At 38.1% G+C, this 54,084-nt stretch overlaps 4 protein-coding genes, 2 long non-coding RNA genes and 1 pseudogene across 9 annotated transcripts; 4 read left to right on the top strand and 3 right to left on the bottom strand.

Moving 5' to 3' along the window:
* Window positions 1–596: 596 nt before the first annotated feature.
* Window positions 597–13,648, bottom strand: LOC306885041. Its single transcript, XR_013785503.1, has 5 exons — window positions 13,520–13,648; window positions 11,424–11,493; window positions 9,945–10,116; window positions 1,866–2,019; window positions 597–1,642 (listed from the first exon to the last, which is right to left on the bottom strand). It is a non-coding gene; the product is annotated as an uncharacterized lncRNA (long non-coding RNA).
* On the top strand, window positions 4,030–6,381 carry LOC306885038 (keratin, type I cytoskeletal 50 kDa-like). Of its 2 annotated transcripts, none has more exons than XM_079441351.1 (7): window positions 4,030–4,706; window positions 4,964–5,046; window positions 5,132–5,288; window positions 5,378–5,539; window positions 5,618–5,743; window positions 5,828–6,048; window positions 6,138–6,381. In XM_079441351.1, exons 1-7 carry the CDS (start codon window positions 4,206–4,208, stop codon window positions 6,274–6,276), a joined length of 1,389 nt encoding a protein of 462 aa, XP_079297477.1. In that variant the 5' UTR covers window positions 4,030–4,205; the 3' UTR covers window positions 6,277–6,381. The 2 variants fall into 2 exon arrangements, with proteins under 2 accessions (XP_079297477.1, XP_079297478.1); XM_079441352.1 differs by having other exon boundaries at window positions 4,124–4,706; window positions 6,141–6,381.
* Window positions 13,616–15,724, top strand: LOC306885040 (keratin, type I cytoskeletal 50 kDa-like). Its single transcript, XM_079441354.1, has 7 exons — window positions 13,616–14,179; window positions 14,383–14,465; window positions 14,535–14,691; window positions 14,778–14,939; window positions 15,030–15,155; window positions 15,235–15,455; window positions 15,541–15,724. The coding sequence occupies exons 1-7, from the start codon at window positions 13,718–13,720 to the stop codon at window positions 15,656–15,658; spliced, it is 1,329 nt and encodes a 442-aa protein (XP_079297480.1). The 5' UTR covers window positions 13,616–13,717; the 3' UTR covers window positions 15,659–15,724.
* Window positions 15,343–21,370, bottom strand: LOC306885042. The gene is made up of 3 exons (XR_013785504.1): window positions 21,258–21,370; window positions 19,640–19,716; window positions 15,343–15,448 (listed from the first exon to the last, which is right to left on the bottom strand). It is a non-coding gene; the product is annotated as an uncharacterized lncRNA (long non-coding RNA).
* On the top strand, window positions 20,864–23,288 carry LOC306885039 (keratin, type I cytoskeletal 50 kDa-like). Its single transcript, XM_079441353.1, has 7 exons — window positions 20,864–21,395; window positions 21,701–21,783; window positions 21,865–22,021; window positions 22,108–22,269; window positions 22,354–22,479; window positions 22,559–22,779; window positions 22,946–23,288. Exons 1-7 carry the CDS (start codon window positions 20,952–20,954, stop codon window positions 23,085–23,087), a joined length of 1,335 nt encoding a protein of 444 aa, XP_079297479.1. The 5' UTR covers window positions 20,864–20,951; the 3' UTR covers window positions 23,088–23,288.
* Window positions 23,289–30,756: 7,468 nt separating this feature from the next.
* Window positions 30,757–41,466, top strand: LOC306885826 (annotated as a pseudogene). Its single transcript has 16 exons — window positions 30,757–31,230; window positions 31,345–31,427; window positions 31,836–31,992; window positions 32,227–32,388; window positions 32,615–32,740; window positions 33,038–33,112; window positions 33,250–33,398; window positions 34,416–34,518; window positions 37,705–38,031; window positions 38,143–38,225; window positions 39,147–39,303; window positions 40,406–40,567; window positions 40,635–40,744; window positions 40,843–40,917; window positions 41,063–41,205; window positions 41,344–41,466. The product of its transcript is annotated as an uncharacterized misc_RNA (transcript).
* A 6,920-nt stretch (window positions 41,467–48,386) lies between these two features.
* Window positions 48,387–52,371, bottom strand: LOC306885676 (uncharacterized protein). Of its 2 annotated transcripts, XM_079442361.1 has the most exons (3): window positions 52,126–52,371; window positions 51,983–52,030; window positions 48,387–50,161 (listed from the first exon to the last, which is right to left on the bottom strand). In XM_079442361.1, the coding sequence occupies exon 3, from the start codon at window positions 50,003–50,005 to the stop codon at window positions 48,506–48,508; it is 1,500 nt and encodes a 499-aa protein (XP_079298487.1). In that variant the 5' UTR covers window positions 50,006–50,161; window positions 51,983–52,030; window positions 52,126–52,371; the 3' UTR covers window positions 48,387–48,505. The 2 variants fall into 2 exon arrangements, with proteins under 2 accessions (XP_079298487.1, XP_079298486.1); XM_079442360.1 differs by lacking the exon at window positions 51,983–52,030 and having other exon boundaries at window positions 52,126–52,353.
* Window positions 52,372–54,084: the final 1,713 nt, after the last annotated feature.

The raw sequence follows: 54,084 nt of genomic DNA, 5'->3' as shown, positions 1-54,084 counted from the left end.
AAATCAATGAATATGTTTGTTGTTTTTTTCTTGTAAGTAAAGGACAAATTAAAAACACTGTAAATATGTTTAGTCATTGTAGTTGTAATAAATGCCTGTTTTTGCAAAAAAGAGTTTCATGGCCGGTAAAAAAAAAATTTTGGCCGGTAAATTTGATCAGGTCACCGGCCATTGGCAGGTGTGGCAAAAAGTTAGTTTTAGGCTTGTAAGTGTACTATTTCAATACTCCTTGTGACTAAATTGGCCCACTTTCTAGTATATAAAATGATACTTTTAAGTATAACAGTAGTAAACTGAGTACACAACTAGTTTTACATCAAAGTTTTTAGCTTGTACTGCAACTATACTAAAAGTGAACTTATAGGTATATTGTTAGTTTACTAATTAAATACTCGTAGTAGCATTTTTAGAACGCTTTGAAGTATAGTCTCAGTAAACTACTAGTTTAGTAGTATTATACTGCAAGTATACTCAAGTTTTCTTTAAGTGAACTTTACATAATACTGTACTTCTATGTCCCTATTTAGGTATTAATTTGTATATATTTTGTCGTATCTGAACATACAAAACATCAAAAGAAAGAACAGGGTATCTGCTTGTAAGCAAAAAACACTTTATTCTAGCTTCATGCATTTTTTAAACACTTGAATGTGGGTAAGTTTGATAAAAATAGATAACATTTTGAACAAAAAAGCTGAAAAAGACTATGAATTGGATTTAGAATGACAATCAAAATGTAGACGGAGTCAATCAACACCACAAAGCTTGACAGTCATTATTACCTCTTCATTGGTCGACATTTTATTCCATAACATTACAGTTTTGATGCTGTTTTATGTCTGATGATCATGTTAGATTACATGTGGAAGCATCTGTTGGTTCAGTTTCTTTTTCACTTGTGTTTTTTGGGAACAACGAAAACACCAATTCTAGAAGCACAGGTATAGCTCAAATATATTTAGACTTTTTCGAAGTACAAGTATTCTAAAATGTAATTTTAAGTATATTTCTGAGAAGTACATAAAAAGTAGACTAAAAGTATACTTCCCTGTTTTAGTTTAATAGAAGTATACTAATAGCACACTTGAATAAATTTATTTTTCATAAGGGTATTCCATTTATTCTCTGGATTTATGTGAGGTCATTAAATCTGCATGTACAATATCTTTAGAAAAGTTGTTAAAAAAGCTTAACATGTCAAATAAACCACACCATTCCAATTAAATAACTTTTTTTGTTTTTCTCTATCTATGTCCATAAAAAAAAACAACCAAAATATTAACTGAACAAATATTTGGAACACATGTGCTCTTACAAAACTACACCTAAATTATCACGTAATTGCAATCATAAGAAGAACAAAAGAATTGCTCAAGATCACTAGTGAGTTTTTGAAAAGAACCAGGAGTGATTGACAGGAGGGCGGGGGGCTCTGCTAGCAAAGTTTCCCTCATACTTGCATATACTTGTCAAACCCCGAGGGAGAAAAATTAAGAAATCCGTCCTCTTGTTAGTCTCTAGAGGTTACCAAACCTGTGCTTTGTATTGATCTGACACACCTTTTGTCCTCAAATGCTTGGTTCAGGCTCACAGATGGTCACATTCACTGAAAGGCTCGGCACAATAGCGCTACAACAAAAATCTAAACAGAAGGCAAAGAAAAACACATTAATTGAAATGCATTCAAAAGCCATGCTTTTGTTCAGAGGAAAAAAAGAAAAACAAATGCTGCACAGAGAGATACACAACTATAAACGTATTTCTTTGTTGACTATGTGAGTCATATTTGAATTATTTAATTAATACAATACCAGAAGATTCATACTATTTTTACTGCATTAACTAAATCCAAATATATGACTCACAAAATGTAATATCTCCGGGAAGAGACCTCGGGGAAGACCCAGGACACGTTGGAGAGACTATGTCTCTCGGCTGGCATGGGAACGCCTTGGGATCCCCCTGGAAGAGCTGGACGAAGTGGCCGGAGAGAGGGAAGTCTGGGTTTCCCTGCTTAGGCTGTTGCCCCCGCGACCCGATTCCGGAAAAGCGGGAGATAATGGATGGATGGATGGAAAATGTAATATTACAATCAATCGCAACAATTTGCAAACACAACATTGAATGAATAGAGCAAAACATGTTCTATTCTATTTTCAAGTATACTTAAATGTATATAAATATTAAATTGGACAGAACAACTACAAAGAGACAAGCCCTATTTACCAGCTGCACATAACTGGCTTTGCATAATTCAGAGAGGAACAACAAATTACCGAAGTGCATTTTGTACATATTTCCTATGTTGCACTCAATAGGAAGCAGGCGTTAGATTTCAGAGTTTATTTGTCTCCGTTCAGGCATCAGACTTTGTCACACTCCTCTATTGGTCATGTTAGAGTTGTGTAAATTGTGCTAGGCTACCATAAAAAGATATATCATCGAATGTTTGACTTTTTCTCTGACACTTCCCTGTACTTTATTTACACTAAACTTGTGAAAGAGGACCACCCTTTTTGACAGCTTAAAAATTGTTGGTCACCTTACTATCGAGTCCAATATAAACTCATACTTATTCCCAGGTGAGTCTCTTCCTACACATTTCACACTTAGTCGTAGCCATACATATGGATTCTTACGATCCGAGTGATGTTACACCTCCATAGGGACACAACCTTGGTCATAAAAACTTTGTTTGTTTAAAGTAAGCAAGTCTTTGTAAAATAAAAATACTCCTGCAGTGAAGCGTGAAACTGTGGTTTCTGGCATATAAGCTGAATTAATGTAAGCCAAAATGGGTGGAGCAGAAGTTTGGGAGTGGAAAGGCATGCAGACCAACTTAGGCAATGCACTTCAAGACCTCTCGCACTTACTTTGTAAAACTACTCAATTACAAAAGATCCAATAGCTTGTGTTTTAAATAAAGCAATCCAGCATTTTGTTTAAGAATATATAGCATCATTATTTATGCATCAAGCAACATATCAAATAATAAAGAGCTAAAAATGTTTCTGATTCTGCTCACTCACAGTCACTCCTCCTGCTCCGTTTTTTATGGTACAAAGTGTTTCATATCCGAATTTTATATCTTTGCTATAAAACACTCCCTGCTATCAGCTGAAGCTTAATTATTAAAGAGCATTCTTGTTCTCATATCAGGCAATCAAAATTTACTGTCTTAACGTCTGCGCTAAAAGTCCTCTTTTGCTCTGGTTGCTACTCATTTATTTTTGTACTTTGCTCTTGTTGCCATGGCAACAAGTCTTTAATACTATATACTAGCATAGTGTAAATAAATGATTTAATCCAAACAAAATGCATCACTTGAGATGAATAAACAACTAGGATTTTGAATGCTTGGGTTTAAGAGTTATATAAATACCTGTTAAATTGTATTTTGTTTTATAAACAATAAAGACATTAAACTTCTATTCTAATAAGTACATATGATAAAACATTTTCTAATAAAAAGATATGAAATGTTCTATTCGGTATTGTTGCGTGTATATAACTGACACAGTAATCGTGGCTTGTTTTCTGGGTGTGTCTCAGTATTGGCACCCTGAGGGCAGAAACTCTCACTTTTCTAGTTATTGTATTTGCAGCACTATTTTCCCCTCAGGTTCAAATTGTTAATCTTGAATTGTGTGACTTTCCACACCAAAAAAAAAAAAAAAGTTGAATACAAATGTGTGAAATGCTAATGATGTACTATATAAAAATACTAAAATCAAATGTGTTTCAACAGACAATGTTGATGGTGGATAAATGCAGTTTGTGGATGCACACCAAAAATGGTAGAGTGCACAAAAGGTCTCTCAAATGCTGTTAGACCAAGAACAGTGCTGTGCAAATCAAAAACTTATGCATACTATTTTGGCACTGACTTCACTATGGCAAAATGCCTTCTTATAAAATCTGATCTTGATTTTAATCTTAGACATATTCAAACCATACAGTTGGTTGAATTCTGTGTGTGTGTGTGTGTGTGTGTGTGTGTGTGTGTGTGAGAGTGTGTATGACTGTGTGTTGTTTGCCTTTGGAGAGCAAGGCAGTGGTTTCTCACTCCACCTCCTTGGATAACCCACTACACCCATCCATCGTTCCCTCCCCCATTTATACAAATAAAAGAATCACAGGTCATCCGTTCCTCACTTCTCACTCTCTCCAGCCAGAGAACAGAACAGCAAGCCTCCTCTACAATCATGTCTGCTTCATACGCTCAGAGTTACAAGTCCTCTGGAGGATCCATGGGAGGATCCCGCATGTCCATGTCTGGTGGTGGTGGTGGTGGTGGAGGTAGTCGTATGTCGGGCATGTATGCAGGCAGCATGCACGGGGGAGCTGGAGGATATGGGACACGTATCTCCAGTGCCTCAGCTTCTCGTTCCTTCTCTGCTGGAGGTGGTGGCGGCTTCGGTGGTGGTGCTGGTTATGGTGGCGGTGCTGGTTACGGTGGCGGTGCTGGTTTCAGTAGTGACGCTAGCTTCAACCTGTCTGATGGCATTGATGCGTCTACAAATGAGAAAGCCACCATGCAAAACCTCAACGATCGTCTGGCCACCTACCTGGAGAAGGTACGCTCTCTCGAGAAGGCCAACGCTGAACTTGAGCTGCAGATCCGGCAGTTCCTGGAGAGCAAGACGTCCCCCTCTGCTCGTGACTACAGCGCCTATTACGCTACCATCAGTGACCTCCAGGACAAAGTATGTGGTACTATCAAAAAGAAATTTAAACAGCATTACTAGCAACTAATATATCTTTTTAACTGATCTATATATGAATATTGTGCTAAAAATAAAGCAGCAGATGCTATGCAGTTTAGTAGAGTAAACATAGAAGTGTTTTTTTTTTGTACAAGATAACCATTTAAATCTTTGATTTTTGTGGATAACCATACAGAGATGGATGTTATTAGGACAAACAAGAGATATTTTAGTGGTAAAATTCTTGTCTCCTGAAGATCCAGGATGCCACTCGTATTAATGGAGGCATCTACCTCAGCATTGACAACGCCAAGCTGGCCGCAGATGACTTCAGGGTCAAGTAAGTCCACATAACTAAGAGAAAAGCTGACTATAAACATCTCAAATGGGCCCAAGTGTTACTTAAATGATTGATTTCTGTGCAGATATGAGAATGAGCTGAGCATGAGGCAGTCTGTAGAGGCAGACATCGCTGGCCTGAGGAGGGTGCTGGATGAGCTGACAATGGCCAGATCTGATCTGGAGATGCAGATTGAGGGTCTAAAAGAAGAGCTGATCTACCTCAAGAAGAACCACGAGGAGGCAAGTTGGTGCTTGATTGACAGTCTTCAATAAACTCGTTATTCTTCCTCAAAAGGTAAATGCTCAGTGGTTTGTTACTGCACCTTTAGGAACTCTTGTCGGCACGTGACCAGATGAGCGGACAAGTCAATGTAGAGGTAGACGCAGCACCACAGGAAGACCTGAGCAAGATCATGGCTGAAATCCGTGACCAATACGAAGCAGTTGCTGCCAAGAACCGCAAGGAACTTGAGGCCTGGTTCCAGTCAAAGGTAACATCACATTAGTCTAAGTTTGTCATAAGAAACCAAAACCAGTTGACTTATCTAACTGTGAATTGTCTTTCATAGAGCGAAAGTCTCAACAAAGAAGTCGTGGCAAGCACAGAAACCCTTCAAACATCCCGATCTGAAATCACAGAGCTTAAACGCACACTCCAGGGTCTTGAAATCGAGCTACAATCACAACTTAGTATGGTAAGCAGGTGACCAGGTCAATCTTGAAATCTGCTAATTTGATGCATCACACAGCCTTTAGAATAATGACTTTCTCCTCAACAGAAAGGGTCGCTGGAAGGCACTTTGGCAGACACACAGGCCCGCTACTCCTCCATGTTAAATGGTCACCAGTTACAGGTGACCAGCCTGGAGCAGCAGCTGACGCAGCTTCGTGGCGATCTGGAGCGTCAAGGGCAAGAGTACAGGATGCTTCTGGACATCAAGACCAGACTGGAGATGGAGATTGCAGAGTACAGAAGACTTCTGGATGGAGAGGGTTCTGGGTGAGACATTAACATTCAGACATTTACATCCTGATTTGTGAGATTAAGAATCTGAGTAGACTATAACTTTGTTTTTCCCCCATCCTCAGAAGTGTTCAAACCGCAAAATCCTCATCCACAACCTCATCCTCATCCTCATCAACTACACGCAAAGTGGTCACCATTATAGAAGAGGTGAAGGACGGCAAAGTGATCTCCTCCACTCAGGCTGTGACTGAGTCAAAGTGAGATTTCAAACAAGAACAACCAGCATGAGATGAAACCACTCTTGAGATGAATAAACCCAACTCAGAGTGATGAAAAAAAAAAAATCAATAAACTGGTTTAAATGTGCTTTTGTGGTTGAGTCTTATTTTGCTCTCTAATGTTTTAATATGAATCTAATTCATTATTTGAAGTTTTCAGAATTGTTATTTGCCTCATACAAAACATGAGCTTTGCCAAGAATGTTTGCCAACACTGGCTTATATTAACGTTAAGTTGAAAAAAATGAAGCTAAATTAAGTTAATTGAATACATAATACACACATATACAACTTTCTATTCATTAAAGAATCCTGAAAAAAAGATTGCGGTTTCCACAAAAATATTAGCAATGTCTTCAACATTGATAATAAGAAATATTTCTTGAGCATAAAATCAGCATATCAGAATGATTTATAAAGGTAACATGATTTCTATCATGTAACACTGAAGACTTGAGTAATGGCTAACTTGGAAAACAGTTATTGTAAATTGTAATAATATTTCATAATATTCATATTTTAAACTAGTGTGCTTATCAGTTACAAAAAAAAAAAAAAAAATGGTGTGAGAAAGTGTGCAGAGTCAAAGAGTCACCCATTTCAATACAAATGGCAGTTTTACACTTTTTTCATTAATACACTGCCTATCAATAATTCATATTTAAAAAACTGTGAAATGTGTGTTAACAGCAAGTCCACTCCAAAGTCCAATGTTTTGCAAAAACAAAACAAACATTACCTTTAGGGCTACTACGGCTTGTCATAGGAACAGTAGACTTAAACGCCTTAGTACCTTATCTACCCCTAAAGAGTGGGTATAAAGTAAGTAATATTAGGGAAAGGGGGGGGAAGTGGTGTGTGGCCATGTATGGTGACACATACTCAGAATTTGTGCTCTGCATTTAACCCATCCAAGTGTACACACAGTAGTGAACACACACCCGGAGCAGTGGGCAGCCAATGCTGCGGCGCCCGGGGAGCAGTTGGGGATATGGTGCCTTGCTCAAGGGTCTCACCTCAGTTATGGTATTGAAGAGTGTTGGTTATTCATTGCCCCTACACTCCCCCCGGACCTGAGACTCAAACAAACGACCTTCGGGTTACAAGTCCAACTCTCTATCCAGTAGATCACGACTGCCCTAATATGCACCTTTTAGAGGTACATAAAGTATAAAAATAGAAACACAACTTCTGCACAAATATGTAGTACAGGTAGGCCTTGTAAGTAACAGATAATTTGGTTTTAACAATTCTAATACAGACATTTTCATTTCTTGCAATGAGATACTGACCTACAAACCTACCTTATCTGTAGATATGACCATCAATGCAATCTAGATAGATTGCCCTCAGTCAGTCCCGGCGCCATGGGCGGGCAATGGGGGGCCTGGCCCGCCCTGTGAGTCACTAGTGCCCGCCCTGGACGAGCCTGCTGAGTAAAGAAAACTTTGTACTATTCAAACATCAGTTATTATTTATTTACCCTTGCATTGAGAAAAAGCGGAGATCTGTTTCCTCCAGGCTGTGCGCGGCGCTCACTCTGAAAGGAGGCGGGGTGGAGTTACGAGTAGAGCCCTGCATTTCGGCCCTGGCCCGACGGGCCCCGACTTTTTTACGCCTCTAGGGCCGGGCTTCGGGCCAATTTCCACGTCATAGTTCAGACGCGGGGCGGGCATCGGGCCTGTTTTGGGTTTCTCCTTATTTTATATTGTAGACATCTATCCATTGGCGATGAAAAAAATTGCCGCGCTGGTGGAAACAACACGAGACCGTGCCGCGACTGAGAGCAGCTAGATGGTGTTTAGTGTCCTGTAGCAGCAGCAGCTGTTCTGCGTTCAAATGCATGCAATAGGCTAAAGCTTGCTGCAAAACCCCAGCAAACATAACCATGAATGTGTCCGCGGGAAATAGTAAGGAGATATTTGAATTATTTACTAATAAAGTAATGTTTTCTGAGTCTGTGTCGCAAGGATGAAGTTGCTGATCCTGACTCACCGTCTCCTCATTAGACGCGCCTTTAGAGAGAAATGCATCTTTATTGATTATGATTAAAATGATAATAAACGAGTTTTTGTTTTCATTTTTTTATTTCGTTAAGTGATAATTTAAAGCTTTCTATAGATATATTTATCATGTCTGTGAGGCATGTATTCACTCAGCTTTGGTTCATTTTTGTGAAGCACTCCTGTTCAAGACGGCAGAAAGTGCATCATGTTTGTTTTCTTTGTTTTATAAAAGAACTACCTTTTGTTGGTATTGTGAGTGTCCACAAATACAAGTAGACCCTTTACAGGTCCGAATGATGTATTACACCTACCTTTATCAAAAAATAAATAAATAAATGACGGCGTAGGCCATTTTAATTTGTTTCCACTGAAAACAATCCAAGTGTTTGCTGGTCCCTCCATGTTCTGCAGAGCGCGCTTTAGCTTCCACTCTCCGCACAAACTTAGATATAGGCTAGCGCACATTATTATTATAGCGCAGGTTTAATGTTTAAACATTGGTATATACTTGAACTGTTTTAGTATATCTATAGATTTTACTTTAGGCAAGTCGTGATGATATGAGAAGGCTAAATTTATCAAACATAGGCTATGATCAGCTCATGCCGATTAATTCTGATAAGCTGTCGGACGTGGGCCGGGCTAGGGCCTAAATTTGAGGCCAATTCAGGGCTCTAGTGCCCCCCCCCCAAACGAGTTACTGTGCTCCCACTTTCCATCCTCTCCCCTCCTTGCTGAACGTGATCGATTTCAAAAGCGAAAGTGAAACCAATAAAACAGCGCACATAAGAAAGCGATTGCATGCTTTAGCGAGCGTCAGCGACCCACCCCCCAACACACACACACACACGTGATTTGTGCCCCCCCTGGAAATTCAAATGCCCCCCTGATGGAGGTGCCCTGGCACCGGCTCTGCCCTCAGTCAGACCACTAGGTTAGGAAAGATAACCTTTGGCATTGTACAGAAGTGTGGTGTGGTACAGCACATTGTACAGATTGTCTCAGTGTGGTATGGAAACAGCTCCAATCAGGACTGCAAAGCACTACAGAGAGTTGTGCGCTTAGCTGAGCGCATCTCAGGGTCTGCTCTCCCCTCTCTGCAGGACATCTACCTCAAACGCTGCAAAAATAGAGCTTCCAAAATCATCAAGGACTCAAATCACCCTGGTAACCAACTATTCACTTTGCTTCCATCTGGTAAGCGCTTCCATAGCCTGATGGCAAAAACTGAGAGACTTAGGAGGAGCTTCTTCCCCCAGGCCATCAGGCTCCTAAACTCTAACTCTGTCATAACATCACTTGACTCCATGTAAATATCACTATATCAATAAGCTATTCATAAGTTTTCTCTACCTCATATTGCTGCTATTTAAATACCCTGTACAACGTTTTGCATATTCTTTTTGCACATTCCTCATATTACTATTTAAGTCAACAACATACTGACCTGCACATTTATATTTATATTTTTTATCTTTTATTTTATTTTATTCTCTTATTTTTTCTACTTTTCTTTTTCTTAATATCTGTATACTTTATAATTGCACTGTCCTTGGAGTGGACCTGACCTACATTTCACTGCTGGTTATACCCTGTATAATTGTGTATGTGACGAATAAAAATCTTGAATCTTGAAGAGGTTTACCTTTGTTTGTAGCCCTGCTGGTTTATTCAGCATCTTCTTAGTGGAGCTGTCTGATTCTTCAGTTTGAGTATGCTTTTGTAGAGTCTGATTCAGATCACGAGATGATTGCAGCTGTGCATTTACCACTTTAACTCCCTCAGAATCCACAATGTGTGCTCATCATACTTGTCACCTACCAACATATTAAAGACATGAAATTAAAATAGTGTCAATATTTATACAGACCTCTATGTGGACTCAGCCCCCTGTATACAATCCATAATGAGCATAAAAAAAATGTACTTTGATATTTTTTGTTCTTTGTCATTTCTCAGAGTTAACCTTACATAGCTTAGCCTACTGATGCATTACACGTGGGAAATTATATTGTTGTACATAATTAAATTAAGCTTTTAAATGCCCATAAATGTCAGCAAAGACCACAACAACCAAACAAGGCCTCGGCACAGATCCTCAACAAAGACTGCCACAAGACTAGGTTTCTTACCACTGTCGCTTTTGGCTTGCTTTGTTGGGGTCTGAAGGACACTTAATACTCAGCAAAATGATAGATATGACAGCACTGACACTATTAGATGAGAACAAAACTTGAACTGAACTAAGCTAAGCTAAACTGGATGATAGCTGTCATGAAACAGGTCCATGACTTTCATTCATTCACCACCAGAGGTCACGCTTCCATCAAATCCACTCTTAACACCACACAGACTGTCATATATTACCCTGGACTGCATTTCCCATCATTCATTGCACTAAGTATGTCTCAATCACATGCTCACACCTGAGGGTTATCACACAATCACACACCCTACTTAAACCATGGACTTCCTCTTCCTCTCTGCAGAGTATTGTTCTGTGTATAGCACTCTTCTAGTGTTAGCTGCCTTACCAAGCCATTCTGTGTTTCGGTTTAGTTCCAGTATTGTTCTTCATTTATTACTCCACTAGTATTAACTGTGATACAGAACCTGTTTGTGTTTCCTGGATTTACCCTTGTCTCGCCGTTCGGACTCTGTTTGTACCTTCTGGACTATCGCTCATGTTTCTGGATTACCCCTGGTTTGGTGATAGTTTCCTGTCCCTATTCTTCTTGTTCTCTGTGTTCCTTGTTTCGTTTGGACTATTAATAAACGACTTTGCACGCAGATCCTCATTTCCTCCAAAAAATCTCCATTGAAGGCCATTTATCTAAATTAGGTGAAATCAATGTTTTTGTAAGCAACATATACATTGAAAAAAATGTCTCTGGGAGTGACCCTGAAATGACAGCAGTGTACTTCCGGGGCTGCAAGCACTGCCGTTGAAGTGAATGGGATGCTAACAGACAGCTTTCTTCGGGTATTTAGACCTTTGCTTAATCCAACAATTTAAGCACACAGTGGAAATAATGGCATGAAAAATGTTTAATTTTCATTAAGTTCAGTAATAGATGACTCCTGGTGGCAGAGCAGTGCAAGCTCACTTTCTTAGTGTACTTACCACCACAGAAACAATAGCAAATAGTTTCTTGATTAATGAGTACACACTGTTCTCTCCTAGTTGATCCTGCCTGTAAGACAACACATGTCAGAGATACAACAGCCTTAGAAAAAAGTAATATATTTAAAATCATTAATTTCATACCAAGTATAGTTAAATTTTTTTTAACATCGCTTGAGACTTACTGATATAAAAATTATAATTAAACCATGTGCTACTTGTGCACAATGCACATTTCTTAATATTAAGCCTAAAATGTGTTTTAATGCCACTATGGATGAGGATAGTATGATCTTTGAATAACATTGGTCTTCAAATGCAACATATTTAAAGTGTACCTAAAGTATACTTGCAATAGTTCCACTTTAGCCCAATCCAATATACTTAAGTATATCTTTAATTTGACGTCAGGACTACTTCTGCACAATTAAAGTGCATTAAGCACAAAATTAGCTGTTCCAATCTAGCAGACTTTAAGTATACCAGTTTAGCATACTAAAAGTACAGTTGCAAGGTTTATTAAGTACATAAATATGTAAATATATTTGTAGTATACTTAGCATGAAATAAATGTCAATTTTAGTTTATTTTTCACTAGGGAGGTCACTGCCAAATACTTGGGAGGAACAATGTTGTACAATCCCATGAGAGTTAGGACATTGTAGTGACTTGTAGAGTCCTTCATACCATTTGAGAACATTACACCTTGTCTGCTTTTGAATATCTGTGCAGCTGCATGGTATTTGTCAGGTTTGGCAGCTGTAATCTGATACCACAAGCTTTTTTTCCTTTAATCACAACTGTTCTTAAACCTCTGCTACTCTGATATCTCTACTCACAGTGTTTTTGCCCAGTTTACATTGTTTCTACAAAAGAACTTAAGAAATATATGTTTTATATAGCATTATAAATAAAGTTTAACATGCATTTATTCCTGATGTCATTTCAGACCAAGGAAATCATAAACAGAAAATTCAGAGCATTGATAAAGCTTAGAGGCTAATCAGTTAAAGTATGCAATATATGGGTTGCCTATCTAAATTAAGTGAATGATGATTTATGATTCACTGATTACCTTTGATGTTTCTTGTAAAATCACAAGTGAATTTCTGCATAATTTATATGCTGTGGGAGTTACTTTGCCTGTTCACTTTGAATGACGACCAACTCTAACACTTCCTTGTTTGTATCTGTCATTAAGTTGGTCAGTTATTTGCCCAGTGGGTTTACAGGCTAAGGAGTAAGCAGTTTAATATGTTACTTTCCTCATTGGGTAAAACAGATTAAATCTAAATTAATCTAATCAATGCATTATATGAGTCAATGAACAGAGATAAAAACTAGCGGCCCATATGGTAATGAATCTAATGAAATTTGCATGAAAAGTGTTTGTTGTACTGTCATCCTACCACATGTGCAGACATCACCTGCATGAATTGATCTGCTCTGGAGTGGACAACCCTGAGATCTGTTGATTTCATAATCAAATTAATATGTCTGATAGGTTTTCGTGTAAGTGAATTTGAAAACCTGCCAGTTTGTTGCAAAACCTGACACATTCAGTAGATGAAACAGGTTTATCATGCTTGGACAGGAGCTGTATGATCTGATAAAAGTTTACTACAAAGGGTTGCAATGGTTTAATTTCAAGAGTTACATAAGGAGGTTTTAGTTTTACGTGTGACAAACGCTGGATATATGTATGTACAGTTGTTCATTTTCTAAGGTTCTAATTTAAATGTAATTTTTAATTTTAAATAAAACTGCTTATAAAAATTCTAACAATCCATCAATTTTAATATCTAGGGCTTCTGTTTGTCAGAATTTTCTGAAATACTCCTGTGACTTTGGTAAGTTGAATTGATATGTGATATGTTGTTATTCCGGTTTATATTTTGTTGTTAATGAAAAAAAAAAAAAAAATACAATGAATATCCACCTACAACGCAACTGAGTACTGACATCAGTGACTAAGCAACAAGTTATATTTTTATAATATATTTTGCGGATTCGAAAAGACTGACAAAAACCAACAGCTGAAACTCTCATAAACCCCTGATTTATTTCTTCTTGTGAAACTCTAAATGATAACATACCTTTCAAATCTGTCTTCAGCCACGCCTGCTGCCTTGGGGGATGGGGGAATGGTTTCACTCTCCATAACCTAAGGCATTCTTTACAGTCCCACCCCCATTTGTCTACATAAAAGGAACAGGGGTCATCGTCTTCTCACTCATCCGCTCTCTCATTCTCCAGTCAGAGCAGACAACGCCAGCAAGCTTTCCATCAAAAAGATGTCTTCTTCTTCCATCCGCAGCTACATGTCCTCAGGAGGATCTTCTCGCTTCTCTGTCTCTGGTGGTGGAGCTGGTCATGTCACAGCGATGCGTGCTGGTAGTGTGTATGGAGGAGCAGGAGGAACTGGGACACGTATCTCCAGTGCCTCAGCTTCTCGTTCCTTCTCTGCTGGTGGTGGTGCTGGTTTTGGTGGTGGTGCTGGTTTCGGTGGCGGTGCTGGTTTTGGTGGTGGTGCTGGCTTCAACCTGTCTGATGCCGTTGATGTGTCTGCGAACGAGAAAGCCACCATGCAAAACCTCAACGACCGTCTGGCCACCTACCTGGAGAAGGTACGCACCCTCGAGAAGGCCAACACTGATCTTGAGCTGAAGATTCGCCAGTTCCTTGATAGTAAGACGGGCCCCTCTGCTCGTGACTACAGCGCCTATTACGCTACTATCAGTGACCTCCAGGCCAAGGTACGAGACTTGCCTATAAAACTTGATAGTAAAGTCAATCATTAAACTACCTTTAGACAAAAGTTAATCATTTGTGAATATATCATCATTCTTCTTATGCATAACATATTCAAATAGTGTCAAATACACTGCATTTCTCAAGTACTCATGAAGGAGAGATCTAAAATGTAACTTTGATGCATCTTCATTCCATGCCCCTGAAGATTCAGCAAGCCACTGGTGTGAATGGAGGCATCTACTTGAGCATTGACAACGCCAAGCTGGCTGCAGATGACTTCAGGGTCAAGTGAGTCTGCTACTTAAAGGCTTGCACTATGAAGAAATTTTTTTTTACAATGGATTGATTTCTTTGCAGATATGAGAATGAGCTGAGCATGAGGCAGTCTGTAGAGGCAGACATTGCTGGCCTGAGGAGGGTGCTGGATGAGCTGACAATGGCCAGATCTGATCTGGAGATGCAGATTGAGGGTCTAAAAGAAGAGCTGATCTACCTCAAGAAAAACCATGAGGAGGTAAGTTGGTGGTTGGCTCACACTCAGTAGATCCTCTTGAAATTTATGTTATGCAAATGCTCAGTGGTTATTTATTGCATCTTTAGGAACTCTTGGCAGCACGTGCCCAGATGAGCGGACAAGTCAATGTAGAGGTAGACGCAGCACCACAGGAAGACCTGACCAAGATCATGGCTGAAATACGTGAGCACTACGAGGCAGCTGCTGCCAAGAACCGCAAAGAACTTGAGACCTGGTTCCAGTCTAAGGTAAAATGAGAATTAGTCTGCAAAGTAAGAATGTAATCAAATCCAACAAAAGACTTACCTGACTGCTTTCCGATGGATTTCCTCTCACAGAGTGAAGCCCTCAACAAGGAAGTTGCTGTGAGCACAGAAACCCTTCAAACATCCCGATCTGAAATCACAGAGGTTAAACGCACACTCCAAAGTCTTGAAATTGAGCTACAGTCTCAACTCAGTATGGTAAGCAAGTAGAGATGAATCTTGTAAAGTTGGGTATTCACACTGCACAAAACACAGAATAACCAAGCTTTCCCAACAGAAAGCATCGATGGAAGGCACGTTGGCAGACACACAGGCCCGCTACTCTGCCATGTTGTCCGGCTACCAGTTCCAGGTGAGCAGCCTGGAGCAGCAGCTGACGCAGCTTCGTGGTGATCTGGAACGTCAAGGGCAAGAGTACAGGATGCTTCTGGACATCAAAACCAGACTGGAGATGGAGATTGCAGAGTACAGAAGACTTCTGGATGGAGAGGCTACAAGGTGAGACACAAATACAACAAAATCTTTTAAGAAAAGCATGTAAATTAAACATTAACTTTCTAATCTTTGTGTTCTGCCTCTGCAGTGTCTCAACCACAAGCAAAACCTCAACTACACGCAAAGTGGTAACCATTGTGGAAGAGGTGGTGGATGGCAAAGTGGTCAGCTCATCCTCCCAGGCTACAAGCCAGACCGTGTCTTAAAACCACCCTTGAGCAAAATCTATCCACAAAAGAGTGATGGAAAGCCAATAAAGTGGTCTTACTGTGAATTTTTGTGTATGTCTTGTTTTGATGTCATTTGCACCTTGCACAAAATCAGCTCCTATTTTAGCAAATATAAAAATTCTTATGAAAACCAATAATTAGCTAGCATAATAAAACTACTATTTTTGTTCATAAAACTTACTCAATAACTTACTTTATAACACAACTTGCTCAAATATTGCAAGTATTGATATAAACCATTAAAATAAGAAAAATAGGGTGACCAATTACTCAAATACTCAGTTACACTGCATGCATTTAATGGTTTTTGCTTTTTCAAAATCAATGGATGTTTTCAGTAGTTCTGAAAGCCATCGACTTACTGGATTACTGTTTATTAGGATATTTTATTAAGTGATTTGAACAAGCCCCAATAAACAGATTGTGTTATTCAGTTCAGACGTAGTTTTTATTCTAATGGACATCAATTTTCTTTTCTCTGATGTTCATCTTATAATAACAAGAATAAAAATTTGACTGTTATTAACGTGTAATATAAACTTCATATAAATTTAGCTGATCTTAAGACATAGCCTCTAAAATAAATTTGAGTAATAAATTTGATGACAGATGTCTCAAAGGAAGTGACACATTTCAAATTGTACTTAGTAAATTGTATTTTTTAATTTTTAAGGAGCGTTAGATTTTTAAATGACTTTTATAACTTGTTTTAAACTTACCAATAAATGTATCTTACTGATATAAAAAAAAGGGGAAATAAATATATTCCATTATTTGATAGCAACATCATGAAGTCATGCAAGCATTACTTTACACCAGGTTTCCCTAACTGGGGCTAATGTAAGAACGGCAGTGGGTTTGTGAGTAAAAAAAAAAGAGCTAATAATTCAGTCATAAATATATATTTTTAAAAAATTAAACAAATCAATCAAAATAAAACACCTGAACACTAAAGTACAGACTTTTTTTTTTTTTTTACCTGCATATCATACAGTAAGATTTTTGGAAAGTAAACTTTAAAAGAGAAAAAAATAGCCTATTAAGTATTATTAAGGAGAATCAATAAATTATGAATAATTCACTGCCATTTTATGAATAACATGCAATCATGTAACCCATATGTTTTGGCTGGGGAAGCATAGCGGGCTTTGTCTTGAACGCACTTCATACCACGAAACATTTATTCTAGTGCTGTCAAATGATTAATCGCGATTAATTGAATGAATGATGAATTTATATAGCGCTTTTGCATCCAAAATAAGTTTTTGTTTACATAATATATGTGTGTACTGTTTATTTATTATGTATATATAAATACACACACATACAGTATACAAACCCGATTCCAAAAAAGTTGTGACACTGTACAAATTGTGAATAAAAACAGAATGCAATGATGTGGAAGTTTCAAATTTCAATATTTTATTCAGAATACAACATAGATGACATATCAAATGTTTAAACTGAGAAAATGTATCATTTTAAGGGAAAAATAAGTTTATTTTAAATTTCATGGCATCAACACAACTCAAAAAACTCAAAAAAGTTGGGACAAGGCCATGTTTACCACTGTGTGGCATCCCCTCTTCTTTTTATAAACGTCTGCAAACGTCTGGGGACTGAGGAGACAAGTTGCTCAAGTTTAGGAATAGGAATGTTGTCCCATTCTTGTCTAATACAGGCTTCTAGTTGCTCAATTGTCTTAGGTCTTCTTTGTCGCATCTTCCTCTTTATGATGCGCCAAATGTTTTCTATGGGTGAAAGATCTGGACTGCAGGCTGGCCATTTCAGTACCCGGATCCTCCTTCTACGCAGCCATGATGATGTAATGTGCAGTTTGGCATTGTCATGTTGGAAAATGCAAGGTCTTCCCTGAAAGAGACAATGTCTGGATGGAAGCATATGTTGTTCTAGAACTTGGATATACCTTTCAGCATTGATGGTGCCTTTCCAGATGTGTAAGCTGCCAATGCCACACGCACTCATGCAACCCCATACCATCAGAGATGCAGGCTTCTTAACTGAGCGCTGATAACAACTTGGGTTGTCCTTGTCCTCTTTAGTCCGGATGACATGGCGTCCCAATTTTCCAAAAAGAACTTCAAATTTTGATTCGTCTGACCACAGAACAGTTTTCCACTTTGCCACAGTCCATTTTAAATAAGCCTTGGCCCAGAGAAAACGCCTGCGCTTCTGGATCATGTTTAGATATGGCTTCTTTTTTGACCTATAGAGTTTTAGCCGGCAACGGCGAATGGCACGGTGGATTGTGTTCACCGACAAGGTTTTCTGGAAGTATTCCTGAGCCCATGTTGTGATTTCCATTACAGTAGCATTCCTGTATGTGATGCAGTGCCGTCTAAGGGCCCGAAGATCACGGGCATCCAGTATGGTTTTCCGGCCTTGACCCTTACGCACAGAGATTGTTCCAGATTCTCTGAATCTTTGGATGATATTATGCACTGTAGATGATGATAACTTCAAACTCTTTGCAGTTTTTCTCTGAGAAACTCCTTTCTGATATTGCTCCACTATGTTTCGCCGCAGCATTGGGGGAATTGGTGATCCTCTTGCCATCTTGACTTCTGAGAGACACTGCCACTCTGAGAGGCTCTTTTTATACCCAATCATGTTGCCAATTGACCTAATAAGTTGCAAATTGGTCCTCCAGCTGTTCCTTATATGTACATTTAACTTTTCCGGCCTCTTATTGTTACCTGTCCCAACTTTTTTGGAATGTGTAGCTCTCATGAAATCCAAAATGAGCTAATATTTGGCATGACATTTCAAAATGTCTCACTTTCAACATTTGATATGTTATCTATATTCTATTGTGAATAAAATATAAGTTTATGAGATTTGTAAATTATTGCATTCCTTTTTTATTCGTAATTTGTACAGTGTCCCAACTTTTTTGGAATCGGGTTTGTATATTTTGAAAATATTTATATTATATATGAATATATTTAATATATAAACAGCATATTTTTCTTGAAGATATACATTCATGTGTTTGTATTTATAGAAACATAATAAATATACACAGTACACACTCATATATTATGTAAACAAAAAAGTTTATTTTGGATACGATTAATCGTGATTAATCATTTGACAGCACTAGTTTATTCCTTCTTCTTGTTTATTTAGCTAGACCAACAAAAAATATATTCAAATTAAGATACAAACTCGTTGCAAAAAAGGGATTCTACAAACAAAAACGTACGAAGTGGTCAAAAATGATGTCTGACCCACTCCCTTTCTTCCAGCGTATTGCCGCCCAATTTACCATGCCCTTATGACGTTTACAATTTTCTTTCTTAATGAACAAACTGAACTCAACAAAACACAATTAATATTTAAACATAAATAATATAACATAAAAATACACTTTCTTAAATGGCTACAACACCATAATTGTAATCTCATTACGAACATTTTAAATAATTTTAAGCAAAATAATCCAGTTACGAGCACTCAGTTTTTGGAATTTGATTGCGTAATCCAGATTACATGTAATCAGTCACTACCCAGCACTGTTAAGCTTCTCTGATCCTCACCAAATTAAATCAGGTAATCAACAGAACAAGGTCAGGATGGGAAAAAAATAACTGAATATTAACATTTGATGAAGTGTATTTAAAACTGTTGTCTATAAAAGCACCAAAGGTATGTGAGCAATTCCACTAAATTTACACAGGCTGGTAAAGGTTGCAGGGTCAAACCTTAAAGGGTTATTACATATGTGGCCCTGAGCAAAGGAGATAACCCCAGATAGCTCTAGGCCAATACATACTTACAAACGTAACATAACATATTTATAAACGTTTCGTCATTAAATACCTGATTCAACAATGTGCCTCCAGAAACAGGTTTGAGAAACACTGCTCTAGGTGACTGTCCCTGCAGAAAGTGTAGTGCAATAAAATACATTTTGTTGCATGACCACATACTTACATACTGGGAGGAGCTCAACAGTTTCTGGACGTTGCCTGCTGCTGGTCAAAAGGTGTTACGCAGGGTTCATTCTGTACCTTCAACATAATACGGGTCAGAATGAATTAAAACTGAAAGCAAAATCTAAAAATAATCACTTAAGAATTAGCTCTAACTAAAAATGTTAGGAATTTATTTATTTTTAGAATTAAACAACATTAGATATGAATTCACTGTGTTTAGCTCTACAGTAGTATTACATTCACTCCACGCTCTAAATATTCAAAGGTTGCACAACGCAACTTTGCTGCCCACAAACTTTTCCTTTTGAAATGTACACATTCCAACCTGTCACAACAAGTCTGATTATCATTAACAGGTCATCCGAAACCCACTTCAAACATGCTAAACCTGCTTTTATTCACGTGGTGTTTAAGATAGCTCATTTTGGTGCAACAGTAAGGACACCAGGCAACAACTGCATTGTTTAAATGTACAATCTGTAAAAAAATTATTCATATAAAACATATGCAAACTAGGTAATTGATTTTTAATCAATGCCTAGAACTGATCATTTATATTATACACACAAAAAATACTTACTTTGGACGTCCATTTGTACATGCTTTATGTGTCACCAGCTAGCATGTGTAGAGGAAAACTGCTTTTCAGTGTAGAAAAAGTTAACGATTTTTTTTTTTACACCCCACAATTACTAAAATTTGGCCTATTATTAACCACTGGAATAAAGAAATGATAGACACCTATGTAGAGCAAAGAACATAAAGAATAATGAATGTGTCCAGCAAAAAAAATAATTTAACGCATAAAGCATTTCATTTTACTTGTGTTTAACAATAGATAGGCCAACTACACATATTGTAGGGTCCCGTTTAGCAGTGGTTTACTGAATATATTTAATTAAATATACTATTTTAATTTACTTAACAGACTGAAAGGATATGATGGCCTATGAATATATGCATTCCTAACTCAAAAATTCATTAAAGTAGAAAGAAATTAGTTAATTAAACAAAACTGTTAGCTCAAAAAAATTTATCTGTCAATCCGTGGCTTCATGCTTAGGAGTAAATTTAAGGTATTATTGAGGAATTTAAGTGAAACTCTAAAACGCTAGCATACAATGCAGACCTTCAGCCACACCTGCTGCCTTAGGGAATGGGGCAAGAGTTTTATGGTCCACCCCCTTAGGCAACCCATCTGGTCCCTCCCCCATTTGTCCACATAAAAGGAACAGGGGTCGACTTCTCCTCACTCATTCACTCTCTCATTCTCCAGCCAGAGTTGAGGACGACAGCAAGCCTTCTTCAAGATGATGACCCGCACCTACATGTCTTCAGGGGGATCTTCCCACTTTGGTGGCGGAGCTGGTCATGTCACAGCCATGCGTGCTGGTAGTGTGTATGGAGGAGCAGGAGGAACTGGGACACGTATCTCCAGTGCCTCAGCTTCTCGTTCCTTCTCTGCTGGTGGCGGTGCTGGTTTTGGTGGTGGTGCTGGTTTTGGTGGTGGTGCTGGTTTTGGTGGTGGTGCTGGCTTCAACCTGTCTGATGCTGTTGATGTGTCTGCGAACGAGAAAGCCACCATGCAAAACCTCAACGACCGTCTGGCCACCTACCTGGAGAAGGTACGCACCCTCGAGAAGGCCAACACTGATCTTGAGCTGAAGATTCGCCAGTTCCTTGATAGTAAGACGGGCCCCTCTGCTCGTGACTACAGCACCTATTACGCTACTATCAGTGACCTCCAGGCCAAGGTACGAGACTTGCCTATAAAAGTTGATAGTAAAGTCAATCATTAAACTACTTTTAGACAAAAATTAAACAGTTCTATATATCCCATGGTTCCTAATTTGCAAACCATATATTCAAAGCATTTGATGAACACTGAATTTCTCAATTACTGCAAGAGTGATCTAAATTTGACCCTTTTTCATTTATTCATTATGTGCCAATATCCCTCAATATCCAATGGTTCCTAATTTGCAGAGAATGTGAAAAATACTGCATTTCTTAGGAATGCAATTTGACTCTTTTTTTTTTTCAATCTGTGCCCCTGAAGATTCAGCATGCCACTGGTGTAAATGGAGGCATCTACTTGAGCATTGACAACGCCAAGCTGGCTGCAGATGACTTCAGGGTCAAGTAAGTGACTAGCATCATAAACAGCATTTTTGACATCTGCAAAAAGTCTAAAGCATTTAAATGAGTTTCTTTTTTGTGCAGATATGAGAATGAGCTGAGCATGAGGCAGTCTGTAGAGGCAGACATCGCTGGCCTGAGGAGGGTGCTGGATGAGCTGACAATGACCAGATCTGATCTGGAGATGCAGATTGAGGGTCTAAAAGAAGAGCTGATCTACCTCAAGAAGAACCACGAGGAGGTAAGTTGGTGGTTGGTTCACACTCAGTAGATCCTCTTGAAATTTATGTTATGCAAATGCTCAGTGGTTATTTACTGCATTTTTAGGAACTCTTGGCAGCACGCGCCCAGATGAGCGGACAAGTCAACGTAGAGGTAGACGCAGCACCACAGGAAGACCTGACCAAGATCATGGCTGAAATACGTGAGCACTACGAGGCAGCTGCTAACAAGAACCGCAAAGAACTTGAGACCTGGTTCCAGGCAAAGGTAACATCAGATGTCTTTAAAGAAAGGGCAATGTTTTAATGAAAACCAACAAAAGGTCTGACCACTTTGCTATGTCTCTCATAGAGTGAAGCCCTCAACAAGGAAGTTGCTGTGAGCACAGAAACCCTTCAAACATCCCGATCTGAAATCACAGAGGTTAAACGCACACTCCAAAGTCTTGAAATTGAGCTACAGTCTCAACTCAGTATGGTAAGAAAGCAGAGATGAATCTTGTAAAGTTGGGTATTCACACTGCACAAAACACAGAATAACCAAGCTTTCCCAACAGAAAGCATCGATGGAAGGCACGTTGGCAGACACACAGGCCCGCTACTCTGCCATGTTGTCCGGCTACCAGTTCCAGGTGAGCAGCCTGGAGCAGCAGCTGACGCAGCTTCGTGGTGATCTGGAGCGTCAAGGGCAAGAGTACAGGATGCTTCTGGACATCAAAACCAGACTGGAGATGGAGATTGCAGAGTACAGAAGACTTCTGGATGGAGAGGCTACAAGGTGAGACACGACTACAACTAAATCTCTTCATAACAACATTTAGACAGTAGTGTGACAGTTTTTCAATGAGCAGTGGTGGTTTATTATAATGAACAAAATTAAAGTGAAATGTGGATGCCTGTCTGGCATTTCTGTAGTGTAATATTATTTGTTTGTATATCTGCAGTGTCTCAACCTCAAGCTCAAGCACATCCTCCTTGACTACACGCAAAGTGGTAACCATTGTGGAAGAGGTGGTGGATGGCAAAGTGGTCAGCTCATCCTCCCAGGCTACAAGCCAGACTGTGAAAAAAACATCCTCAGAGTGACGAAAAAACAATAAACTGCACTAACTGTGCACAAACTATGCATTTCTAATGTCTTATTTTCTTCTATTTTGATGTCATATTTTACGGCACAATGTAAAAAATTTATGCAAAAAACTTTTAAATGGAAAAAAATAGATCTGCTAGTATTAGCCTAGTTGAAAAAAAAATACAAAAAAGGAATGACAGCTAAATTATCAGTACAAAAAAATTCCTGTTGCATTAAATGGCATACATTAAATCAGGTAAAATACATTGTGAAATAAATAAAAAAATAAAGGTAAAATAAATCCTTAAATACATTAAGTTCTTCAGTTACAAAACTATAAAGGAAATGTCTTTGCAAACATAAAATGAACCGGCCATTAAAACTATCAATGCTATGAGGTCATTTTAGAGGGCAAAACACTAGCAATGCTTATAAAACCAAAGCAAATATAAGTTACACAACCTTACTGTTCACTTTTCACAAGATGAGAAATTTTCCATTTCCAATTTGTTTTTTACCTCTTTCAAAAAAAACACGGCCCACGCATTCAATTCTTGACCTGCCTTATTGATGTTTCCTTGAGTTATTTTCAAGATGACATTAAAGGATAAGGCGGTAATCCAGTTGCCAGTCTGTGATTTCTACTGAAAGAAGATGGCATGTTGGGATTTGAGACTCATTGCACATCAAACAAAAACTAATCCACTGGAATAACAAGTTCTATAGTTGTTAAAGCATTAAGAAAATGTGATGAACTACAGTAAGTTGTTACAAAGGGACAGTGTTTTCTCGCCCCTGGCACCAAGAGTGCTAGCACCAGGACTCTACATAAATAAATAAATCAATTGAAAAAGTAATAATAAATACATATTAAAATACAGGCATGACACCAATCAGTACTTAAGTATTAAATATTATAGCTAGTAATTCAAGTAGGCCTATTGTGAATGTCACAATATACAATTAGCTAATACACAAATTCGATTTAAGTAAATGTTTTGGAAATATTATAACTTGTCTAAGTATTGTCATGACTAATGTAGTACATCTGGGTGAAAGAGACTATCATTTTAACACACTAGGACTATAATATAACCTTTTGTTTTTGCATTAGTCAAACTCAGATGCTTCAGTGAATCAAGTTATTCCCATGAAAGGCAACTCCAGGCATTTTAACGTTATCGAAAAAAATATTAACAAAAAAAAATACATGATATAATATGTGCTGAAACAAATAATCTATTTATTTGTCGTCGTCGTGATATATTTCAAGTCTCTTACCTCGCTAAAAACTTTCCCTCGGAAATACGTGCCGAGCCTGTCAGGCGCGCGCGCTCTTGTGGTCGAGCACGCAATCGACGCTTCCAGACCAACAACCAGCATTTTTACAAAGATTTGACCTACATTTCCTTAAATTGCCCCTAAACGTATAATTATGCGATTTAGACAAGCGAATCTTGATTTTAGGTGGCTCGTGTCACATGTAATTACACGTTTTCAGAATCAGAATTAGCTTTATTCGCCAACACACGAGGAATTTGTTGTGTTTTTAAGTGCATGCATGCACTGACATACTTGGTGCATGCATGCATACTTGCATGCATACATATCTTGACATGAGAACAAAACATTTAAATAAGACTTAGCAATAAATAATAATGATGTGTATGAATCTGGAACAGAAGATTTATGTACAGATTTGTGCATTACTCTATACAGCTGTATAAAAAAATAAGCATTTGTATTTATATAGTACTTGAGAGAGGCAATAATTAGAGTTGGAGAATGAATTACAGACATGAGTTTCAGAACACAGGTAGTGATTCCTGTGTTAGCTGTTCAAGCTGCAGATGGCATAGGGAAAAAGTAGAAAGTCATTCCACGAAACCGGTACGATTTGGACTTAAACATTTTTAGATTTTTTACCAAAAACTATTACATTTCTGAACACCCCACAGGATTAAGGACATATTTAATTTCCTGAAAAACATATTTTCCCACCTCAGGCATAAATCCTAATTATTATTGGTCATTATTTTAAGATATGGGCACTGTTAATCTTCAACCCCATTATGGACACTATGGGAGCGCTCTAAATATGATCATAAAATTTACTTGTAATGAAATCAACATTTTCCTATTAATCAGATGTCCCTCGCACTAATTCAGTATTTGCAAATATAAAAGTTACATAAAATCTCACTCTTTTGCTATACTAAAGCCTGAAATTGATTTTTTGTTTTTTTTTTGACAGCCTCATAATTTTTGATCAAAGAAGTGGGTTAACTTCAGAATACTGAACTAAAATCAGTATTCTTATGATTGCTCTGAACATTTCAGATTGGGTTCAATAAACATTAAATTACTTTTTCATAAACTTAAAAAAATAATTAATAAAAATGTAGGTGTGACGGGGTTGAGACTAGGGTAACGGAGTTGAAGAGACAAATACAGTTGTTTTTTTACTCAAATTCACTGTAAGATTTTCTATAAACACTGTATTTCATTATGTGACCAAGAAAGACAACAGATATAAATTGCAATAGAACTGAGTTGTATTAACCCGACTGCAGGAAAAACAACAATAACATAGTATACATTAGAAGATTATAAACTGACTGAATAGGTCATCAAAATAAAACATATAACTTGTGTGGCATTCAATATCTGACCCACACCTGTTTCAAGATCTCCACACGGAGAAGCACATGAAGCACGTAGGCTCTGGTTTTCCACCAACATACAACATCCGGAAAGTATTCACAGCGCTTCACTTTTTCTACATTTTGTTGTTACAACCTTGTTCCAAAATGGATTAAATTATTTTCCACAAAATTCTAAAAACAATACCCCATAATGACAATGTGAAAGAAGTTTGTTTGAAATCTTTGCTAATTTATTAAAAATAAAAAACAAAAGAAATCACATGTACATAAGTATTCACAGCCTTTGCCTCAAAATTGAGCTCAGGTGCATCCTGTTTCAACAAGTCCTCCAGCTCATATCATCCTTGAGATGTTTCTACAACTTGATTGGACTACAACTTAAATTGAGTTGATTTGAAATTATTTGGAAAGGCAAACACCTGTCTATATAAGGTCCCACAGGTAACAGTGCATGTCAGAGCACAAACCAAGCCATGAAGTCCAAGGAATTGTTTGTAGACCTCCGAGACAGGATTGTATAGAGGCACAGATCTGGGGAAGGGTACAGAAAAATGTCACAGACGCATTGAGTCTCTGTTACCCTTAATGGAAGAAGTTTGAAACAACCAGGACTCTTCCTAGAGCTGGCCTCCTAGCCAAACTGAGCAACTGATGGAGGAGGGCCTTGGTTAAACTGGTGACCAAGAACCTCCACCTCCATGATCATACGTAGAGATGGGAGAAACCTACAGAAGGACAATCGTGACTGCAACACTCCACCGATCTGGGCTTTATGACAATGTGGCAAGACTCAACCCTCTCCTCAGCGAAGACACATGAAAACACACTAAGCATTTGTAAAAAAATAAATAAAAAAAAAGCACCTAAAGAACCCTCGGACTACCTCAGGCAAGATTTTCTGGTCTGATAAACCTCCATTTCAAACATCATGTTTGAAGGAAACCAGCTCTGTTCATCACCTGTAGAGTACCATCCCAAAAGTAAAGTGTGCTGGAAACAGCCTCATGCTGTGGGGCTGTTTTTCAGTGACAGGGACTGAGGGACTCGTCAGAGTAGAAGAAAAGCTCAGTGCACCAAAATATAGAGATAGCATTAATGAATTAATTGAGATGGCATTAATGATTATCATTCAGAATCTCAGACTGGGCAGAAGGTTCACCTTCCAACAACAATCCTAAGCACACAGCCAAGATAACAAAGGAGTGGCTACGGAGCAACTCTGTGAATGTCCTAGAGTGGTCCAGCCTGAGCCCAGACTTGAACCCAACTGAACAACTCTGGAGAGAATTGAAAACCGACACACCGATGCTCCCCATCCAACCTGATGGAGCTTGAGAATGGGAGAATCAATCCAAAAATAGATGTGCCAAGCTTGTAGCATCATACTCAAAAATACTTTTGGCTGTTGTTTCTAGAGGTGCTTCAACAAAGTATTGAGTCAAGGCTGTTAACGTGTTTTTTTTTTTTAAATTTGCAAAGATTTCAAACAAACTTCATTCACGTTGTCATTATGGGGTATGGTTTGTAGAATTTGCAGAACACACACACACATAGCTTTAACATGGACATTATTACATTCAAAAAATGCATGTGGTATAAGATTCTTGATCAAATATCATAATTCATTTAAATTACTGGATAACTTCAGAACCAAAGTGTTAAAAACACAACCCCATCACAATCTCACAACCCCGTTATGATCAAATAAATAACGGGGTTGTGATTTTTTGGCTCAAAACGGCCTCTGCCCTAAATGTAGAGAATAACAGGAGAGCGCATGGTATGCATGATATTAATAAATCATGTATATTGTTAAAATAGCAAAGAGAATTTTCACAAGTAATAGTTATCTTTGATGTAAGGGGGTTGAGTCGTTAGGCTTGACAATCACAATATTAATAATGTTATAATTATAAAAGAAGGTGGTAACTTGCCTATGTCTGCTCACAATGTTGTTCAGAAGAGTTATATGATGTCACTTCCTATTATTGATGTCACATAAGGATCAGTTCAGTACTTTTTATGGGAGGGAGAATGATTTGTGTAATGGGGTTGAGGGGTTACTGAGGTACGGAACTAAATAATATGATTTTAATGAATAATCATGAATTTACTTAGAAAAAAAAACATTACCAGCAAAAAAGCACAGATAGATATTTATGAGAATAGCAAAGTGTATAGACTTTTTTCTAATTTTATTATTCATATCCCAAGTACACTTTCATAGAAGGCCATGAGGGACATGACAAAATAGGTGGTGTCAACTGAAAAAAACAAGATAATTTCTAATATATAGATAAAATGTATGTCATGTTTTTAACCCCTATTAAAGGAGACATTTCAATTAATACAAAAATATTTTCAAAATAGATTTTGGTGACCCAATAGATAAAATACACTTAAAATCGTACCGGTTTCATGGAATGACTCTTTTATGGATAGATGTTCTAGTGCATGGGGATCTGTACCATCTGCTTGAAGGGAGAAGTGCAAACAGATTGTGTCCAGGGTGAGAGGGGTCTGTGATGATGTTACCTGCCCGTTTCTTCACTCTGGAGTTTAGTCCTGAAGGTTGGGAAGGTGCACACCAATTCTTTCTGCTGTCCTAACAGTCCATTGCAGTCTTCTTATATCTGATTTGCCAAACCAGACAGTTATAGACAAGCACAGAACCGTCTCAATAACAGCTGTGTCATCTGCGCCTGTGGCAGATTGAACTTTTTCAGTTGTCAAAGGAAGTACAACCTCTGCTGAGCTTTTTTTGACGATGGAGTCAATGTGAATGTCTGAATGACTCTGCAGTCACAGTGCTGTCCATGATGGTGAGTGGGGGAGTGCTGGGGGGTTTCTTCTGAAGTCAGCTATCATCTCTACAGTTTTAAGCATGTTCAGGTCCAGGTTGTTGTGACTGCACCGGACAGCCAGGTCTTTAACCTCTTGTCTGTAAGCAGAATTGTTGCCATCCTGGATGAGACCGATGATGAGTGTAGTGTCATCTGCAAACTTCAGGAGTTTGACAGTGTGGTCAGTAGAGGTGCAGTCATTTGTGTAAAGGGAGAAGAGCAGTGGGGAGAGAACACAGCCCTGAGGAACTCCAGTGCTGATGGTGCATGTGTTGGATGTGAGTTTTTCCAGAAACTGCCTGTCTGTCAGGAAGCTGGTGATCCACTGACAGATGGAGGTGGGTACAGAGAGCTGTCTCAGTTTATTCAGAAGGATATCCGGGATGATGGTGTTGAAAGCATTGGTGAAGTCCACAAACAGGATCCTTGCATTTTAGTACTGCTGTAGTTAAGCCATCTTGTAAAATTTATACAAGCACCCCTCCTCCCCTTTTTTTAAGCAATTAGCATTAGCATTAGTCAAAATCATGTTGCTTTAAGGTTAGTGAATAATAAATAAATTGATTAATTATTTTTTTTTTTTACATTTTAATGTTTGCTAACAGTTGGTGACTTATGAAAAACGTGATTAGACTAGTACCATTGTTTTAAACCTTGAATTATTTAAAATTGTAAACTTTTTGATTATCGGTTGTAGGCTATAGCATTCCTAGTGTACATTGGTTGTGGAAACAGTAAAGAGTGCATTATGGCGATACAAAAGTTAACGTGTTTGGGGAATTAATTTATTCACTCAGAATTCAGACATAATATAGTGTATGGTGCATGTACATGGACCTTCTGAACAGTTTATGACTTGTTGAACATTTGAAAAATAGGGAGCAGACACTGTAAATTCCTGCAGCTCAAGTGGGTTGAACTCATTTAGTGTTGCTGTCTATGCCAATTAGTGAATATGGAATTGGTTATGAATATTAAGAATGCTGTATTAATTTATTTTAAGCATTATATATACTGAATAATCTGAATTTGAGTTTTAAAATTGGGTACACTGTCTTACTAATCAAATTCCATTCAATTATTTTTTATTATATTACATTTCCATTCTCCAAACTGCCTGATCTCTGCAGAGATTCTTTCAGCATATTGGGCTGCAGATGGAGTAAACAACCGAGATGGATGGCCAATCCATCACAGGACACACACTCATTTATATTACATAGTTATTATAATTATTAATTATAATTCACCTAATTTTAAAACACAGACACAAAAAAATGTCAGATTTAACAGCATAAGAATTAATAAAATGTATTACGAATCTCTTGATAATACAGAGATCTGTTCTTCAGCTCAACAGCCTAAGGGAGGAACTTAATGTTAAGCTGAACTTGGTGGGAAACATCCTGCTGCTCTGTGTAGTGCACACTGGTACATGTACAAACATGAGATGTTTCAAACAAGCATCCACACTTTATGGTTAAAATAGTTTCATAGTCAGCTTTAGGCAATGATTTGCTTTAGGCAAATCTTAAATTAACAATGAGATCAGCATACCTCCATGTAGGTTCATACCTTGTTCAATTACATATTTTTTACACTTTTTTTTTTTGCTTCTTCAAAACACATAAATCACTTATGTAATGCAACTAGAGTTCAAATTCGGCATTTAAATTTTGTACCTCTGATTTTAAAGTAACATTGAAGTGAGTGCATCATTTGAGTTAGTTATCAGCCTATAAGGGTGATCTTGAATATTCAAGGTTTTAAGAGTGTGAGGGGCTTTACTACATTAAAATCAGTAGTGAAACATAAGCAACGTCCATAAAGGTTTGAACATGTACAGAGCTCCTTTTATCTGAGGAAAGGTATATGGGGGGAATGCAAGCGTCTATCACTTGAGGGTACTATCAATCAGCCAATTTTACTTCTTAGCGTCACCTTCCACTTCAGGTGATTTAAGCTGACATAATTCCTTGCTGTCAGCAAGTTTGTGATGAAAACAAGGTCAACACATACTCCATTGTCAGTGTCAGTCCCATTACCAGCATATATAAGGACTCTGAGCTGCTCTACTGTACTCACTCTCCAGCCAGAGCAGAGTAAGACCACAAACCACCGTTCACATGGCTACCACCTTCTCCAGCGGCAGCTTCATTTCCAGCAGGTCCTCAATGGGCTCCTCACGCTTCTCTTCTTCAGGTGGAGGAGGTGGCCGTATCAGCGCCATGAGGGCTGGCAGCGTGTATGGAGGCGCAGGAGGTTCAGGGGTCCGTATCTCCAGTGTCTCTCGCTCCATCACCTCAGCAGGCTCTGGAAGCGGCTTTGGCTTTGGAGGTGGATTTGGTGCTGCAGGAGGTGCTGGTGGAGGATTCAGTGCTGGTGGTGGATTCAGTGGTGCTGCAGCTGGAGGAGGATTCGGTGTCGGTGGAGGAACAGATGACAGCATCATTGGCAATGAGAAGTTCACCATGCAGAATCTCAACGACCGTCTGGCTGCTTACCTGGAGAAGGTCCGCTCCCTTGAAAAGTCCAATGCAGACCTCGAGCTGAAGATACGCCAATTCCTTGAAAACAGAATCTCTCCAACTGGCACTGGTCGTAACTACTCAGCCTTCGAAGCTACTATCGATGACATCCAGGCTAAAGTAGGTCTAGCTAGATACTTTGTGGTTACTGCTATAAGGAAACTGTATAACCTAATAATCTTAATTACCATAAAACAAGTAAATAACATCAAACAATGCTCACATTTTTTGCAGATCCTGAGTGCCATGCAGGAAAAGAACAGAGTCCACCTCAGCATTGACAATACCAGCTTGGCTGCAGACGACTTCAGAATGAAGTAATATTTATTAAATTTTTCATTAAATTTGTATAGAATTTATGCTGTGGAAATGTACAGAAATGATAGAAAAACAACACCAAATAACTGCTAAACTAATTTTCAAATCAGCTTTTGGGTAATGTGATATATTATACACGAGTTTCTTTATTCTACTGAACACAAAAGTATATTTTAAAGAATGTTGGTTACCAAAAGTTGATGGTAGCCATTGACTTTCAGTGTTTTGTTTTTTTACATACTATGGAAGTCAGTGGTTACTGTCAACTATTTGGTCATCAACATTCTTCAAAATATCTTATGAACTTCTATAACTAGAATAATGGAGAAAAATAACCAACCACAGCAACAAAATTCTTGACGTTGATAAGACAGTTCTTCTGTATAATGTTCCTTTCTATTGCACAGATATGAGAACGAGCTGTCAATGCATCAGTCTGTGGAGGCAGACATCGCGGGGTTAAAGAGTGTGCTTAGTGAGCTCAACATGACTCATAAAGACCTCAACCTGCAGATGGAAGGGCTCACTGAGGAACTGGTCTACATGAAGAAGAATCATGAGGAGGTAGTAAATCATTGCAAAACCTTTAAGAACGTGTAAAGCACAATATTTAGGCTAAGAATTGTTCCAGCTATATATTTTAGACAGCAGGTCAGGTCACACAGGTGTTTTATAGCTTCAAGCTCTAGATGTCACTGTTTTGTAATATTTCCTTACCACTACATTTGAAGCCAAGAATGAAAAAGTGATGATGAGAAGATATTTTAAAATGAACATTTGGAAATCATATATCTTCAGGACCTCTTGACCTCACGCGAACAGATGAGTGGACAGGTCAACGTGGAGGTTGATGCAGCACCACAAGAAGACCTAACCAAAATTTTAGCTGAGATGCGTGAGCACTATGAGACCATCACAGCCAAGAGCCGGAGAGACCTTGAAGGCTGGTTCCAGCAGAAGGTTGGTTTAGTCCATTACTTGACTCTTATGACGTCATATGCAGTCTAGGAGCCCATCGAAAAAATGTTGGAAATAAAATAACATTAACTCATGAAAGAAAAGCAAAACATCTACTGAATTAAAACAAGTATGAGCGTTAAGTCTATAAGCATTGGCACAGCTTACCCTATGTTGGGCTAATGCATGCATTTAATTAAACGATTGTTTTAAAACACTTCTTTTGCAGTCTGAGACCTTGAAACAAGAGGTTGCAACAAGCACAGAGACCTTGCAGACTTCGAAAACTGAGGTCAACACAGTAAAGAGCGCAGTACAGTCACTGGAGATTGAGCTTCAGTCTCTCCTTGCCATGGTGAGTATGTGTAGAAGAAATGTACTGCCCAAAATCTATTTGTACATATAAGTGACACTTAAAGTATGGTTTGGTGTGCATTAGAAAAAAACAACAACAATCAAACCAACTGGCATTCACTTTAAAACCCCCATTTTTAAGCCAAACAATTCATAGGCATTTGTTACATTTAAGTTATAAACGCATTCAAAAGTAAGAGAAAAGGTATTTGGACTCTGGTTGGTTTTCAAACTTTTTTTTTTTTTTTTTTTTTTGTCATTGCTAACATATCTTTCTCTCATTATCCCTACCTCACAGAAATCATCCATGGAAGGCACCCTGAGCGAGACTCAGAATCGCTACAATCTGCAGCTGTCTGGCTACCAGGCACAGGTGAGCATTCCTGAACACAAGGATAAGAACGTCATAAATCTCACAGACAGATCTCTTAATGCAGCCAACCACTAACAAGACTTTAAAATGAACTGTGCCGGGTATAAAAGTTCTGTCTTCTCCCCTTGGGCTTGTAGGTGAGTGGAATGGAGGGTCAATTGGTGCAGCTTCGTGCTGATCTGGAGCGCCAAGGTCAGGAGTACCAGATGCTTCTGGACATCAAGACCAGACTGGAGCTGGAGATCGCAGAGTACAGGAGACTGCTGGATGCAGAAGCCAGCGGCAGGTAAATTACAGATTATGTATCTGCAGTTTACACACGCTTCTGCATAAACTGGAATATTCTTGCCAACATGCAGACTGAGAAACACTATTTTCTTGAAAAAAAAAATTTTTTTTATCATAATTATTCTTATTCTAGATTATGACGTGACATACGGCCAAGTATGGTGACCCATACTCAGAATTCGTGCTCTGCAATTACCCATCCAAAGTGCACACACACACCGTGAACACACACCTGGAGCAGTGGGCAGCCATTTATGCTGCGGCGCCCGGGGAGCAATTGGGGGCTCGGTGCCTTGCTCAAGGGCACCTCAGTCGTGGCACCTCAGAGAGCGCTGTACTCCCCCCACCTACAATTCCTGCCGGCCCGAGACTCGAACTCGCAACCTTTGGATTACGAGTCCGACTCTCTAACCATTAGGCCATGACTTCCCCCAAGTTTGCAATTATTCTAATAATTGCAAACAACACATGCAATAAAAATAAGAAGGTCATATATCTATATAGTTATTTATTGCACTATTGATAGATTTTTAGACTTCACAAAACAGCATTTATTTGGAATTGAAATCTTGTGTTATCTCTTTACTGTTACTTTTGATCAATTTAATGCATATTTGCTGAATAGAATTGTTAATCTCTTTGTAAGGGGAAAAACAAACAAACAACAAAAAAAAAAACTTACTGAACCCAAACATCTGGACAGTAGTGTTGACAGTTAGTATTGAACCTCTGACATCTATGAAACCTTTCCATTCCACAAAAGGGTCATTATAATGGACAGAGGTTATTAATGTTCTTCACGCTAAGGTTCTTTCAAAAACTATTCACTTAAAGGTTTGTTGGGATTTTAAAAATGTTTTTATTTAATGGCATTGCTGTGAATTTTATGTTATTATTTTTAAATGATAGTTTGGGGTTCTGTGGAAGTTTGTGGTTTAAAGCTTGAAAGACCACATTTGTAGTACAAATTGAGCTGTTCAGGATTAACTGGTTGGGTGTTTTTGTTTCCAAACAGCCTCACAATCTCTGGCTCTGGCTCCAGCTCCTCCTCCAGCTCGATCACTACCACCAAAACAGCAGTGATCACTGTGCTGGAAGAGGTGGTTGATGGTGGGACGGTGATTTCTTCCACTTCAACAACCCTTGTTAAGTGAAGCCCACCAGACTCATGTTGGCTGGAGACCAGACCTCTCATGCTGTCAGAATTTGGTGGTTGTCTTTAAGCATTTACAACAATAAAACTGATGTCAAAGACAAAATGCAAGTAGTTATGTCATCCATTGTACATGGACGCAATTTAGAGATGTTTCATTTTAAGTGACCAGAGATCCAAAAAGGGTATATTAAAATTGGCATAATAAAAGAATAGCTCACCCAAAAACAAAAATTTACTAAAAAATGTACTCAACCTCTGTCACGGTGCACACAGCAGGGAGGAACAAGGAACACGTCGTAACTCAAATAACATACTTTACTGAAGACAGGGCAGGACAAGGCAAGACAAACAGACATCAAACACCGGGGAGTAACGAGTAGACCAAACGAAATGGCACTACACAGACAGGACTATAAATACACAGGTAAATTAACGGACACGGCTAGACACGAATAAACTAATGATTACATCAGACAAGGACAGGAAACAAACCAAATAAGGGCACAAGAGGCAGGAACACATGACACACTCAACAGAGGACTGACAACCTCAGCCCATCTAAGATGTATATGAGTTAGTTAATTGAAACAGATTTGGAAAAATTTGGCATTCTATCACATGTTCTCCAATGGATCCTTGGCAGTGGATGGGTGCCGTCAGAATGAAAGTAATCCACACAATAGTCCACAAATAATTCACACGACTCCAGTCCATCAATTAACAATTTGTGAAGCGAACAGCTGCATGTTTATAAAAAAACAAGTCTATTATTAATAAGTTTTAACTTTAAACTGTTGCTTCCAGCTAAGATACAAGTTCTCTATCCATAATATTGCTTTCTCCATTGAAAGAGCTGTATTGTGTGCTTCAGGACAGAATACGCAGATCAAGCACCATTTACAAGCGAAAACCATCCAAAACTGTTTTATCTGTGTATTTTGATGTGAGAGGACGGGCAGGACTTTTTCACTGGAGGGTGACTTGTTATGGATTATGGACTCATATTTTGGACAGAAGTGATAGTTTAAAGTTAAAAATGCCCTAATGATTTATATGTTTCTTACAAACACGCAGTTTTTCACTTCACAAGATGTTAATTGATGGACTGGAGTGGTGTGGCTTACTTGTGAGTTATGATGTTTTTATCAGCTGTTTGGGCTCTCAATGTGACGGCACCCATTCACTGCAGAGTGAGCAAATTTCTCAAGATCTATTCCAAAGAAGAAACAAACGCACTCCCAATCCCACCACATCCTAAATTAAATCCAGGTGAGAAGCATTCATTTCATACAGGAATTACAAATCTCACATATATGTGTTTTGACGATCCACCCAAGGAGGCCTGGACAAAACCTGGAGAAATCTATCAATAGCATTCTAAATTCTATTCATCTCTCTGGCAATTGCAGAACAAAAGTGCATTACATGCTTATAGGGAAAATATAAATACATTTCACCTGTTGGAGACCTCCAAAGAACTGCCATGGATAAATATAATATATATAATATAATATAATGAAATATTTGATTTATAGGTTGCTTGCAAAATATTTAATTACAATACAGAGCTACTTCTGAATTGCCATCTATAGAGAAATATGCTTTTTGTCCACAGAATGCACTACATGCAAACTTGACTATGTTAACCAGCCAAACCTCGTCTCCTTGTGTCAACTAGTTAATCCAGCATCAAACCAGCCTGGTTTATAGATGTATTTATGCATGCCTAATCCTGCCTTTTTGGAACTGTCTTTCATATAATTTAACATGACTTATTGGTTTTAAAATTTTCTTTTTTTAAATGTTTTCCGGTAAAATCACATAAAAACTCCTAATAAAATCTACACTTTTTGAGTAGATATTTTGCAAGTGCATTACATGCATTTTTTTAAATACACAAACATAAAAATAAGATTGAAATAACATTTAAAAATAAGAAATATCAAAACGTTCAAGAGACAATCTATGAAAACAAGTCTTTATATATTTTGCTCATCAAGTATACTTATCTTGTTTGACAGATTTTCTGATATTTTAACTGGAAAACAAAAATATGCCATTTTTGCCATTTAGTGCTAACCACAGTGCTCACACTGACTGTATGAAGCAATAATATTAATAACTGATTCTACTGAAGTATTACCATTGAGTCACACCCATCACAATTACTAACATTAAGTCAGAGTATTGGCTAAAAAGATCAAACAGACTATACTAAAGTAACAATATTAATCAATCCGCCTGCAATGAGTCCAATTCAGTGGTCCAAAGATAAGATAAGATATTAGATAATGTAGCATAGGATCAGCATAGAGTCAGTGTACAATGAAAAAGCAGTTAGCATTACACAATCTTGACAAATTACTTTCTGCTATGTTGAAAAAAGTACCTAAAAAGTCAAACTGGAATGAAAGATATTTCACTTTCTACTAAAATAACAAACGGCAAACACAAATCTAGTTGTTGTTCTGACGAACATGCCTTGCATTAACCTTACCTTTTCTGTTAATGCTGCTGTACATACGGAAACCGCAAATGTCAAAGGCATCAAAAGCAGAAGTGTTTCCAGCCCAGCCCAGCCAAGCATAAAGAAACGTGGTTTGGTCAGTAAGCAGAATTCATTTTTGTGGTAACACGCCTGTGGAAACAAGTCTTTAAACTCATGTTTCTAGGATGAAAACTGCTGTGCTGCAGGGTTCTCTACGCAGGATTTATTTGTAAAAAACAATTTAGTCTGAATTTCAACAACTTTTGCATCTTTTAACAATGACAAAATAGAAAAAGTAAAGGAAACACCATAATGCATAATTGATCCAAAAAAGGGGGAAAAGTGTCTATGGTGAAATAAAACATTTTTGGATTGCAAAACCATCCTGTGTTACTCTTTATCATCTTTCAATGCAAAAAATAACAATAATAATAAAATACTACTGTCAAACGATTAATTGCATCCAAAATAATATATATATGTACTGTGTATATTTATTATGAATATATAAATACACGTGCATAATGTATATATTTTGAAAATATTTACATGCATTTACATTTATATTCTTATAGTTTACATTATATATAAATATATTTAATATATAAACATTTTTTTAGAAGCTGGCATACTTCCTTCCTTCGTTTACTAACCTGACAGAGCAGACGCAGACAGAAAGTCTTGGTCAACATGGCTTCCACCCACTCCACCCGCAGCAGCTACATGTCCTCCAGCGGCTCCACGCGTATATCCACGTCTAGCGTGGGAAGCAGGAGCATGAGCACTGTGAGGGCCGGCAGCATGAGACACTCACCATGCAGACCCTCAATGACCGTCTGGCTGCTTACCTGGTCAAAGTGCGCTCACTGGAGAAGGCCAACACTGATCTGGAGCTGAAGATCCGCCAGTTCCTGGATGGCAAAGCCTCCCCTGTTGCTCATGACTACAGCGCCTTCCTTTGTCACCGTACAGAATCTTCAGGCTAAGGTATTATATGTTTTTTGAAAGATAATAAATATAGAGATTATATATATATATATATATATATATATATATATATATATATATATACACAAATACATGGGTGTATATGTCCAGATCATGGCAGCCATTCACCAGAAGGGTGGGATCCATCTCAGCATTGACAACACCAGCCTGGCCATGAATGATTTCAAAATGAAGTGAGTCTTTCCAGCAGAATGCTTATTGCATGTTTTCATGTACGCAGAAAAAGAAATTTAGGATTTTGGTATTTATTTATTTTGATTAAACATATATAGAATACATGTTTCATATTCTTCAAAGATCAAAACAATATAATTTGTAATAGAACGATGCAAAACAGCAGCATTTGTCCTTGTGGTCTCCAGAGTCATTATAGTGAAGTAAAGTCAAATAAAATTAAATAATAAAACAGTTACTCATAAAATTAAAAATAACTGAAGTCAAGGCAACATTTCTCATTTGCATTTAGTTTAGCTAGTTTAGCTAAAATAACTAAAAGTAAAACTTTAATAAAAATCTATTAAAAAAAACTAAACTAAAACTAATAAAAATGACAAATAAAAACTATAATATTATCTCAATAATACTAAAATAAGGCTGGTGGTCTCATATTTAAACCCCAAAGGTTTCATATTATACCATGAAATTTTGACATATTATATCTCATTGTTTTAACTGTTAATTGTTTTCTGCAGAAATTATTTATAAAAATTATAGCAAGCTTTGTATAACAGCTCTACACTACAGAATGGATACGATAGCAGGAGTGTTGCATTGAATCAGTTTTACCTGAGTTTGGAGGCAGCCGTTTTGCGGTAAACTGTCTGGTGTCCAGTGTTAAGGTCATAGCACACTGAGTCCGAAATTTTCCCTCGTTAAAAAATAAATACGACCTCACGTTGTCAATCACGTTTCCACAATGCCTCCGAAACTTTTGTCTGTCATAAAAAAAATTGGATCAGGTTTGATTTTCTGCGTCTTCACAACCGTAGCATGCATTTTGATAGGAAAGGATGACAAATACGAAAAAACGCGCAAAAATTTCGGACTCAGTGTGCAAGGACCTTAAGTGCTTTTAAAGAGCATGTTTGTGACAGATATGAAACCGAGCTGGCCTTGTGTCAGTCGGTGGAAGCAGACATTGCCGGCCTGAAGAGGGTGATTGATGAGCTCAACATCACCAGAAAAGACCTCACCATGCAGATGGAAGGGCTGAAGGAGGAGCTGGTCTATCTGAAGAAGAATCATGAGGAGGTACAGTGATTTAGTAGTACAATAACATATTATATATACATGTAACCTTAAAATATGTTACATTGACCTGAGAAGCAAAGCTGCATATCATTTAAAATTATTTCAGATTTTTTACTATAAATAGGTCACTATCAATTAAGCAAATAATAGAATTTATAATTCACAAGCAATTGTCTTTAAAAATGTTAAATTAGAATTAGAAAAAAAATGTAATTAAAAATTATTTTTTTAAAAATTACCTAAAACTATTTATTAAAAAATGCATATTGTAATAGCAGCATTTGCCAATTTAATTCAAATTATATTTTCTGAAAACACGTCTTAATATTGTATACAAATGAGGGTGAGGGTGGAGAGAACGCTGTACATTCACTCCCCCACCTACAGTCCCTACCAGCCCGAGACTCGAACCCACAACCTTTGGATTACGAGTCCGACTCTCTAACCATTAGGCCACGACTTCCCCATAGTATGCAGACCTTGAGCCAAAAACATGCAATACAAAATAATTTTTTTTAAATACATCATGAATACATTGTTTCCATCTTTGTTGCCACAGTTTTGTTGCCTTTTTCTGTTCTAAAGAAGGGGTTGTCAACACTTTTGTCCTTATAGTGTCTATACAAGTCATTGGTCATTGGTGTTTGGTGATGAGTTTTTGACTCAAGGTCTGCATATAAAGTCACACCAGAGGCGTTCAGCTGGGATCAGGACTTGGCTTTCTGTTCTTCCACACTGACTGAATCAATCATGTCTTTTTGAACCGTGTCTTATACACAGAGACACTGTCATGTTAGAATAGAAAAGGGTCCTGTTCAAACTGTTGCTATAAAATTCCCTAGAATATCATTATATGCTTTAAAATTAAGATTTGTACTCATAGAAATTACTAAAGTAGTCAAACCTGTTCATTAGAAGGGGGTGACCCAATACTTTTGGCAATATAGTGTATATTGAGACATATTTTCATACATTTTTACTCGGAACAAAAATATATGTATTTTGTATGATTTGTTACAATTTAAGTATTTTTAGTGTTGTTAAATATGACAATGTTTACCAGCGAGTTACTTGAGACTTGACATGAATATGAACATATTTTTATATGTTGGCCGCACGCACACAAATGAGCGGACAGGTTCACGTTGAGGTCGATGCAGCTCCATATCAAGATCTCACAAAGATCCTGGCAGAAATCAGTGAGCACTACGAAGCAGTCACAGCGAAAAACCAAAAAGATCTGGAGTACTGGTTCAAGACAAAGGTGAAATTGATCAAAACATACAGGGACAGAAGCCTTTTAATGTGCTTTTCATGACCAAATGGTTCAGACGGAAACTCTGAAACAAGAGGTTGTCACCAGCACCACGGACCTGAAATCAATACCGTCGAATCCACACTACAGTCTTTGGAAATCGAACTCCAGTCCCTCTTAGCCATGGTCAGTGATAGAGAATTAGCCGTTTGTGTGGTGGTGACTCATTACATTCGTGCTTTAGTATGACTTTATTCTGAATTTGCGTGTTCTTATTACTGCAGAAAGCATCTATGGAGGCCACATTGAATGACACCAAGAATTGTTCTTCCATGAAGCTGTCTGGGTACCAACATCAGGTGAGTAACAAAACTGATAAATCATTTACTCACCCTCATGTCATTCCAAACCTGTATGACTTTCTTTTCTCTGTGGAACACAAGTAGATATTATTCAGTGTAAGATAAGCAGAACCAAAACAAAACTTGTTTTTTGTGCTCCCAGATCACCATCCTGGAGGAGCAGATAGTCCAGCTCCGTGCCGATCTGGAGCGCCAGCGTCAGGAGTACCAGATACTCCTGGACATCAAGACCAGACTGGAGCTGGAGATCGCTGAGTACAGGAGACTGCTGGACGGAGAAGCCACGTAAGTTGATCTGTTCCCTGGCATTCAGATCCAAATCATGCAAAAAGCAGTTCAAGCGTCCTACCAACATACTACTACTATTATTATTATATTGAGAGTTACAGTGAAAGCCTCATAACTGTTGTTTTTTCTCTACAGCGTCAAAACAACCTCCACTTCCACCTCGAGGACAAAAGTCATCACACTTGTGGAAGAGGTTGTGATGGAAAAGTGGTCTCCACCTCCACATCCTCATCCATATCTGACGCTCGCAGACTGTGATTGGCTGTAATGCCTGTTTGTGCTGAAAATTATTGCCTTTAATCACAGTTTATTTCATTATTAAATTACCTTTTTGCTGAAATTGTAGGCCTACATTTCTATCTACATCTAAGAAACCTAGTATAATTACACATCTTATTTTTAATTTCCCACTTTTAAATCGTCATCTATTATTGTTTACTTAGCCGTAGCAAGAAAAAAAAAAAACGGAAAAAGGCCTAAATTGGGAAATGGTAATGGTACTGGTTCATTTTGTCACGCCTTGATTACGTCCAACAATCCACCAGACTAGGCTCATTTTCAATATTTATATTTTTCATGAAATAAAAAAAGACTTATACAAACAGCAGATGGCACTCCTGAATGTCGAATAAGGTTTGGCTTTCTATATTTTCTTCCAGTTTTATCCTTGATGTTCATGAACAGTTTCAAAACATTTCTAGTCTGCAGAGTCTTACAAAAATTAACCATGGTTTTATTGCAGTAAAAGTGTAGCAACCATGTTTTTTGGCGTATTAATTGCCATTTGTATAACCAGTTTTACTACAAAGTACAAACTATGGTTTTGTGTTTTTACATCCTTGGAGCTCCTTACAGTTAAAAGAGCTGTTGTAAGTATATATATATATATGTATACAGTGGCGGCTGGTGGCAAATTTTCTGGGTGGGGTGCCACATCCAAAAATGTTAGCATACATCCTGATATGACAAAAAGAAAAGGATTAAGACATGAAACATTTTAAATAAAGAGAATTGTTTTACCAAATTCAAGATTGAGGATGATTCTCACAAAACTATATTATCTGCAAGCTTTTTTCAAGAAAAATTAAAACATTGTTTTTAATTTTAATAATAATTCGAAATTAATGCATACAGTGCAACAGTAAAATCTGTGAGAAAAATAAATAAATGTTACATTTGTTTAGACCATTTTCTATAAATATCTAAATAACTAAAAGTCAAGCTGCAGTACCAAGCAGGACCACACGGAGACGCCAGCAGACCACTATCCCAGTCGCTGTAAAAGTTATATAAATATACACGGATCTGTATTCAGAATTATTAAACGGAGCAAAACTCTGTCAAGAATAAATCAATAAAAACATGACTTTGTTGAGTGTGGTGATCTGAAGGCAGCTCAACATAACAGTGAACAGTTCCTGTGTCAAGAGTGAATGTTGATGCCACTGTACATAGCACACTTCTATAAAAACACTTCTTCAGCGAGTGTCCATTATAAAACACTTGCCAGACATGCGATCATACTGAAATGTGTTCATAAAGCTGTCAGAGTTTGTTTATTTGTACGCAGACTCGCGCACGTCTAATAATGTTACGATTCATGTATGTCACTGACTGTAATCGCTTTTACCTCCATTACAATCGACCTATGAAGAAACCGGACCTATACACACACACACACACACACACACACACATATATACACACATGTTGGTTTTTGTGGTTTATGGGGACTCTCCATAGGCGTAATGGTTTTTATAAAACACATATACATATATACACACGCTCACACATATACACACACACACACATTGTATTATAGTATATATATATATATATATATATTATAATACAGTAGTCAACTTTTGAAGTGGCTCAAAACCTTTCCTCAAAGTTGTCCTAAACCCAAACAACACCCGTTCTTGTCTTAGAACAACTTTGATTAACTTTTTTGATCCACTTCAAATATTGACTACTGTATAACTCCATCCTCAATTACATTGATATATACCCCCAATTCATTTTAGTTTTTAGCAATATTAACTACAAATAAATGCTATGTCCACCCTGTCATGTTTATGTCCACCCTATCGAGTCTAAGTGGCCGACAGGGTGGACATTTTGAGCAGTTAGCATATTAGCTTACAACAAACTGTGACTAGCTAAATATTTAGTCTGGCTGTTGAAGAGAATTGGGTATATTTAAACTTACATATTTGGAAAATACTGTATTCTAATCACTTCTGGCATATTTTAGCCGACAGGATGGACATGTTAAGCTTTGGCAAAGCAAGTAAGCAGGGCCGTAGCTGGGGTTTGTAGCAGTGGGCCATGTTTGATATGGTTTAATTTGTATGTTCGTTCTATTTATTGCTATTTACACAATATTTAAGTTTTTTTTTTTTTTGTAAGTTTGTAGGTGTCCATGTACAGAAACCAAATAATCAAATGTAAAATAGCACTGCATAGTCTTCACCGTAAAAATGAAATATACAGTCAAGCCAAAATTTATTAAGACACCTTCAGCATATAATGTCAGCTAACTTTGATAGAAAGGTATGTAATGGATTACAAAAATTCAAACTGTTAGCATGACAATATTTACACAACTATCAATACTTTGTTGACCAATTACCAAGCAATGCTTAATTTTGGCTCAAATGCGGGTAAAAAAATCACTAGCCAATTTGGTGGTTACTTTTCGTAAGTTATGTTCACTTATTAATGTCTTGGGGAAGTCCATGCAAGCCAAGTCTGCGCAGGTTTAACGCAAATACTGAAATGAGACAGCATGACATTATCAAGTATTTGCAAAAACCAAACAAAACACACCTACAGAGTGCACGCATACACAACATGATTAAGTCTGGTTAGACTAACTAATATGCATTCAAAATAATCACATAATTCAAGATAAGGGGGCAGAAATTGTATTTATATCAATTCATATAGATAATCAATATCACACAAAGAGTACGTTTAAAAAAAAAAATCTGGTTACAAATGTGATATTGATTTTATACAACAGTTCAATAATCAATAAGTTAATATCAAGAGACTGTCTGTTCTTGCTCTATTTCTCCAACAAGAATTATTCCAAACAGCCACAGGGCTGTTTTGCATCTCTGAGAAACATGATGGTGTTTTGTTCCTGAATGATTCAACGGTTTCAATGATTCGGTTCAATCGCAACGACTCAGTCTGCTGCCACCTGCTGGCGGTTTTACTTTCACATTTAAAGTATTTTTTAATTTTTTAAATAATTTCAAATATCAGTATTCAACATTTCATGTTTAAAATATCAACACATTATTTATGCATTTGTAACTGCAGGTTATCATGTGTAAATGCATCTAAATGCCACTTCAGATGCATCTTCGGTAAAGATGGATTTTCTTGATACTGATTTCATTTGTTTAGTAACAGCCTAAATGTATTATTATAAGTGACTGATTAAATGTAAGAATTTGACTCAAGAATAACAAAAACTTTAGGAGTCAGCTGACCACAGTAGTCCTTAAGATATCAGCACAATAACACATTCAGCAAAATATTGTCTAATTATCTTTATCGATACAATCCCAGAAAATACTGAGAGCTCGGTTCGGTCTTGCTGTCTGTGAGACGGGGCTCTCTGCATGTGAACCGAACACAGCGCGCAAGTACTCATTTGAGCTTTTCCAAGCCTTTTGTTTGAATGCTTTAAACTCTTTTGAATGTTTAAATTGGCAAGGCCTAAAATACACGTCCCCCCCCCGCTCCCCCTCAGCCGTGGGCCCCTATAATCATCACTACCTTTCACTCCACAAGCAAACTCAATATTTGCAAAGTCGGTAAGTGTATGATGCCTAGTTTTGTAAAAATCTGTTCAGATTTTAAAAGTCGTATAGTGTATTCCAGCCTTAACTTACCTCAGCCGTTGAAATTCCACTAAAGAGACAAAAAAAATAAAACAATTTGTTGTCCTGATGTCACTAAAGAGGATGGCCTTTTCCTTAAGGGGTGGATTCCCCAATGCAAAGGGTGGACAACCATTCTAGGGACATGGACATTTTTATTACCATATGATCAATACATTCAAACAGTAATTTCTTATTTAACAAAATATTAATATGACAACAAAATTTTATGATTTGACAATGACATCTCAGAATTCAGTAATGAAAACTGAAAATTGAGTGTTTAATCTAATTATTATACATTACTGACACTCTATCTTCCAATTTGATACTGTTAAGTGCTTTGACACAATATGTATTGTTAAAAGCGCTATATAAATAAAGGTGACTTGACAATATTCTATTATCATTCAAATTTAATGAGCAGTGCATGAGACATAGCAAAATAGCACGCATCCTTTTATTTAAAAAAAAAGAAAAAATCTATAAAAAATTTATCTAGAGCCAAGTAATGCTTTTGTTATGAATATAAAAACTTAGCCTAATAACACACCCTTTCATAGTCAATTTTATATTAAGTTATCATTGCAAATGAGCTATTCATCTAAAAGACATCAAAAGGCACACTACAGTGATATTGACCCTTATGAGCAGATGTGTATGCCAAATTATTACCCCCCTCGTTGAAATCACTACTTGATTGCCTAATCCTAACCCCTCCCCCACACCTAACCCTAAACCTACCAATACTAGGGGGGTAATAATCTGGCGGGGGTCAGAATTCGGCACTACACCGGAGACCTGTAAATGGGAGGGACTTACGCCGCAAGTAGGTTGGGTTTGGTGTAGACCAGTGCTTCCCAAACCTGTCCTGCACATTTTGTATGTCTCCCTCATCTAACACACCTGATTCCACTCATCAGCTCATTAGTAGAGACTGCAAGAACTAAATTGGGTGTGTCTGATTAGGGAGACATACAAAATGTGCAGGACAGGGGGTCCTCCAAGACAGGTTTGGGAAGCACTGGTGTAGACGATATTAACAAATCCCACCCATTTGCAGCTGGCTCCGACCTCCGATTATACCTAACGACAAACCTCTAATGATGAGGTGACAGCGTGAGTTGACTGGTGGCTGACCTAAAAATCCCAGATATGAAAATTATATTGAGACGGTGGCATCCTACAAAAGTTATTAACTGTTTTCACCTCTTTTGGAAATCAAATATCACTTTTAGGTCAATATTAAACATTTAAATGGCAGCTTGTAGAGTAAAAACACCTTATAGTTAACTTCAGTATAAGCTTCAATAAGCCTCGTGGCATTCACGGTTGCAAAATACCATAAATTTCAGCCAGCACTGAATACAGATATGACTCAGAAAACCATGCTAGGCAAAACACAGCTTGAAGTCATTCCGGTTTGTACGCAACAACTCCTCAAAGATGCATTTAGTTCACTAACTACATGGATAATTACCCTGGACCAGCTGGGAGTTTGTGTTTTTGTATTATCAGTCCACATCCTTAAACATAAAGCTACTGGCAAGTCATTTCACTGTTCCCTACACGTCTGAATCATTTAGCATTAATGAAGCTGAAGTACTTACACAAGCCACGCACGGCCAATAAAAACTGCCTGTAAAATAAAAAATAACCATATGTTGATTTTTACTTGACTTAAAAGATGTCAACATCCTTGCTGCCGCAATCTGTCATTTTAACCTACGCACAGCTGGGAAAATAAGGAGCCAGATCTTTTCAGTTTGTGCTAAGTTTACTTTAGCCTACTTTAGACCGGCTCCCTTGTGAAAGAGTAGACTATTGGGACAGCAATTAGGTGATAACCATCCATAATAACTATTTGGAGTCAAACAAAACAAGTTCAGTGATTCTCACAGGACCTGCAAATATCATCAGTGCTGGAGATAAAACATGAGCAGAATTACATTCAGATAAATAGATCAATGCAGCAAATTAATATGTATGGGGAGAGAGACATAATTCTAACTGTTAAATTCTTGGATGAATACTTTTTGCTTTTATTTATACTCAAACATCCAATTTGCCAATTTCTGAACTCCAAATAACTCCACAGTTGAGAACATTTTTTACAGCTATTAAACTTTACTTTGAGTCGCTGATTAACTACTTTTAAAACCCAATTTGATTGAAAACACATGTGCATTCCCCGTTTCTCTGTAACAAACACCTCTGTTTAAGAAATTCCACAGAGATGATTGAGCTAGTCAACAAATTGTTCTAAACATTTTATGACTCATAAGAATGACATGTAAATATAAAAATCACAAAATGTTTAAACAGCAACTGAGACCTAATAAGTGAGAAAGAAGCTACGTTCTTCAACCACTTCCATTCATCTACATCCATATAATCCAGTTTTTACTGGATTGGAGGTATACCAAAACCTACAGGTGCAGAAGTTGTTTAATTGATGCCGTTTGAACATTCAGCCGCACGAGTCAAAGATGAGATACTCAATAAATCCCAAAACAGCCACACTTAAACAATCATAAAGTTACTTATGACTAAGCAGGAAACACACACCAGCCTTAAAATGAAAACCTTGTCATATGCTCACCCTCCAGTTTTTCCAAACCTGTATGAGTTTCTTTTTTCTGATACCTTGAAGAATGTTGGTGACCAAAACGTTGATGGCAGCCATTGACTTCCATTCAAAATATCTTTTTGTGTTTAACAGAAGAATATAGGTTCAGAAATACAGGTTTGGAACAACTTGAAAGTGGGTAAATTATAAAAGAATTTTCATTTTTGGGTTAACTATCCCTTTTATAATAAGTATTCCATCTATTTTGTTAACAGATACACTAATTAAATCAAAACTGCATCGACCATTTTGCATTTTTATTTGTCAGCCACTGTGGTAAATAAAGGCATGGGTGAGAAACGTCTTCAAATGCACAATGGAAATACAGGAACTCAATGAATTCTAAATTAAAAAGCAAAAAAATAAAAACAGCAGCAGATTTTTTGTTGTTGTTTTTTTTACATTAGTTTCTTTAATAATTCATTCCAGTACATGGTTTAAGAATTACATATTATCAATAAACGTGTACACTGAGTATTTTTACTGGAGGAAAGAAACTAGAATGGCACTCACTACGACACAGATCAGACAAGATACAAAGACTCTCTGTAAGCTCACTGATCCCAAACATAGACACTTTCATAAGAGAAAAATCAGTCACAACTGTACCCAAAAGAAGATATTAAGAAAAGAAGAGGAGACGTAAGGTATGAAAACATAATGAAACATATATATTTTATAATATATTTATATATATATTGTAGCTTTTATAAAAAAAAAAAAAAAAAAAAAAAAGGAGTAATACTTTTGAGACGTAATGAGGTTTCTTTTAGCTACTATCGTTACTGCGACTGCTGCCACTGCTAAGATCGGGCCGTTCTTTTTTGTGAATCTGCTCGTGTGCTTTGAGATGACCTGATTGGCTGAAATTCTTCCCGCACTGTTGGCAAGTGTATGGCCGTTCACCCGTGTGAATTTGCTGGTGTGCTTTAAGATGTCCCAAGCGACCGAAACTTTTGCCGCACTGGGTGCAGCCGAACGGTTTTTCCCCGGAGTGAATCTTCTCGTGCGTTTTGAGGACCCCTGAATTGCTGAAAGTTTTGCCACACTGGGAGCAGCTGTAGGGCTTCTCGCCCGTGTGGATTTGCTGGTGATTGCGGTAACTCGTCTCTTTAGTGAAGCTCTTGCCGCACAGCGAACAGCAGAAGGGCCGCTCTCCTGTGTGGCTCAACTGGTGGGCTTTGAGTTCCTTCGTTTGGCCGAAGCTCTTACCGCACTCGGCACAACTGAACGGCTTCTCGCCCGTGTGCAGCCGCTGGTGCGAGCGGAGGTCGTCCGCTTTGGTGAAACCTTTCGGGCAGTGCGCGCAAGTGTAAGGTTTTTGCCCCGTGTGGATGAGCTGGTGCCTTTTCAAGTTACCGGCCTGCCCGAAGCTCTTCCCGCATTGGGAGCATGTGTAAGGCCTCTCGCCGGTATGGATGCGTTGGTGGGTTTTCAGGTTACCCAGAGTGCTGAAGTTCTTCCCGCACTGAGTGCAAGAGAACGGCTTCTCTCCTGTGAGGTTGCGAGGTTTGCGTGGTGTCGGCGCATGGCCTTTTGTGCTGGTTTGGTTGTGCGCGGCAGTCGCTTTGCTCGCCTGGACAGACGTCAGTTCGTAAAGGTTTCCCGACTGGAAATCCGAGTCCATTTTCCCCATGCCGTCGATGACGGTTTCGGGCCGGAGCTTGTTGAGTTCGGTGCGCAGCTCCGCCATGTGAATGGACTCCAAGCCGTTCATCTCAGTCTTGATGTGGCTGGACATGAGGTTGGGTTCGTACTCGGTCTTGATGGCTCCGAGCTCGCTGGCGTAATAGCTGTGGAGGTCCGAATGTTGCTCCGACTTGATGTACTCCAAGCTGTCCGAGACGTGAGTGATGTAGTCGAACACCAGACTGGGTTCGTAGTGTGACTTGTAGGAGTCCAGCTCCGTGCTGTGGAAGGAATGGAGGTCGCTGTGGTGCTCCGATTTGATGTAGTCCAGGCCGCTGATCTCCATCTTGATCTGTTCAGAGCCCAGCTCGGCCGTGCTCAGGGGCTGGATCACGGACAGGTCCACCGTGCAGATGGGGTCGAGGTCAGGCTCGCTTTTGATGCACGACAGCATAGCCATGGGCTCCACGATCTCGGAGGCCAGCGAGCTGAGCGTCGGCGTGCTACATTCTGAGGACAGCATGGTCAGGGTCGGTGTGGTGCACTCTGCTTCTAAAGGGTCAAGTGGGGGCGGCGTGCCGCACTCCGACACCAAATTGTTTAGTCCTAAAGTGATGCATTCTGTCTCCAACTCTGCCATCCTGGTGGAAACTACTCCACCGCCTGACAGAAGCGGCTGATATGAGTATTATACCTTACTTTCACACAGATAGAAGCGGGGTTCCTGAGTGGGGATTGTCACCGCTGCCGCGACAACTTCTGCCTGGGTTAGGAACAACGATGATTCCCCTGGCTCCTGGATGAGGAAATAAGAGACAAAAACAACTCAATACATAGCATTTAAACACCAAATGAATGCTGCTTTATTTAGATACAAAATCATAAAAACTTTGCAAACCATTTTAAATGATGGAACCCAATTTTGATTAGTCTAGTAATTTAAGAAATTTAGTAAAAGAAAAAGACCTGTTGCTTTTTCTGTGGAGGGTGAAAATTAAATCAAATCACAATTTAATATTTTTTAAAAGCAGACTTGACACTTATTTTAATTGGCATTTGAACAAATTTGTAATTTTGGGTATAATACGATTTGCTTTTAGTATGGTCTTTTCTATGTAATGTTTTATGTATTTTTTTTCCCTTCCATTCAACGCTTTGGTCTTTTGTGGTAGTTTTTAATGTGCTTTATTAATACAGATTGGGTTGAATTGAGACTTGGTGGACAATTTCTTATTTCTCCCTCCTATTCATTTCCAAACAAACAAAGATGTTTTTTTAACACCAACGCAACATTGGGTGTGTAATTGACGCTTTTATCAGTGAATTTTATCATATGCTGGGATATATAGTCTGGTCACACATGTCTGTTTTATCACAAACCAACTAAATAGTATTTTCTGACTAACTTTATTGCTATTTTTCATAAACAATAAACAAATGCATGCATGCACTGTATCATTAACATTCGCAATCACAGCTTATGAAGCAATTTGTTTTCATCATTATAGTTTAACTGAAAAGCTTCAGTTTTCCATTGATAATTATGACGGCATTCATATGCACTGATCTCACAAATGTAGACATTCCAATATGGCTTGAATGGAGCTTGTGCAAGAGCTGTCAAAACGAAAAAGTTAGCATTTCGAGTAATGCTCCATTAAAGCTGATTGACATAATTTGTTATTTTGCATGCACTTCAAAAGTCATTTCAAAATGGCTGTTGTTTGCATGGCTTGAATGCATGTGACAAACATATTTATGCAAAACACGAAATTACACAAACTCTTTGTATAATTTTGCTCTACCGAACACTAATAAATTCTTACAGCATGTATCATATATGAAAGAGAACAATAACCTGACATAAACGTCTACACATCAAGATGTCAAAGTCAGTCTGACACATTGCAGAAGCATTACAACCAGATGTTCCCATCATAATTTATTATTACAGAGTCGCACAAAATAAAAATACCATGCAAATTTGTGAGGGAATAAAACAAAAGCGCAGGATTCAAGCTTGTGTGTGTAGAATTACAACGTTGTGGCATTTGTGTAATTGCCTTGAAAGTACACATTTAATGCCGAGCAAAACAAAAATAAAATAGATAAACTTGACGTAAATGTGCGTTGTAAAAGGCTGGTCGATTTTACTGGAAATCACTAAAGCAACTAGTCAAGGTAGCTTCGCTAGTTCGCCACGCATCATGCACTTTTCTGCTGCCTTTCTTGAATCTGGCGGCGTTTTTGCACACAATAAATCTTTTGCCTTTTTTTTCTTACGAGAGAACGTTTTAATCCACGACGTGCGGGAACGGAGACCGTGCGATACAAACACAGAACGGGTTGCGAATAGCGGGTATGTCGGCATGCAGGGCGCGTTTCGGTGTTTCCAGCGGTGGTGATGAAGAACATACAAAGGCAGGAGGGTAAAAATGCCACAGCTTCAGCGTGCGCGAGCCAGTGGCCATCTTGTTTGTAGCTGAACGTCGCTGCATCAGCCAACTGAACGATCCGCTGAGGGAAAGTTGAGCCAGCTGCAACTTTTGAACGCAAACATCGACTTGTTCACCTTTGCATAACAATGCAAAACGCTCGCTGCGATAGAAGCGCTTACGCGGGGAGTTGCATGACTTGCGCGGTTCACGCACGCTCTCATCACCACCTAGACAGGAGGAGGAAAAAAGGATGAAAATAGCAGAACGCGAATAAAACCGCTCGGGAGAAGGCCTCGGCGATTTTTTTGGTTTTTTTTTTTACCTGTTCATTGCTTTTTTTTTTTTTGCGGCCGTCAACGCGCCGTAAGCGGAACCCACATCAAACCCCTGCCGGACCCGCCACGTCCACCTCGGCCCCAGCGTCCAGCAACCTCCCTGTCGCTCACACTCCTTCTCTCTCGCTCTCTCCTCCCTCTCATTGACTAATTCCGCTTCGTTTTCACTCCCGTTGTCGCTTTCCTCCGGGTTTCAGCCGTTGCACTTCCGTCGTAAAAATGTAAATGCGCGCGCAGCGGGACCGTGCGCTGAGCTGCTACTTTGTTTACTTCCTACAAATGCTCGTTTTCGTGCGTGTTATTCGAGGACGAGGCTGAGATGAATACAATACACATCTGCACAGACTTACAAAATGTGTTTCGTTTGACCAGATGTGTCGTTCCTTCTCTGGCTAATTTAATGCTATCATCATGCATCATCTGAAGGAAGAGACACATCAGCAGTTATTCATAACAAAAGCTCTGGCCTGGAGAGGAGAATCACATGCTCTGGCACTCCACAGATGTTATGGATAGTGCATGATTGTTATTAATCGATGATATGTAAATGACCTGCATTCCATTGCACAGGACAAAGGGGTTATAACAACAAAAATTCAAATTGAGTGTCAATTCTCTTTATGCATAATAGTACATATGTGAAATGTAACCACTGATAACATGTGAAACGAAATTAAAATAAAATGCTTAGGACTATGATATGAAAATAAGATGCATAATGTAAAATAATCTACACAAACTATTTCACTTTATTGTATTTTTACATTATTTGTTATTTATGTAGCCTTCTTGATCCAAAATTGAATTCAAATGTAGGTCTCGAATGGAGTTATGAAGTTTAAAGCTAATAAGAAATGTTAACAATAAATGGAATATATTACCTTTATGCATAAAATTTGTTTAATACGAACAAAATATAATGCAAAATATTACCGTTATTAAGAGGAAGCGGTGAAACTGAATCAAATTAAATGCATATAAGACACATTGATGTGTGTGTTCTGTGCATGTTTTACAAAGAGGGGAAAATCTTGTATTGTCAAAACTGTTCTCAACATGAATAACAGACAATCTGTTCCAATGGGAATCAGAATCACTCATTCCACAGAATGATTTGTATACAATAACCAATGTCTTTCTCACTCACGTGTAATACATAAAAGAAAGCAAACACTCCTCCTCTTTTTGGCCCAGGTGCACTTATACACAAGACATTTCAGTAAATTAGTCATCTGATGTAATGATATATAATGAATGAATTATTTGTATGTTTAATATAATTGTATTGCATTATAAACATACAATGTTTGGCTCCTCCATAATCAAACCCGAGGACGAGGCAGTACAATTGATCCTCTCTCTGGAGGCAGTGGATGCATATATACACAAATTGTTAATCATCTTTCCCAACAGGATTCCCTCCAATAATGTGTTTGTCTCATTACACTTTTAGACACATCTTACAGATGACACAACTGGGTAATGTGCCAACAGAGCCACAAGGAAACCAATTGAAAAGTTTAAGAGGCTGTAAGACCTGAGATGAGAGATATAATCAATCACCATTAAATTCAGTAGCTTATTTTACAGTGCCCATAAAATTGTTCACCGTTTGGTCGTTTTAATGTTTTATTGTTTACAACATTGTGCCGGACAGGATTTAAATTGGCTTTTGACAAAGAAAAAGTTCACCCAAAAATTTAAAATTTGCCTTAAATGCATCACTTGCTCACCAATGGATCCTCTGCAGTGAATGGGTGCCATCAGAATGAGAGTCCAAACAGCTGATAAAAACTCAATACACTAGTAATCCACACCAGTCCATCTATTAACCTCTTTTGAAGCAAAAAGCTGCACGCTTGTAGGAAACAAATAATTAAAGATATTTTTAACTTCAAACTGTCATTTCTCGGCAACTTTTTCACCAGACATAGTGTTATTATGGA

Source organism: Barbus barbus, assembly GCF_936440315.1.
Source record: "Barbus barbus genome assembly, chromosome: 19".
NCBI classification, from domain to species: domain Eukaryota; kingdom Metazoa; phylum Chordata; class Actinopteri; order Cypriniformes; family Cyprinidae; genus Barbus; species Barbus barbus.
This window is presented reverse-complemented; position numbering and strand designations above follow the sequence as displayed.

Excerpts from the sequence above, each read along its gene's own strand:
- LOC306885040 (XM_079441354.1), top strand. The coding sequence starts at position 13,718 with ATGTCTTCTTCTTCCATCCGCAGCTACATGTCCTCAGGAGGATCTTCT. Across the intron at positions 14,692-14,777 it reads TCAAGAAAAACCATGAGGAG|GAACTCTTGGCAGCACGTGC; the intron begins GTAAGTTGGTGG and ends TTGCATCTTTAG. Across the intron at positions 14,940-15,029 it reads AGACCTGGTTCCAGTCTAAG|AGTGAAGCCCTCAACAAGGA; the intron begins GTAAAATGAGAA and ends TTCCTCTCACAG.
- LOC306885038 (XM_079441351.1), top strand. The coding sequence starts at position 4,206 with ATGTCTGCTTCATACGCTCAGAGTTACAAGTCCTCTGGAGGATCCATG. Across the intron at positions 5,540-5,617 it reads AGGCCTGGTTCCAGTCAAAG|AGCGAAAGTCTCAACAAAGA; the intron begins GTAACATCACAT and ends TGTCTTTCATAG. Across the intron at positions 5,744-5,827 it reads TACAATCACAACTTAGTATG|AAAGGGTCGCTGGAAGGCAC; the intron begins GTAAGCAGGTGA and ends TCTCCTCAACAG.
- LOC306885676 (XM_079442361.1), bottom strand. The coding sequence starts at position 50,005 with ATGGCAGAGTTGGAGACAGAATGCATCACTTTAGGACTAAACAATTTG.
- LOC306885039 (XM_079441353.1), top strand. The coding sequence starts at position 20,952 with ATGATGACCCGCACCTACATGTCTTCAGGGGGATCTTCCCACTTTGGT. Across the intron at positions 22,270-22,353 it reads AGACCTGGTTCCAGGCAAAG|AGTGAAGCCCTCAACAAGGA; the intron begins GTAACATCAGAT and ends TGTCTCTCATAG. Across the intron at positions 22,480-22,558 it reads TACAGTCTCAACTCAGTATG|AAAGCATCGATGGAAGGCAC; the intron begins GTAAGAAAGCAG and ends CTTTCCCAACAG.